Consider the following 72089-nt stretch of genomic DNA (forward strand, 5'->3'; position numbering starts at 1 on the left):
GACTCACAATTTATGTATTAAGGAAACAGGCCCAATACCCACAACTGATTAGCCTAGTTTACTTCTATCCTATGCAGTAGCCCATCTATCTTTGTCATTATGTTATTTTTGTTTCCTAGTACTATTGCCAGAAATGTTGTTAGCTGAGATAGGGGACCATATCTTTTGTCATGACTCATGTACCCAGAATATATTATTGGTGAGGAACACCTATATCTGCTAAGACAGAATTATCATCTCAATACAATTATTTCTGTTTTATTCCCGTGAGCTAAAATGATTAAGCTCATCATGGTATCATAGCATTGCTAAAACTGGTATGGATACGATTTCTCATTATCCTTATTCGTAAACATCAGATGTACTCTCTTTAATTTTCAACAACTTCATTCTTCTCTGCCTCGGATCTACTTTCTAAAAAATGGTCTCTTCTTCTTCCTCTAAGCGCGTATCATTTCAAGATATATTGAACCCATTATTTCTACACCCTTCTCATAATGCTGCTTCAATACAAGTGGATAAACTTCAAGGACCTTCTGACTACAGAGCTTGGAAACGTACTATGGAGATAAATCTCGCCTCAAAACGCAAACTTGGATTTGCTACTGGAACAGTGCCTCTTCCCTGTGACGATCCTCAAAAAGCAGAGCTCTGGGAGACCTGTAATAGCATGGTAATCGCCTGGATAACCTTTAACCATTCACCTACTATTCGTAGATCTGTAATGTATATGAGTACCGAGAGGGAAATTTGGAAAAATCTTGAAAAACGCTTTTCCATCACTAATGGTTCTCAAAAATACAAATTGAATAAGGACCTATATGAACTTAAACAAAGTAGTATGTCTGTTAATTAGTATTACACTCAGATTAAATCTTTGTGGGAAGAACTTGATAGCATCAATATGTTGCCTACTATCACCTCCCCCACTCAAGAAGTCACCAAACTGTTAAGTGCTATTGAGTCCCATAGAGACGAAGCTAAACTTTTTCAAATACCTCTATCAATTTTCCTACTCATAATTAAGGATTATGATTGCACAATTAATTACCACCCTGGAAAAGAAAATGTAGTGGCAGATGCTTTGAGCAGGAAAGAGAGATTAAACTTGTTGACTATACCAGAAGAGTTATATAAGGAATTCCAGAAATTGGAGTTGGAAGTTAGAGTTTGTAAGCCATCGGAAGCAAAGATATACACCATGACCTTTCAACCGTAGTTGTTAGAGAAAATAAAGAGATGCCAAGAAGAGACAATGGATCAGGACATCAACAGTTTGGTAGGAGAAGAATTATGTACCCAGAAAGATGATCAAGGTATTCTCAAATTTTCTTCCAGGATTTAGATTCCACCGGTGACAGAGTTAAATAATGAAATTTTACAGGAAGCCCACAATTTTAAGTATTCAATCCATCCAGGGAGTACCAAGATATACAAAGATTTAAAAGAGAATTATTGGTGGCCAAATATGAAGAGAGAAATTGCAGTATGGGTTAGCAGATGTTATACATGTCAGAGAGTTAAAGCAGAGCATCAAATGCCAAGTGGATTATTGAAACCATTAGAGATTCCAGAATGGAAGTGAGAGCATATTGCTATGGATTTTATAGTTGGATTACCAAGGACAAAAGCGAACCACGATGCCATTTGGGTTATAGTAGACAGACTAACCAAGTCAGCTCATTTTCTTCCCATTAATGAAAGATTCTCATTGGACAAGTTAGTTCACATGTACTTAAAGGAAATAGTAGTTCATCATGGAGTCCCTGTGTCTATTGTATCTGACCGAGATCCACGATTCAATTCAAGATTCTGGAAAAAATTTCAGGAATGTTTGGGAACCAAGTTAAACATAAGTACAACTTATCATCCACAGACAGACGACCAAAGTGAAAGAACGATCCATACTATTGAAGTTATGTTACGTGTTTGTGCACCAACAAAAGGCTTAGTGGATGCACCAACAACACACGAGTGAGCCGAGTTCATGGACTTCATAAACTACAGTGAAAAGATTGACCTGGCCAGATTGAACAAGAAGCATCTAAGGAGGGAGTGGTCATTTCTTTTTGACTCCATTGTGAGGGCATCCACATGCAAGAAGACAGGATATGATAATATATCCAGTATAGTACATAAGATAGTGTTCTCCATGGCATACAACAAGCCACCAAATGTTGAGGCATTGATCCTGGAAGAACTTAGCACAAGACTCACTATGCCACTGGTAAGTAGATGTAAGGAATTTTTCTTTCCTAGATTTATTATGTCTACTTTAATTCATAAAGTTTTAGACATACATATGTTTGAAGGTATTGACAAAACTAAAATAGGCAATTGTAAACAAGTGTCCAAAATTTTATTTGGTTCACTAATTACAAAGAATAAGGTGGAGGTAGCACTAAATCTTACTGACTTCATGTTAGAAAGATTTAGGACCTACCCCTACCCTATGCCTGACATGAGGTCAAGTGCAGTAACTAATACAGTTATGGCTCATGTACTTGTGGAAGTACAAACACAGGAAAACCAACAACGGCCTTCTACAACTGAGACCCTTTCTTCTCTACCATTAGAAGTTACGAAACCAACCACTTCATCCTCTCAACAGGGTGGTGTGAGTAAAAAGAAGAGAAAGAATGCACCTTTAACAGTAATTACTGAGAATGGTGAGGAACATACATAAACTGAGTCTAACCTGGTCAGAAAACCAAAGAAGACTAAGAAAGCTGGGTTGACCACTCAGTTAGCCACCTCTGCATCTTCCCAACAAGATACAGTTGTAATATAGGGATTTAAACAGACTCTAGGGGAACATTCTCAACAAGGTGTCTCTATTGAACAAAGCACTCTCTCTAGTCCAATTTGTAAAGAGTCTGCACCACAACTTGAGCACTCTCAAGTTGATGAAAAAAGAAATAAGGATGACACACACTTTGAGAGCGCATCATACTCAATGATCAAATCTCTAATCTCATATCTCAAATTTCTTCTACTTACAATGAAACACTTGAATCTACTTCTCAAGTGTTGCCAACATCAAGTGACACAGTTTATGAAACTGTGCTCACCACCTAGGAACAACATTTAGTTGGTGAGAGGCTACATGCTGGGGTAGACCATGATGACACCAACAAAAACACATGGGTTTCATCGGTTTTTACTGAAGACCCTGTGATGGTATCAAATGCACTTTCATGTGCAAATCAATCTTCATAGATTGAAAGGTTTGATGGTAGTACTCCTGAGGGGGAGCTATCTAAATCCTCTCCAATTCAATTGGAGGTTCCTCATGTAGGGACAACTCCCCTCAAAACCTTGGCTGACATTGCATTGTCAATAGAAGCTGGGAGTCCAATTTCCAATGATCCAACTATTATGGAGACAAGTATAGCACATTCAAGTGCCAGTTCTTTGCATGAAGAACAAGGGTTTGAGGCCATGGTACATGACAGTGACCTGGTCAAAACCCCTCCAATATAAATGGAGGTTCCCATAATTGGTGAACAACACACTGTTACAACCACAGTTCCAACTATGAGTTCAACTGTGAATCCAGTCATAGGGTTACCTTCTACCTTAATACCCTCCACCATAAACCAAATAGACATTCCATCCACCTCAAACACTACACCACAAACTTCACACCTTATCTCTAAATGGCTGGAGGATGCTAAAGCCCAATCTATCACAGTTGAAGATCTTTTGGTCGAACAACTTGTAGGCCTAGCAAATATCTCTCAACAACTCCTTACCATAAATATGTCAAACCAGGACTATCAAGTAATTTTACTCTCATACAAGGAGGATGTTGAAGAGCAACAGGAGAAAATTTCAGATAAAGCAGATGGTAATGTGGATGCATGGCTCTCAAAGGACTTCACAACAACCATAAACGAGTCTTTATCAAAATTCAGGGAGGAATATGTCACAATTCTAAGTAGTAATGCCAAGCTTCTCACTCCTCAGGAGGTGTATGATGTTGTGACAGAGGTGTATAAAGCTCAATTAAAGGCCTTTCACCATGTTGGAAGAGCCATGGAAAACACCCTGGTCAAGCATCAAAATGAAGTAAAGAATTTGGTAAATGACAGGATTGATGAGCTGATGCCAACCTTTTAGGAAATCAAGTCCAAGTTCAACAAATTGATAGACAGACTCCAAGCTCTCTCCCTCTCTCTCTCTCTCTCACTTCTGTTGAAGAAAATGTGGCCAAGCTAAGGGAATCTTTCAAAGCTCTGTATGAAGTGATCCAGAATCACATTACTCAACATAATGACACCAAGGTCAAAGTGGATCAACTTTACAAGGCTAGATTTGAGCCTTCAGCCTTGGTCATAGAGGATGTTTAGAATGCTGTACAAAATTCTGTTGGTTTTTTGGCAGCATCAAGTTCAGTTCAACCCTTGTGTGCATCAACACCCCTACAAATCCAAAGTCTGCAAGATCAAATCTCATCCCTCCAATATTCAAATGCTTCTCTGACAGCTCAAGTTTCCCAACTGACTACTTTGGTGCAGAGTCAACAGGATGATATCAACTCACTAGTAGACTCCGACAAAAATCTTCAAATACAAAATTCGGTATCTATGGGAGCTATTATGGGTGCCCTGAAAATTCCTTTACCTACCTTGCCAGAATTTGTTAGGACAGAAATTCCTAGTCCTCTACTCTTGCATGCCACCAAGACTAAGGGGAGATAGAAGCTAGAATACAACAATCAAAAGAATCTGGACTGCATAAATCGACATCACACTCTAGCCAAAGCTCTACTCAAGTTAAAATTGCTTAAGATGTCAGTAAAGACATACTCTAAAAAGCTGTAGAAGGATCTTGTCAAGATAAAGAGTTCAATGAGCTATCACTGTGCTGGGAGTCTCTCTTCATAACAACTACATCACCTACAAAAGAGCTTTGGTCAACATCATTAACTTTCTGAGAGTGGTACTAGTAAAGAAAGGAAACTTCATGGAGAAAAGAATAGTTGCCGATGTCAATGATTATTGTTTAGATAGGTGTCTACAGGTGTCTCTCTTAAATCTTCAATCCATGAAAGCATCTGAGCTGGATGTCATAATTGACAGGGTCAATCCAGTTATTCCAGAGGAGACTCAATTGCTAAATGAACTCAAAAAGGCTCAGATAACTGCTTTTCCTGAAGCCTATCTTTATCCAACCAATGGGCGGCCTACATTTGTTCTCAAACCAGAATGTGCAAATATTTCACAATCCCCAAAAACCGTGTTAGGGATAATCCCAGACTAATCATGACATTGGAAACTGAACTAAAGACAAAGAAGAAGGAGATAACTGAAGATGAAGAAATAATAAGAATTTTGGGAAGATATCTACAGAATGTTGAAACCATGTTTCCAAATACACAATTCAATACAAAAGATGACTTGGATGATGATGAGTAGAAAAAGATTGAACATAAATCTTCTGGCTCAAATCCGAGTCAATCATGTAAGGCAACTGGCAGTAAGGTGGATGAGAAGAAGAAGAAGGATGATAAAAAAAGGGAGATGAAAGCAAGAGGAAGAAAAGGGGAGGAGAAGAAGGTACCAAGAAAAATGTCGAACATATTCAAATCTCACAAAATCAATCCTCCAAACAAAGCCAAACACAACCTCAACCAACCCTACCTCAAAAGCCAAAATTCTTGTATAAACAAACTGCAAACACCCTACTCAAAATACCAATCAGATCCAGCCATGTCACACTAAATAAAATCACAAACCTATCTTCATTCAAGCCTCCAATCAAAACTCACTTCAAGACTGTTGGAAGAAAACCAAGGAAAATGAAAGCTGATACTGGTGTCATCTGGAACTGTTTCAATCAAGATGATTTTCTGCCTCTAAATATGAGCATAACAGATGATGACTATTTCCAAAAATTATCTGAAGAAATTGTCAAAGTCTGTGTTGTCTCTTTAGAAAAAGTCAGAATCTACTATTTGGATGGCTCCTTCATTTTTCTTAGCAGGGAAGTAATGGAAACATTTTCAACCACATAATTGAAGAGGGTGATTAGCTTGATGAAGGACAAGGATACAAGTACAAGGATGTGGAAGGCTGTGATGTCTGAAAGGTTGAGAGAAAGGAATGAAATACATGCAATAAGTAACGCTAAAAAAGAAGAAATGAATAGGAAATATGCTAAGGAGATAGAGATGTTTGAACAGAGGTCAAATGAACTCAAAGCAAAGGGGCCGAGTAAAATCTCAAAAGACGGACATTTCCTGAACATTCAAATTAACAGATTTTCAAGATTCAAAGTAAATTACCTCAACAGCTACAAACTGGATTATTGGCTCAGACTAGTAGAAGCCTTAAGAGGGACTGGAATAATTGAAGAACTACAAGTGCTAGGAAATCTCAAGGACCTCATTAGGAAAGAACCAGGCTATGAGAAATTCACCTAATATAACGACTCGTGTATTTTTGAATTATTTAAATATGTGATTATTATGAAAATTATTAAATAAAATATGTGTCTTGGTTTTGACAGTAGTGTGTTGGTATATACTATTTGTCTGTGATTTATTGGTGTAAAGGATTGGAATGTGCAGTTAAAAATTTGGTTATATTGTTCTGTTTTATTTTTTTTAAAGGTGATTTTATTACCATTTTAAATCCGTAAATATTTGGATTTTCTCTAAAATTAGTTTTATGATTTTATAATTTCAATAATTATTTTTGGGATTTTACAAAATTTAGATATCAATATTTTATTAATTATTTAACCCTGTATGATTTTCTGATTACACTTATTTGTAAAATCTGTATTTAATTCCATACTTCTTCAAAAATTATGAAACTCATATTTATTTAAGTTTGGAATATTCCGAGAATTTTAAAATTATTTTGGGAATTTTCAGGATTAATTTTACCCGCGCGTCGATTCGTTTAATTGATAAAAACGGATATAAATTGTATTTCATAAATTATTCTAAAAATTACGAAATTTATGTTTTTACAAACTTCGGAATATTTATGATATCTTGAGACTATTTTCGTAAATTTTGGATATTATTTTATATGCACCTTGGTTCGATAAATTACAAAATGCGGTACAGAATTAAGCTCTCAGGTGTTAATTGATACACGTGTTTCGTTTTTGTTGAGCAACAGCTACGTGGCAAACAATTAGCTAAGCAGATTAAAGAGATAATATTAAAAAAAAGCAACAGATAAACACCCACAAACTCACACCTCTGTTTCATCTCTCTCACTGCTCAATCTCCATGCTCTCTCTCTCGACTCTTTATAATCTCTCTCATATCTCTCCCTCTTCTTTTCCTTTTCTTTCACTCCCGTTCGTTTTCTGTTTTCTGTCGCCCCTGTTTCCGGCGATTCAACATTTTTTGGCCACGGTGATATTCCTGGGTTCAACTGCTTATGCTTCGTTGATTGTTATACATATCTGCGTGGGTATAGGTGTGTAATCAGTCATGTATGATGTGCTTGGCGGTGTTCCGGTTCGTGTGCCGCCTTTTTCTTTTCCGGTTGCCGCCGTTTTAAATATCCGGCAAGGTGACCGGAGGGGCGAAGGGACGTGCGCTGTTGTGATGTGTGTGTTACTGTGTATGGATGTGTGTGTTTGTGTGTATTGGTTCCAGTCTGTTGCATGATTCCGGTTGTTTTCTGATGATTGTGTCTTCGTTTTTGGCTGCCCTGTTCCGTGTTGACAGTACACGCGCGTGCGTGTGGTGTTTTATTTATTTACCTATCTTCTGAAAATCTGAGTGATTAATTGGTGTTTTGTGCGATTAAATTGTTAAATTAATCGGTGAAAATTTGTATGGAAACCCGAAATTAATCGGGCACCGACAAATTTTTACCGCCGTCCGCGATGAATTTCGACGAGCGGACGGTGGACGGTGATGACGTTGTTCTGAGTCCTACAAGTTAATAAATAAATACGAGTATAAATATAAGATGTAATAATAATAATAATTAGTTGGTTAAATCGGTGTTTGGGATTTGCGAAATGGATTTCGGTTGTATTGATGGAATAAATTGTTGGATTGTTTGTTGTGATTTGACGTCGAGTTGTTCGACGGGTAGGCCGATAAACAGTGGAGGTGCTGCCCGAACTTTTAAAAATTAAATTCAGAAATTCGAGACATACCCTATAATTATCGGAATGTCAAACGAGTATAAATAAGTATATATATATTCTATACTGAACATGATCGTATGTTGTGGTGGATAATTTGGTAAAACTCAATGACCCTAGTTTCGCAAAATGATGAGTATACGTATTTTCTGAAAACAAAAACCGAACCGATTTCCGAGATTGTGAACCCTAATTATTGTACGTGATATTATAATCTATATAATTACGAGTCAGGATTTGATATCGAATGGGTAGATGTGTTATTGAGGATATATCAAGCATACCTAGACGTCTAACGTAGGGTATTTCGACCCTGTAGGTTATCGTCGGGAACCTGAAAGTGGACGATGGACTAAAGATAACCTAGTGGTCAGTCGACGAGCTCCGTAGAGTTCCAACAGGAAGACCTGAGTGTCGAAATTGAATCCAATAGGATCTAGTGATTGGATGTTAGAGCCTGAGCAGCAAAGTCGGCTCAGAGTTAATTAGTAATAGTTGTAAAGCCTTGTAAGGCAAGTATTTCTGAACTTTTCATCAAAGATATATTACCAATGTTTTCGAACTGTTTTATAACATGTCGCTAGTATTCAAAATAACTCTTGTTTACATTGCAAGTGCATTAAATTATTTACCCTTGAATCCCTGATTTTTCTTGATCTTGAGCCGTAAGCCTTGTTCTTTGTAAACCATCCTTTGTTGATCCTCAGACACCAAACCACACAAATATGATACTATTTCCCAAATGTTTAACTAGCTAACACCAAGCACCAGAAGAAGATGGTTTGAAAACACATAAACTTTTATACTCCAATCATTCTTAGTAACATCAAAGAACCATATCCTGAAAAATCATTACTGGTTTGATACCTGACCTTTGTAAAAAACTGAAAACCGTTTCTTATACATACCCTGATATACTTTTGAGATATCCATGAATTTTCTTACATTTTTATGCAAATGTTTAACCATCATCGATTATGATCTTGTTTTATTGAATCATATTGTTATCATATTGAACTGCTTTAGGATTGGATAGTTTTTATATATGTGGACCAGATTCGTGGTCAGACCATACCAATGGTCAAGTTAGGCCAATGTGTGCCTTGGATCCAGTAATTAGAGCAGTGTTGTGTGCTTGCTCGGGGTTAGTGCGTGACTGATCAGCAGCCTAACCTTGGTTTTTAAAACTAAAATGAATATCCAATTCTAATGAATAGTTAAAAAGGAACTTAATTCCTTTGAATCATCTCATTTGATCATGGTTTAACCTCAGTTATCGTTATCATGACTTGCTGAGCTAGATAGCTCACCCTTGCGATTCTTTTATATATTTTACAGTTGAAAAGAATATGGATGATAGTGAAGTTCCTCAGTCTAAAGTGCGGGCTAAGGTTCCAATCGAGTTGGATCGAGCTAGCAGAAGTTTCATGCGGTAAAGAGATAGTCAGATTGTAAGAATGATTTTATTATCAATTATAAGTTAAATTAGTTGGGATTTGGTACGATGTAATAATTAAGGTTGTGGCTTGTTGTCATACTTTAACCTGTTGCGATCCGTGATTTTGTGAAGCAGGGTCATTATAAATAATATTTCTTATACAGGTTGATATATATTGTGTTTGTGTTGTGGACCCCAAACTTCTGACCCGGGTTTGGAGGGCGCCACACCTAATGCTTGTAATGTTTGAACTGAAGTAATAAATTTGTATTTGTTGATCTATCAATCTTTTATGTAATTGATTTTAGCTTAGGGTTAGTCTTGTTATCAGGCATGAATTTTTTATAAGCAATCTTCTCACAAATTGGGGGAGATTGTTGTGCAATACATGCCTGTATAATATCAAGACTAAGTCACTTTGACAACACTGAGATTTAGTTGTTTGATAATCAATTTTGTGTTAGTCTTGTTATCAGGCATGAATTTTTTATAAGCAATCTTCTCACAAATTGGGGGAGATTGTTGTGAAAGACATGCCTGTATAATATCAAGACTAGGTCACTTTGACAACACTGAGATTTAGTTGTTTGATAATCAATTTTGTATTCTGTATTATATTTCTTGAGTCTATAAAAAGGTTAGAAGATTAGACTTGAGTATTTTTCTGTGAACAGATTCAAGCTAAGAAATAAACTCTAAAAGAAGATCAAGCCATGATCATTCCTCAGAGTAAATTGTAGAAGTTTGGAGTTGAATAAAACTGTTCTATAAAAAATGTTCTAAGTCAAGATATCAACAAGTCACAGATCACGTTATATCGAGAAGTCATTCGAGAAGTCCAGAATGGCTTATCGAGAAGTCCAAAATAGCTTATAGAGAAGTCTCAGATATATCGACAAGTCAAATGAAGATGTAGAGAACTGGAGATATCGATAAGTCATTTCTGCATGTAGACAACTCATAGATATTGACAAGTCAAATAAAGATGTGAAAAATTGGAGATATCAACAAGTCAATTTCTCATATAGAGATCTCAGAGATATCGACAAGTCAAAAATGTATATAGAGATCTCAGAGATATTGACAAGTCATTTTTACATGTAAAGATCTCAGACATATCAACAAGTCATTTCACATGCAAGGATTTAAGGACCTCGAGAAGTCAAGTACACTTGTAGAGAAAACAGAGATCTTGATAAGTCATTATACTTATCGAGATGTCACTTTTCTGTAGAACAAACTGGAGATCTCAATATGCCTCTAAAAGTATAGAATGCAGACAAGTTAAATATTCAAGATTATCATTCAACAAACGATCTATCAACTAGATTGAAAAGTCTACAAAGTAGCTGGAGGAATACAAGATCAAGGGCCAAGATTAACTGGACAAATGATGGTCACAGACCAGCAAGATATTGCACAGATTTGCTAAGCTAGAAATGGAAATAGAAAAAGGTTGCTTTAGAAAGTAGTTTAGTACATTTTAGTGCAATTCTTGTAGACCCGTGTTGCTAGTATATAAAGCATGCACTGGTCCTTAGTTCACAAGTTACAAAAATAGATCAAATTTTCTTTTATTCTCTCAAGGAAGAAGCTGAGTACATATTGTCTTAAGAACCCATAATTTGTAGCAAGATAAACTTAATTAGTACAAATTAAGTGAGTTTTGAAATACTGTGCTTGTTGATTTATTTCTCTAACTCAATATCTCTGTAAATATAAACTGCTTTGTTCACACATTATCCAAACAAGTTAAAAAGGCTAAAAATCCAAGAAACATATTCATCCCCTTATTGCATTTAATATCTCATGGATCATATTCTTGTGGTTTATTGATCCCAAGGGAATAAAGTCCACTGTAAGTTCAATTATAAAATCCCCACTACATGTAGTCAACAACTATAATAGTTGAGTTAATTCCTCAAGTGATACTTGTCAAGTTTCATATATCACTTCTAATTGGAACATGCAGCAACCAGGTGACTACTGAAACACACCAAATGCATTGGGTATAAGTGTAGCACATATAATAAGTGCCTAAAATGATTAAATCCAATGCATGAGACAAATTTAAAGAACTCACTAAAACTTCCACCAAACTCAGAGACAACACGAAATAGCACATATAGCTCACGTGTCCATTGTAGGTGAGCCTTACTCAGTCAAAACAACAAACGGTCTAACTGGAAGATATGAACCTCCTCTTCAGCTCCCTGTTCTTGTTGTGGTGCTCGCTTTTACTGTTCTTGCTGTTGCAACACAATTGGATCACCCAACCTTTGATTCAAGTGTTGCACAGGGGGATTGATGATATTGTTGCACATAGAGAGCTTGATGATAAAATCCCAATTTTTTGAACCATTTTATCATCAAGCTCCCTAGGTGCAACACTATCATCAAGCCCCCCCTGTGCAGCACTTGAATCAAGGGTTGGGTGACCCAATTGTGTGGCAACAGCGAGAACGGTAAAAGTCGGCACCGTAGAAAGAGCAAAGAGATGAAGAGGAGGTACAAGTCATCCAGTTAGATCGTTCGTTGTTTTGACTGGGTAAGCCTCGCCTATATTGGACACGAGAGCTACACGCACGATCTGTTCGTGCTGTGTCTGAGCTCGGTGAAGGTTTTAGTAAATTATTTAAATCTTTCTCATGCACTGGATTTTTTTTATTCTAATGTTTTTTCGCTAAATTAGAAATTATAATTGATGCAATTTCAAGAGTGATCTAGACATCATACCTGCATAAGCTGCTGTTGAAAAATTCTACAAGAAAGTGATTTACTTTCATAAGATGTTGTAGATGTTGGGTACTCATGCCATGAATATAAATTCTTTAACCTATGGCTCCGCAATCAATGTAGTCAACTCAGCCCGGAGCTTTCACCTCCAACAAGAAGCTCAGTTTTAAAGAATATCTTGTCATTCATTTTTAATATAAATTAGCAAGTTAGCAGAATAATAGAATAATTAAGTTACACTACTACAATAGACTACTTATCAACTTATAATTTATGTGAACTAGCTAATATTATGCTCATAGGTTTTATTTTAGATTCATTTATGAACACATAATAGAAAATGGGTGGGATGGTTAAGAATATTATTTGAGCATGTGGTTATAATTAATGGAGGGTGCATGCTTTTTGGTACATTCAAAAAAGGCAAGGAGGTCACATAAATGGGATGAATGAAGATAAACAAATGAATATCAATTACACCAAAAATTAATAAACATATTATTAAAAGTGAGGGGAAACAAATAATAAAACTAAATATACAATTTTCTCCCAAGCTAACAATGATGGAACTTAATATATGAAAACTTTAACACTCGACTCTTAAAATTGATTAAAGGCCTAAAAAAGGGGGCACATGCTTAAGATATTACGGGTGTATAAATATTTATAAAAAGGGTTAATTTTCAAAGATATCACTAGTTCAATTCAGATACATGAGATTGATAACTCATTATAAAAATGACTCAACTTCGTCACTAATTTAAAATTTTGTATAACGATAATCATCTGGGAATGGCTAAATTCATACAAATTTTCAACTTTTCAATTACTAAGTAGATACAAATTTTCAAATTTATGATCAAATTGAGTCATTTTTTGTAATAACTAATATATTTCAATGGAACAAGTGAAGACTTTGATATCATATTTAGAGCAAACTGTATTTATCATTAATTTCATGTTACAACAAAGGAATCCAATTGTTTCATTATTCTACCTAGAACGTATCGAATGATGATCAATTTAAAGAGTATAGATATATATGTATGTCCACACATGCGACCACGAAGATCTTAATTTGGTGATAAAAAAGTTAATTACTCTTATGACATCTCATGGATCAAGATCTAGATCTGTTCAAAATGGGAAGGAAGAATGGGAACATAATTTTTTTTTAAGAAACATGCATGGCCAGTGAATAAATGAGAAGATCGATTAATCTAGTGATATGAAATTAATTAAATATTAACACATACCTAGTACAGAAGATCATCGATTTTGTTAGGGACAAAGCTACCCGCGGCGGAGTGATGATTAAGGCTACAAACCCTATTCTCACAAACTTATTATATTTATACTACAATGTCGCGTGGTTGTGGCTAAACATCTCTAAGATACATGACTTAAGACAAAAATAACACAATATGGGCCGGATGGTTCTAGAAGCGGGCTTCGACATTATTTGGGCTTTTATAATTTGTCATTCTATTTTAGTTTCGGACGCATTCTATTACAAGAAATAAGAGGATTACTAATCATGATTGAAATTACAAGCTTAAAGTTGTTTATTTCAACTTTTAGTAAAAAAATATTTTATGGAAACGGAAAAAATGAAAACATGTTGAAATTAACATTTTTGTAAATTGAAAATTGAAAATTGAAAATTGAAAATTGAAAATAAAAAATAAGGAGTTCTAACTTGTAACTACATTTCAAAAAAAAAGTATTGAACAAGTAAAAGGTCTTTTGTAAATTTCCTGCACTTATATAAAGATGATTTTTTTAGGTTTGGGAAAATAAAAAATACGAGAATTGGGTCTTTTAAGCGATATTCGAACCCTTTTAATTAAATTAATTTTTAATATTTTCTATTAACTTGTTTGTTTTGTAGTTGAAATCATGTGTTGAATCTGTTGTAGTTCACACTTCACAAATATATTTAAATTCATTATATTAGAATTTTAAGGTAACTGTATAAAGAATTAATACATAAGCATTAAAACATAAATTATAACATATATCGTACAAATATATTAGGATTTTATGTAATTTTATAATTAATTTTAATTAAGAGTTATTTACTTTAATATATATAAATTTTTGAAATTTAGCTTAGCAGAAAAAGAAATTGTGAAATTTGGAATTAAAAATTGATTTGAGTTGAACATATTTTCTATAATTCACTTGCTTACAAAAGGTGTTGCATCATTAACATATTTTCTCATATTTTCTATTATTTTATTGAAAGTGGGAATTTAGGACTATCAATTCCATCAACTGGTATTGGAGTAAAATATACCCTTAAAATATGAATAATTTTTTATTGTGAAAGGTGAGTTGTTGCGATATCCACCACCATCCCAGATACGATGCGATTCTTACAGATCTCCCAAAATACCATATAAATCATTCTCAAAATATAACACACGAACATCCCGAAAAAATGGGCCGGATAACAATCTTGTAACAAGGTATTTAACAAGATTTCATCCAAAAATGATTAGATCTCATTTTTTTTGAAAAACTGATAAATATAAGAGAGTATGGAATAGCGAAGAATGAAGGGGAGGAAGAATCGGAAAGTGAAGGATGGACGGCTAGATCCCTAAATACGGGAGTCGACTATCAAAATCTCAAATATCTAGGATGATAACCCTAGATATGGCCCTATTCAAGTGACAATCTAAGGAAATCTCTCCTAGGAACTCTCTAAGTCGCAAGTAAAGGTGCAATAGTGGCTTTGGGGTGCAAGTTGTGGGAAATTCAAGTTAAATTAATGCAAAAGCCCTTCTATGCGCAACTGACCAAGAATAAAGGTTCAAGGACGCAAGTTGTCATATATTTACAAGTTATCATTTCAATATACATGGTTATAAGGTAGCCACGTGCCCTTTCTCTCTCTCTCTCACCTACCTACTAGCTATATAATCAATTAGATGCAAATTGGAATTGTATCTCTCCATTCTTGAATAGTGCAAAGCTCTTGCAAAATATTCTCAGCACACCAAAAATATTCTCAAAATTCATACAAGTGATTAGTAAATATTTATTATTTATTTTATATATAAATTTTATCCGAGCCGAGTTACTGAGTACGAGCCGAGTCTGAGCCAAACATACAAAAAACTTGGCTCGACTCGTTTACTTATCAGAGCTCATTTTCATGTTCACAATCAGCTCGTTTAAGCAAACGAATGGAACCGAGTTCACTTAAACGAGCTGATCCCGAGTTTTGTTCACGAACGGCTCCGTGTATTTGTAGTCCTAGATATGGGAGTCGACTCTCAAAATTAATTATTGGTATAGAATATTAGTTATTCATAAAAAAATGTTTAGACCCTATAATTTTGTCACGTATTATTTACATTACATAAGCTCCAAAACCCTATGTTTGTGTTCACTTCGCATGAATGGAATGTTACCGTAATGAAATGCATGAAAGAATGAGAAGATGAATGGAAAAATGATTATTTTATTATTGCATTCATGTGTCATATTTTTTAAGGGAATGGAAGGAAATATTAAAAAAATCTCTAAAAAAAATTAGCTCTCTAAAAAATCTCAGGAAAATAATTCACAAGAAAAGATTTTCTTGAAAGAAATTTCATGAAAAAAAGTTCTCGAAAAAGTCTTCTCTGAAAAGTGTTTCTATAAAAAAATTCTTCCGAAGAAATTCCCAAAAAAATTAGAAAAGAAATTCCTGGGATTTGTTTTCTCAAAAATATTCCCAAAATTATATTATGTTTTGAAATAATGAGCTTATCCCACACGTTTTGGATGGTATGACATTCTACCGTTAATGGAATAGAATGAATACGACAATAAATTATTTTATTTCGTTTTACCAAGTGAACAACCTAATTTTTTATTTCTGGGTAGAATGACCATTCCATTCCTGCAAAAATCCATTATATTCATCACAAGTGACCCCAATTAGGGATGGCAAACATGTCGGTTGGTTCGGATCTTGTGAAAATCAGACCCGAACCCAAACTTATATGTTGGACCCGTACCTGATATTATTTGTATATCTATATATATACCTGATCCATCGAGTTTCGGTTCGGTTCTGGTTTTTATCCGGTCTCAGTTTATATATACCATTATTTATCAACATAAGAAAAAATTTATATTAAATTTTCTTTTGACTAAGATAATCAATTTGACTAAATGACTAGCAAAAATTTAATCATAATAAATCATAATTTGAACTCTAATTAAGCACACAAGCTTTATAAGCTAAGTACATTAAATCACATAAAAATATATGAACTTAAAAATGAATAAATAGTATCTATAGATACTAGTATGCAACATTTATATATTCAAAAATAACTTTAACACTTCATGAGTATTATTTTTACCGGACTCAATTACAAGGAAGTTAATTTAAAATTACTAAACTTTTAAAGATATTATTTATATATATAATATTTTATTTGGGTTTCAAACCGGGTTCAGATTCGGTATCGGTTTTGGGTTCGGTTCGGTTCGGGTAGGGAAAGATCCAAATCCGACCCAAAATTTATTCGGGTCTATATATGAAAACCAAATCCTAACCTGAATCCAAAAATTTCGGGTCCGGTTGGATCTTGGTTTCGGAACGGGCCGGGTACACATCGGGTCGGTACAAATTGTCATCACTACACTCAAGGGTATATTCCATAAATTTAGTAGAAATATATTATTACTATAACTTAAATATATATTGGCTTAAAACACTTGTGTTGCGTGAATTTTCTTTTGATATTAGATAATCTTTTAAAATTTTTATTAATATTGAATTCTTAAATTTGTTCATTAAAAAATTTTAAGTGGAGTGAATTCATAATAAATATATTAACACACATATATGTTCATGATTTTTTTAATAGGTGCAATTGAAAAAAAATTATTACAGACTTAACGATATAATTCTATCGATATTTTCACATGTATTTACAATAATAATAATATTTTAAATTAAAAGTTAAGTTTTCGTTGAGACTACTAATATATGAAACATGTTTATTCTGATATTAATTTTGTTTTGACCTGAATCAATAGTTTACATTATTGTGTTTTAACCCAAGGATCAATACACCAACAACTACTAATTATTTTTAAGAATTGATTAACGTGATAATTTTTCTTTAGCCTAGATAAATAGTATATATGATTTATTTTAGTTAGTCGAATTATATTTTAATTTAATTTTTTACCAGGTCAATATTATTATTATTTTATCTTAACCCGAGGCACATTATACCAATCAAATTCAACTACTTATATTTAGTTTGCTTTAAATTTTATATTAACCCATAACAATAGTATAATTTTTTATTAACCAGGTTGAAAAATATAGATTATTTTATTTTATCTCGTAGCCATTATACGGAAAAATGAATTATCTTTTGATGGCATAGATATAGATATCTATAATAGATATTATAATATCAATGTAATGCATAATATAATATTTGTTTTATAATTAAAATAAATAATAATGAAATTGGTTGTTATAGTAAAAAATATTTTAGCATTTAATTAGAAAAACACTAATTTAGTATGCACGAACACATACTAAACAACCAATTAATTTTTGTGTGCGCGAGCGTGTATGTATATTAATTTAATTTAATTTACATATTAACTACATTTATTTAATTGGTATATTATAACCATTTAAGATATTCATTAAATTAAATGGAAGAAAATTAAATTTATTTGGTACTTCAATTAATTTTCACAGTAACAACAAATTTAATTAAATGTCTTTTCATGAGTCTTTTCCATCTTTATCTTCATTTCCATACGCATGACTTGTTGTAAATATTTTTATTGTCCTTTATGATTTTTAAGGCGATTTCGACTTATATTTGGTTGTCATAAATATTGATGATTTGTAGATATTGATGTTCGTAGTAGTGGTTGTGGAGAGTATGATGATAAGAGGTGGTATTATCGTTGTTGTGGTAATTTCAATATGTAGTTGATGATAATTTGTAGGTGGTTGGAGGTTGTGATAGTTTGATATTGGTAATTTATGTTTTTGTGTGGTTATTTTTAGAGAAAATACCAAAATTTATCCCATTTTGGAGGTTGCATGGCCAAAATATTCGTCGGCGTGAAAGGGTTACCAAAATATCAGACAATACGCAAATGACATATGTATATTCACATTTTTGACCAATATCCGTGTTACACAAGCATATACAGTGTAATAAAAAGTGGGATAAGTTGAACACGCATGTTCTACATGTGTATTCAATATAAAGAAATTATAAAGAATATGTATGTGAAGCATGCACATTCCTTTTGAAGTTAAAAATATATATGCAATATGCTTTCTGATGATGCGCATTCGGTATACACATTACTCACATGCGTGTTTGGTAGGCATTTTGGTTGCTCCTTCCGTGCACCGAGTATTTTGGCTTTTGGAGAAGAAATGTGGTTATTTTGATACAACACCCTTATTTTTATCTAAATCTAAATCTGATAATCTGATGGAGATGTGGAGAATGTGGTGTTGGATGAAGATGTGGTGAATGTGGTAATTTTTGTTAAGATTTGACAATTACATAATGATGTTGATGAACGAACATATCATACAACTTAGTACATCTACAACTCCAATTACATGTATGTGAATGAAATTTGATAATAATTAATTAGGTACATGTTAGGTATGAGGTGCAACACAGGGAGGGTGAATGTGTTTTCTTTGCTTTCTTGATTATTTGAAAGTATTTTTGGCTTTTGGAACTTAACAGCTCGAACTGAATTTGCAGTGATAAAAGAATGAATGTAAAGACACAAGTAATCTATCAATAACTCACTTGATTTGTATTAAATCAAATTTGTTTGTGCTACAAATATGTATTCTTGAAAATAAGAACTCAGCTACTTCTCTTGAGAGAATACAAGATTTTCTAGATCTACTTTTGTTATTTCTAAACAAAGGACTAGTGACATGTTTTATAGATCAACATGCACAGTTTACAGAACTTGCACTAAAATATACAAACACAATTTCTAAAGCTCATTTGTCTGTTTCTATTTCTAGCACATCATATCTATGTGAAATTTACTAGGTTTGTGACCCTCCTTTGTCCGGTTCATCTTGGCCCTTGATCTTGCATTCTTCAACTTGCATTTGTAGACTTTCCAATTCAGTGATAGGATTGTTTGTTGATTAATAATCTTGGATCTTCAAGTTGTTTGTATTCTGAATTTTGAGGCTGTTGTTGAGATCTCTTTTACTGTGTAGAGAAGTCACATATCGATAAGTAAAATGACTTATCGATATCTCTACTTCTCTATAAGTAATATGACTTGTCGAGGTCTCCAGTTCTCTATAGGTAGATTAACTTGTCGATATCTCCAGTTCTCTACATAGGCTTTTGATTTGTCAATATCTCCAGTTCTCTACAAGTAGATTTTGACTTATTGATATCTCCGATTCTCCAAAAGTAAATTTTGACTTGTCGATATCTCCAATTGTCTACATGATATTTTTGACTTGTCGATATCTTGACTTCTCTACAAGTAGATTGACTTGTCGAAATCTCTTTGGACTTCTCTACAAGTCATTTTTGACTTCTTGACATACATCTCTATACTCCTTGATATGTGACTTGTCGATATCTGACTTAGAACATTCTTCCAAAATAAAAATTTTCAAATCCAAGCTTCTACACTTCTCTCCGAAGCATGATCAGGACTGATCTTCTTCCAGAATTTATTCCTTAGCTTGATGGTTGTTCATAGAAAAATCTTTCAGTCTAATCTCTTTAGCATTTTAAAAGACTCAAGAAATACAAATACAAAATACAATAAGATTATCATACAACTGATTCTTAGGATTTTCAAAGTGACTTAGTCTTGTTATGTATAGGCATGTCTTACACAACAATCCCCCTCAATTGTGAGAAGATTATTTATCGCAAATTCATGCCTGATAACAAAACTAACCCCAAGCTAAAATTAAAATAAAACTGACAGATTGACAAAGTACAGATTTTATACATTTTTACACTTACATTCAGAGTTGAATTTGCAGAATTATCTAAATTTTTCATAACCTGGTTGTTCTCTAATCATATCCTTGAGTTTGACCAAGCACTCAAGTTCTTCAATTATCTCAATTCCTCTTAGAGCTTCCACCAGTTTGATCCATTCATTTAGTGAGTAACTATCAAGATAATTTATTTTGTACCTTGATAATTTATGAGTCTTAACGTTTAGAAACACACCATTAACTATACTCAACCCTTTAGCCTTTAGCTCATTGGACCTTTGCTCAAACATCTCAATTTTCTTGGCATTTTTCATCTCATTTGCTTCCCTCTCAGGGTTTTCTCTAGCATGCCTTTCATCTCTCTCTCTCTTAACCTTCTAGGTATTCATCCTTCCCCATCATGGTAAAAGCATCCTTATTATTTATCAAATTGATTACTCTTTCAAGCTCTAGTGTTGAGTAGTTTTCAATTATTTCTTTGTTGAGTAAGTTGAATGTACCATCCTTAAAGTAGATTCTCACCTCTCCTAAAGATTCTATTAGATTTTGACTATTTTTTTAGCTAATTGATTGTTGTGCCATCCTTAATTGATTGCTGCCATCCTTAAATGATGACAACACCACTATCAATGATAAAGAAAACAACCCCTCGACCAATGATTTGAAAGTAGAAGAATGAGAGTATTTAGAATTGTTTGTTTAATGTAATACTAAATTTGATATGGATGATTCTTTCCTATTAATTGCAATAATCTTGTAAAAAATATGTCACAATCTTGTGATTGGTGGTTTGGTTGACTCACAGGGTGGAAGAAAATTTAGTATTAATTTCATGACTTTGAATCTGCTACTGGATTAAAAACCTTTTGAGTGAAATGTTGCTAGCTTTAATATTGCTATTTATAACACACAACCAAAAAATGTTCATCAAATCAAGTAGAGCCCTTAATTACATCATGAACCGTCAATATTGAAGATGAACGAGACAACCCCAGCCAGTCATTTAAATGTATTTAAATGCTTGAAGTTTTTTTGAAATGTGACAAAACCTAGCTTGGTGTGGAGAGGAATCAAATCAGCTAAGGAGCTAATTGAAGAAGGGAGTAGAATTAAGGTAGGCAATGGTACCTCCATAAACATATGGAACGATCCGTGGATCCCTGAGACTGACAATGCATACTTAACCACTTCTAGACTACAGGAGCTATTTAATGTTACTGTAAGCAACCTTCTCAAAGATGAGGCCAAAGAATGGGACAGAGATCTCATACACGATCTTTTTAATGATGAGGATGCTAGGAGAATCCTGAAGATCCCGCTGAGTATGAGGTATGAAGATGATTTGTGGTTTTGGACGGAGGATGAAAAAGGCAAGTATACCATTAAAAGTGGCTATAGACTGCTATGTAGGACCTTCAATCAAAATATGGTTAGAGGATCAAATTTTTACTGGATAAAACTTTGGGCATTGCCTATTCCTCCTAAGGTAAAAAACTTTATATGGCGAGCTATTCAGGATAATCTTCCAACTCTATGTAATCTTCAGGAAAGACATGTGGAAGTTGCTTCTCTGTGTCCAGTGTGTAAACAGGCGGAAGAAAATCTGGAGCATTTTTTATATAACTGCCCTTTTACTCAAAGATGTTGGGAGTGTTAGAATTCAATCTCTTCCGGGTCAACAAATGCGGCAGCATAGTATGCATAATTATAAAATGTTAAGTGATAGATTAAGTCAGCAGCATGAGAGCATTTCTAGGAGTGTGAAAATATGACTGATCACCCATACAGCTATAGAGACCAGGAGTAAAGGTGGCGGTGTAGAATACAATGAAAATTTTTTGCATATGATGGCACATCCATGTATACATGAGTTATCCCGTGGAAAAAAGAGATAAAACAAAACACACTTGCATGATGTAGAGAAGGCAGCAGCTGTACACAGAAAACAAAGGAGAGCATTTATGTATGGAAACCTGGAAATAAGGAAGCCTGAGTTGAAAATTGTAGTGGGAAAGAAATAACAGCAAGCTGGTCATAGTCTTATATGGTATGCTCATAAATATAGTATATTATACATGCAATGATGTAAGGTGATGTATTTGAAGCCTATAAAAGGCTTGTTGTACATGTAAAAGATATAACACACAGAAGTGAAAATATTAGAAGAGAGTGAGAGAGAGCTGAAGATCCTCCGAGAAAAGAAAGGCAGAAGCCTAGTGAAAGAAAATCAAGTTATAGCTTGAATTTGTAACTCTTGTGTATGAAATAAAAGAGTGTGTTAGTGTGTGTCCTTATTATATATTATGTTCAAGTTAAAATCATATAGTTGAGCCCATTCATGTCTCTAACAAGTGGCATCAGAGCTAGGTTATTTCAGAGAAGAAAAAATGTCAAATATGATGGCGCAACCACAAATCCCAAAATTGACGGCAACAAATTACGGGAACTGGAGTATCCAAATGAAGGTGTTACTCGGTTCATACGATAATTGTGATATTGTTGAAAGTGGTTTTGACGAGCCCGTAGATGCTACCACTGAAGCGACCGTTTCAAATGCGGAGAAGATGATTTTGAAAGAGACCCGGAAAAAAGATAAAAAGGCGTTATATTCAATTATTCAAGGAGTTGACGAATCAACCTTTGAAAAAATTTCAAATGCAAAAACGGCAAAAGACGCGTGGGAGATTCTGCAGAAATCATTCCAGGGTGTCGAGAAAGTCAAAAAGGTTCGACTCCAAGTACTACGTGGGGAGTTCAAAAATTTGTAGATGAAGAGTTCCGAAAATATTGGTGAATTTGTTACGCGTTTGAAAACGGTGACAAATGAGATAAAAAGAAATGAGGAAAGTCTCGATGATGTTCGTGTCATGGAAAAGTTGCTCCGTTCATTAATAAGAAAATTTGATTATGTTGTTACTTCTATCGAAGAGTCAAAAGACTTGTCCACGATATCAATTGACGAGCTCGTAGGTTCTCTTCAAGCCTACGAGCAGTGAATGAACCAGTATAATGATGCAAGCCATTTAGAAAAGGCGTTGTAAAGTAAGGTGTCCATCGGTGACAGTTCTGGACGTAGCAGTTCTGTACGTGGCAGAGGTGGCTATCGTGGTAGCTATTGTGGTGGACGAGGACGAGGAAGGCGGTCTTTCAACAGAGGCCAGAATTCTGAAGGTTATCAACCATCTGGTCGTGGTTCGAATTTTAGAGGCTGAGGACAAGGCGGATATCAACAACGAGGTGATAAGTCTCAATATCAGTGCTATAACTGTAATAAATATGGCCATTTCAGTTATGAGTGTAGAGCACTAAAGGTGGAAGAAAGAAGTCATTTTGCAGCAGCAAAAGAAGACAAAGATATTGGCACTGCTATGTTCCTCACTTACAAAGAAGACGAGAAAAGCAAGAAGAATGTTTGGTATCTTGACTCAGGGGTCAGTAATCACATGACTGGTCACAAAGAATTATTCACGGAGATAGACGACACCATCAGCGGAGAAGTTACTTTTGGTGACTCGTCAAAGATTCCGGTGAAAGGAAAAGGTACCATCACGATCATGTCAAAGAAAGGTGAAAAGAAATATATAAATGATGTTTATTATATTCCTGCATTGAAAAATAATATTATCAGTCTTGGCCAACTTGTGGAGAAAGGATATAATATACAGATGCAGGACAATTCCCTCATTATCAGAAATCAAGCTCGGGAATTGATTGCAAATGTGGAGATGTCAAAGAATCATTTGTTTACGCTTGATATGCAAACGAATGTGTAGAAGTCCTTAAAGTCGGTCATTAAAAATGACTCGTGGTTGTGGCATTTGAGATATGGTCATCTTGGATTTTCTGGCCTAAAATTATTGTCAAAGACAAAGATGGTGGACGGCTTTCCAGAAATCAACGAACCAGAAAATTTGTGTGAAGCGTGTGTCAAGGGGAAGCAACACAGACAAAGTTTTCCCGTTGGAAAATCGTGGAGAGCCAAGAGGCCATTGGAGATAGTTCACACAGATATAGTTGGTCCATTTGATATTCCATCACTTGGAGGTAATAGGTATTACCTAACTTTTATTGATGATTTTAGCAGTAAAATTTGGGTATATATCATAAAAGAAAAGTCGGAGGCTCTTGATAAATTCAAGGAGTTCAAAGCATTGGCTGAAAAACAAAGTGGCCAGTATTTGAAGACACTTAGATCAGATATAGGAGGCGAATATACTTCAAACTTGTTCAGGAGTTTCTGTCGAGCACATGGTATTAATCATCAATTGACAACAACATACACTCCATAACAAAATGGCATTGCAGAAAGGAAGAATCGCACTATTCTTGACATGGTAAGAAGCATGGTAAAAGCAAAACACTTGCCAAGAACTTTTTGGGCCGAAGCCGTTTTGTGTGCAGTTTATTTGCTGAATCGTTGTCCAACAAAAAGTGTCAGAAACAAAACTCCAAATGAAGCATGGAGCGGGAGCAAACCATCAGTTGGACATCTCAGAATTTTTGGGTGTATTGCTTATGCCCACGTTCCCGATCAGAAAAGGAAGAAGCTGGATGATAAATGCGAGAAATGCATCTTTACCGGATATGACAAAAGGAGCAAGGCGTATAGACTCTATAATCCCCTAACGAAGAAATTAATCATTTCGCGAGATGTTGAGTTTGATGAATCAGACTACTGGAAATGGAGCGAGGAAGAAAGAAAATTTTGTTGGTTTATTTTTCAATGATGATGACGGTGATGACTCCAACATTGAAGATGACGGAGATGATGATCAAACTCCTCCACCAAGTCCAAATCAACAAACTCCTGGATCGACACCATCGACGGAAGAAAGCAACAGTTTAGGGGGAGCACCACGAAATATGCCGAGTCTGGATAATATCTACGAAGCTACAAGTCTGGTACAAACATCCTTTGATTTTTCCTTATTTTTCTTAGTGGATGAATGTGATCCGGTTACATTTGAGGAAGCTTCTGAAGAAAGCAAATGAAACAAATCCATGGATGAAGAAATTGGCGCAATAAAGAAAAATGATACATGGGAGCTCACAGATCTTCCAGAAGGATACAAAGCAATAGGTGTCAAATGGGTCTACAAGAGAAAGACAAATCAAGATGGAGAAGTGGAGAAGTACAAGGCAAGGTTGGTGGCTAAAGGCTACAAACAACGATATGGCTTTGACTATGATGAGGTGTTTGCTCCAGTTGCACGAGTTGACACCATCAGACTTCTTACAACAATTTCCGCTCACTTGTTAGAAACGTGAATGGGCTCAACTATATGATTTTAACTTGAACATAATATACAATAAGGACACACACTAACACACTCTTTTATTTCATACACAAGAGTTACAAATTCAAGCTACAACTTGATTTTCTTTCACTAGGCTTCAGCCTTTCTTTTCTCGGAGGAGCTTCAGCTCTCTCTCACTCTCTTCTAATATTTTCACTTCTGTGTGTTATATCTTTTACATGTACAACAAGCCTTTTATAGGCTTCAAATACATCACCTTACATCAGTGCATATATAATATACTATATTTATTAGCATACCATATAAGACTATGACCAGCTTGCTGTTATTTCTTTCCCACTGCAGTTTTCAACTCAGGCTTCCTTATTTCCAGGTTTCCATACATGAATGCTCTCCTTTGTAATCTGTGTACAACTGCTGCCTTCTTTACTTCATGCAAGTGTGTTTTGTTTTATCTCTTTTTTCCACGGGACAACTCATGTATACATGGATGTGCCATCATCTGCAATTTTTTTTCATTTTATTCTACACCGCCACCTTTTCTCCTGGTCTTTATAGGTGCATGGGTGATCAGTCATATTTTCACACTCCAAGAAATGCTCTCCTGCTGCTGACTTAATCTATCACTTAATATTTTATAATTATGCATACTATGATGCCGCATTTGTTGACCTGGAAGAGTTTGAATTCTAACACTCCCCCTCAAACTCGACTTTGCATTTCGAGTTTATTTTTTCTTTGTGAAAGACGCTCCACTTCAATGACAGTATAAATATGTCATTTAGAATTTCTTTAGTCTTGTAAAGCACTCGTACCTCCATTTTATGACTCACATGTACTCGATTTTTGTTACTTTCTCCACTTGTGTTTAGACAAAACACCAGGTAGTCAAAAGTTGTTTGTGTCATACTTGTTGCTTCATAAATTTTTATCCCGAGTCGTCATTTTTATTGACACTTCTCCATTCCTTTTGATCTCATTAGTCACCGTTTTCAAACAGGAAATTTGCTCCGCGATATTTTCGGAACTCTTCAATTTGATATTTTCAAACTCGCCATGAAGAACTTGAAAGGGCACCTTTTTGACTATTTCCACGCCTTGGAATGATTTCTTCAGAATTTCCCAGGCATCTTTTGCTTTCTTTACATGTGCAATATTATCAAAGGTAGATTCGTCGACACCTTGATAAATCATAAAACATGCCTTGTTATTTTTACTCCGGCACCTTTTTAATATCGCCATCTCGTCTATTGAGAGGGCTGCTTCAGCGGATGATGTGGGCTCATCATACCCGCTTTCTACAATATCCCAAATATCGTATGAACTGAGTAATACCTTCATTTTAATACTCCAATCCTCGTAATTTGTGTTTGTCAACATCGAAACTTGGGCATGCATCATATGCACCATTTTTCCACCAATGAAACCTAGCTCTGATGCCACTTGTTGGAAACGTAGATGAGCTTTACACCAAAAAATTTCTTAATAATGAAAATACAACTTATATATATATAAGGATTTACACACACAGGCTGCACTTTTTTTCTTACAAGAGCTTCGACTCTTTTCTTTCTCTGTGTGAATTTCACTTCAGTATGTCAGTGTACAATACATACATAGAAGCCTATTTATAGGCTTGAGATTACTTAACCTTGGATAACATCATAAACTATTTATTACAAAGACTATTGACAGCAACATTTATTAGTACAACTATGGATTCATGCATGCACTTAGTATAAACACTGGACTTCTTCTATCTCTTCACGCAGCCTACCACATTTTCTGACTTCAATTCTTGATCTAAACAACTGCTCCAAGTTCTTCTTTGTTTCACATGCCAATTTCAAACCAACCCACCTTATTTATAGGGATGTATATTGTTATTTTCAAAGCTGCTGCAATTATTTCTTTTGCTTGACTACTTAGCTGTGACTTATCTGCTGCTTATACTTGTTAACCTAGACATCCATGTTTTCAAGAACCTGGTCTGCATATTTCTTGAGAGTTAATCTGCACGGCTTACTTCTCCTATGCATGCACGTTACTTCACAACATATTTTATTGTATTAATTATTTTCAAGTTTGAATTCTAACAGGGAGGAGCTGCAAGTATCATTAAGATCGAAGAGGGGATGCTGTTTAGACATTGGATATGTAAGGTATTTCAAACGCGGGTAAACAAGGAAGTTGGAGTTTTCTGTGTCACGGCATGGGGCATCTGGTCTCACAGGAATGCTGTTGTCTGGAGGAATTCTTATCAGACTCCATCCATGGTAGTCGAGGGAGCATGTAATATGCTGTTTCAATGGCAACAAGCTCAAGATACAAGAGTCTCTGCAACTATAGCACAAAGTAGAGAAGGAAGTATAAGCTGGCAGAAGCCTCCTGATGGGTGGATAACCTGTAATGTGGACGCGACCACGAATGTGAACACAAACTATAGCTCATTTGGCTATTTAATGAGAGATAGTGCTGGAACCTTTATTGCGGGATATGGAGGTCAAATGCAGGGGATCACAGACCCAAAGATTGCAGAAGTCATGGCTTTTAGAGAGGCACTTTCTTGGCTGAAGAACAGAAAGGTGAATAATGTATGTATGGAATTAGATTCACAGATGGTAGTGCAGGCAATGCTAAGGAAAAGGAGAGACGACTTCTCATATTTTGGAGAAATAATTCAAGACTGTTTAGAGATTGTTAAGGACAGATGGTAGTGTTTATTTTGTAAGACGACCCAGACCTGACCCAGACCCCAGACCTGGACGACAGAGGATAAACTCTTAACCAGCTATCCAACCATACTCATGTAATTGACATTGATAATCAATACACTTCAAAGTTTTTGCTTAAAAAAATGGTTGAACCCCGAATTTCTTGTTTGATGGTAATGCCTACATTTGGTGAATCTCAAACTTTTACCTTTTAAATAATTAGTTCTTCAAACTTCTTCTTTCATTTTGATGTATTTCCAAATTTTCATTTAGATATTTCAAATGATCAACCCCAAGTATATTGTGACATATGTACTTTAATTACTAGCTTAAATTTTAATATTATACAATTTTTTTAATTTAATTTATCGAAACTTTTCAATTTATATTTGTAGGAGTTAACAATTTAAAAAAGATTAATTTATTTGATTTCAAGATTAACTAAAGTTTCTACTAAATTAAATTTGAATTAGATATATTTTTAATATTTTATTGTAGATAAGAAAAAATTATTAATTTATAAGAGTTAAAGAAAAAAGAATCAAGCTAGGAGTTGAAACATAGAAAAAATTATCGGATTTCAAACATTTGATTTTATTTTGTCTCTATCCTAAATTTTAAAAATCAGATTTCTACCGGTGCTATAATAAAATTTAGTGATCGTTTAAAAAGTATTATTCAACTAAAATTATCAAGAGAAATGACAATTACAAATTTAAATTAAGAATTATATTCAATTTATAATATCTAATTATTTTAGATTTGGAACATTAAAATTTATTATATTCTTTTAAAAAAATTAATTCAATTTAGAATAACAACTTATACTTGATTTATATCATTAAAATAAAAAATATAATTTTATATTAGATCTAACATTTCTGATCTATTTAGTTTAAGATTTATATGTTCTTATTTAATTTGTGGTACTATACCGCGACGAACCAAAATTTTGAATAAGATCCTTCTTAGGCTTCTTATATATAAGGATATAATATGTTGCCTTCAGTGCACGAGTTTGATGATTGAGCTTGTCAATTTATCTGCTTCTCGCTTATCTAATATAATTTAGTTCGACTCTTGTATAAAATAATATAATTAGAACATAGATACAATACTTTTTTTGAGGGTTGGAAGAAGCCTTACTGAAGAATATCATGACTCCATATAGTTTCCGCAGAAGTATCAATTGATTCCTATAACATATTACCAACGAATTTATTAAAAGAAATATTTCCGACTAGTACCACCACAAGAATTAGCTTCATTGTTTGGATTGTTCATTGCATGTAGTCAGAATACAATTGAAAATGTAGTGGATTTTGTTCTCTGGGGATCTATATACCCATCTATATACCACTAAAATATTGATGCCTCTAATTTTAGTATGCCAATACCAGGGCTCGGTTGTAGTTGTATATGAACCTAGAAATGTGAACCTTGACACCAGTTAGAATAACATACTCAACAGCCGAATTAATGTCAATTATATCATGATTTACAACTTGCGTTAAATTGGGCTCTTAGTTGTGAAGTTATACTTGTATAATTTATCTCTGCATATGGAATTACTAAAACCAGAGGCATCATATTCTCGTAGTTTATTGATCCCAATGGAATAAAGTCCACTATGAGTTCAATTATAAAATTCCCATTACATATATTCAACAACCATAATAATTGAGTTAATTCCTCAAGTGGTACTTGTCAAGTTTCACGCATCACTTCTAATTGGGACATGCAGTAGCCAGGTGACTATACAAACACACCAAATGCATCGGGTATAAGCGTAGCACATGTAATAAGTGCTTAAAATGATTAAATCCAATGCACGAGACAAATTTAAAGAACTTACTAAAACTTCCACCAAACTCGGAGACAACACGAAATAGCACATATAGCTTATGTGTCCATTGTAGGTGAGGCTTACTTAGTCAAAACAACGAATGGTCAAAATAGAAGATTTGAACCTCCTCTTCAGCTCTCTGTTCTTATTGCGGTGCTCGCTTTTACTATTCCAGCTGTTGCAACACAATTGGGTCACCCAACCTTTGATTCAAGTGTTGCACAAGGGGCTTGATGATAGTGTTGCACACGGGGAGCTTGATGATAAAGTGCTAATTGTTTAAACCATTTTATTATCAAGCTCCCAATGTACAGCACTATCATCAAGCCCCCTGTGCAGCACTTGAATCAAGGGTTGGGTGACCCAATTGTGTGGCAACAGCGTGAATAGTAAAGGTTGGAACCGTAGCAAGAGTAAAGAGCTGAAGAGGAGGTTCAAGTTATCCAATTAGATCGTTCATTATTTTAACTGGGTAAGCCTCTCCTACACTGGACACAAGAGCTACACGCACGATTTGTTCGTGTTGTGTTTGAGCTCGGTGAAGGTTTTAGTAAAGTATTTAAATCTTTCTCATACACTGGATTTTTTTTATAATTTTTTTATTTGCTAAACTAGAAATTATATGATACATTTTCAAGATTGATCTAGACATCATACTTGTACAAGCTGCTAGCGAAAAATTCTACAATTGTAATCATTATTCTACCTAGAATGTATCGAATGATGATCTATTTAAAAAGTAAAGATATATAGGTATGCCCACGCATGCGACCACGGAGATCTTAATTTGGTGATAAAAGTTAATTACTCTTATAACATTCCACGGATCAAGATCCAGATCTGTTCAAAATGGGAAGGAAGAATGGGAACATCAAATAATGTTAAGAAATATGGCCAACGAAGAAATGAGAAGATCAATTAATCTAGTAATATGAAATCTATTAAATATTACCACATACCTTGTATAGAAGATCATCGATTTTGGAAAGGATAAAGCTACCCGCGGCGGAGTGATGATGAAGACCACAAACCCTGTTCTCACAAACTTATTCTATTTATACTACAGTGTTGCGTGGTTGTGGCCCACGGTATGGGCCGAATGGTTCTAGAATTGGGATTCAACACTATTTGGGCTAAAATAATTTGTCATTCTCTTTTAGTTTCAGACACATTCTATCACAAGAAACAAGCGATTACTAATTGTTAGGTCCCAATGTGTTTGTAGAAGGGGGGTTGAATACAAACAGTACCAAATAATCGAATAAATGCGGAATAAAAAATGTGAAACAAAATTCAAGTTAAATAAAAATATTATTAAACTTGAAAGGTGTTACAACAACTGTATCGATTACAAGGTATTAATCTCAAATCAATTATCACAAATCTAGAATAAATTCGATATGAACTTTTTCTATTTTTGCAATAATTAGAATCAAATGCTAAACGCGATTTGAGATTAAGTTCTAGGGATTTTGATCCGCTAGATTGTTACACAAGAACAAGATAAAGATTTCTAGTTGATTGGATTTAACTTTACAATCTAGAAATTGATCTTGAATAAAGCAGATGAAAATGAAATATTTGTTGCGGCTGCTGTGTTCTTGTTTTTGACTTGTGTATTGGATAATATATGCTTTCTGCTGCTTCTGTTTCTTTTTAATTCATTCAACAGAATTGAATTGAACTGGAATGACAATCCTGAGCTCAGCAAGACTTTCGGTATGACAATCAGATGAACTAGCAAGACTATCAGAATGAACTAGCAAGACAATCAGAATGAACTAGCAAGACAATCCTCCTCCCAGTGTAACTTTCGGTGAGACTATTGTTTGTACTAGCATGACTTTCGGTATGACTATTGATTGTCATACCGATTGTCATACTAGTACAATCAGTTTGACTTGCTGAATTTAAATGAATTTTAATCCAATTTAAATTCTGAAAATTCCTAAAATTAATTCAGAATTAATTAATCAATTAATTCAATTAATAAATAAATTATTCTTCGCAGATATAATTTATTTTCTTAATTAAATTAGATGACTTAATTAATTAATAGAGAATTAATTCTAGTCTTCAACAGCACCCATCCTTCTGCAAATCTTCTGAAAATCACTGAAAATTATGAATCAATTCCACCACTTCAATGTTGACACTCGATGTACTGTCTGGTTTATGAGTGACTAACTTCCGTGACGTTTCTTCATGTCTTGACTTTGACACTTTGATTTTCTTCAGATTAAATCCTTGTAATTAATGATACTCTGACGAGATCTCTGTCACTTGATTAAATCCACGATCTTGATTTATATCACTGAGGCTTGAACAATTCTTGAACTTCTTCCAGTGAATTAATTCCTCAAGTCTGTAGATGAACCTTGTTTCTGAATCCTTTGACAGATGTTACTCTGTGAGATCTCTTTGACGGTAGATCCACTATTTACTTATTACATTCTTATTTGAGTTGAGTTGAATCCTCGAATATACAAATAGGCTATGACATATGACTTACAATCTCCCCCTATTTGTTTGTTAGACAATAATACACAAATACCTAGAGGATAACTCAACTAACAAATAAGAAAAAGATATATAAAAAGAAATGCAAAGTAAATAGCAGAAAAGTTCTGGACTAGATTTAACATTTTCCAGATTCCAAGTAGATGTTCCTCTAGACTGAACATATCTTCAAGTAGTTCCATCTTCTTTTGTACAACCACATTTCCTGTTGAGAAACACATATCTCTCTTGCTTCTCCCCCTATGAGAATCAACTGATTAAAGAAGATCACCTTCGTTTACCACCTCTCCCGTACAATAGGATCCGCAGATAAAAACCAATGGTACTCCCCTTTTGAAAACAGCTTCTTCCCTTACTAGAAAATCACCTTATGTTTACCACCTCTCCTGTACAATAGGATCCGCAGTTACAAACAACAATGGTGTGGTGTAGTGTACATGTTCTTTACCTTTTTCTTACTCCCTGCAATTTCTCCCCCTTAGTTGATGAATCCTCCAAACTATTACTTAAGTTTTTATCTCCCCCTTAGTGAAGGAATGTATGCCATCGTCTGAAGGAGTTCTCATATTCCACTTGGTTGGAAAAGAAATAACAAGTAGTTTCTCTTTCTTCCTCACTGTGAGTGTGTGATTTTGTTTAGTGTACCTCACATGTGTTTCACTCTTCTCTCCACTCGTGTTTACACTCTTTCTCACAAGTGTATCACTCCTCTCATAGCTCCATATTCCAGCTGTACCTGCAAGGAAAATCACCTTAGCCATCCTTAAGGAGGTCACAGGTGGTGCAATGGGAGTTCGCAAATCCCCATCCTTGTTAAACTCGTCAGATGGATCTGAGTCATAATTTACAAGTTGCTAGTTTCCCTTTTAGGGTTCCAGATTTGAATTCTGGGAAGGTAAACAATGATCCAAAGAATTTAGCATAAAGATCAAGGTTCCCTTCTAATGTCTGTGAAGACATTTCCTTGTGACTCATCAGGTAATATCTTAATCATTGTCAACAAGTTGTCGATCTGCGCTTATGTCAGATCCACTATCCGCAGATGCATCCAGGGGATTTAAGCCTGGGGAGGTAGACACTGACCACTGACATATGGATTTTGGATCAGTATCCTCTCCTAACACCTATAAAGGCAATTGGTCCATTAACGAACCTTGAACAATCGAATCTGACCTTAAAATGGTCGAAACTCTTGTTTCCGTCAACTCATCCTTTGTGTGTGTAACCTCTCCTCGTGCATCAAGAATTGTTTATGTTTGAAGTGGTGACACTACATCGGATACCCTGGCCGACAGGCAAATTCAATAGACGCATCCTGTTGAGAGAATGAATCTAGTAACTGTTTTTGTGCCTTTTCAGCCATTACATCTTTTTGAGAAGATGTATGGGGGTTAGGAGTTGTCTCGGTTTAAATACTACTCATCTATGTAGGAGACATAGCTACTGGGTTGACTACAGAACCTTCCTTATGTAGCACACTAAGGCACTATCTCCCTCACGCTCATTCATACTACATTTAGTGGTAAGAGAGTGTTGGTTGGTTCTGTTTTTGTGTTTGTCTTTACAGTCTGGGATAGATGTTGTGGGTTTTCAACCTCATGACTGTCAATGAAAGAAAGTCATTGGAGACTGAACCTGTAACACACAATATATGGCACTATAGAGATAATAATGTACTATAGTGATTTCAAAAGATTTTACATGAAATAAGAAATCACTAATGTAGAAAGAAGTTTGATTTTGTTTTTCAATATGAATGAATTTTTGATAAAACATTGATCACTTAGGGTAAAGTCTAAGTAATTCTCATTCATGTCAAAAGCTTACAAATATCTGCAACATAATGTTAACAACATATCATTGACCGATACTTGTCAAGTACTTTAGATACTAATTGTTATGTTGCATTAATAATATATCACTGCACATATAAAACAATATGATTGTGCCTAATGATAAGAGAGTTAAAAATATGACGACTCTACTAGTTCATATTAAACAATAACTTCAGTTAGAGTGCCACACCATGTTCTTGACGATTGCTTGAGTAGTACACTAGTTCATACCAACCTGAAGTGAGATTATGAAGAAGAGATTGCATAGTCCAATAGATCTGCAGCTGCAAAGTCCATGAACTGTGGTGCACTGACTTCCTCTTTTGACTCACCAACCAGGAGTACACTTGTACACATCTTACTAGAGTCCAATTCCAAGTGTAATGTGCAGCAGGTGCCTGATATGTCGTAATATTCTCAAGTCTCGTCACTGGTGCTATATGTTAGATGATGCTTCCTGATAATAACCTAGCACACTATACAAAATTTTCAATGATAACATTCCCAGCTTGCAAACAGCCATATCCCTCAGATAAACCTTTGCTGTTATCTCCAAAGGTAACCATGGGGCCAGCTTTCTCAACCACATTTGATAGCAGGGCTCTATCTCCGGTCATATGTCTTGATGATCCACTGTCAAGAATCCACACTACCGGTTACACCTGTTTAATGCCCTGCACTACAAATGGATTAGACCTTCTTCGGAACCCAAACTTGGTTGGGCCCGACATACTTGTAGAACTGTCCTCTGTCAGGCAAAATAACATTTTTAATTTTAATTGCCTCAACTTTCTCAATGACTGAACATTTGACCTTGTAAACAGCCTTAACAAATTTCTGTTTAAGCTTAGGCACAAATGTCTCCTTTCTAGCCTTAGAAGGACTAGCAGTTTTAGACCTATCATACTTCTTGTTATTCACATGCTGACGAGGAGTAGTCTTATCATTAGAAATATGCTTACCACTAAAATAAGCATACATCATATTAAAAGCACAAGACATACAATTAGAAACACCACATGCTTTATGAGAGTGATTAATAGTAGGCAATTTATGCATGGCAGACATGGCATTTTTGTTATCCAACTCATGTGTGTCTGAGTTAGTCTCAGTTGCTTTCACAACTTTGACTGGAACTTTCGACACACTTGACTTGGAAACAACCTTCTCATTAGCATGATCTTCAGCACGTATTTCTTCCTGAATAACAGAAGAGGTCACATCAAATGGTTCAACAATTGATGGTTTATAGAGGGGTTCATCAACACCCTTAAGCACATGTGGTACTTCCCTCCCTTTTGCACAGACACGAGGAGGGGAGTTTATGCCTAATTCTCTAATAGCAACATTGTAATCATAACCTATTCCAGATGTTTGATTAATAGATTGCTTACTGTAGAACTCTTTAGCCTTCGAACAAGAATTGAAGTAGGCTCTAACCTTAGTCTCAAGACCAGTGATCTTGTCTTTGAGAATAGTTTCGAGTTTTCTATAACAGTCAACTCTATTCTCTAGAAAAGATACTTGTTCTTTTAATTTGTCTTGATTAATGTGCACAAGTCTTAATTCATTGATCTCTTTCTCAAGGTCTGTGATCTGTAAACTTAACAGTTCATTATCACGACGTGCACAATCTAAGTTACCTCTTAGATGATAAACCATTTCAGCATCAGAAAGTTTTACCTCTATTCTTGACGATGAAGCTTTTCCATCAATAACCATAAGAGCAAGATTTCCTTCATCTTCATCTTCACTGTCAGTATCATCCCAGCTTCTTCCCTTTGCCAGATAAGCCCTTTCAGAGTTCTTTCTTACTTGCTTTAGCTTCCTACATTCTGTGGCAAAGTGTCCCAACTCATTGCAGTTATAGCATCTAATGGTGCTCCGATCAACCATCCCTGTTTTGTATCCACCACTGCTGGTGTTAGAGGATGAAGATCCACCTTTCTGGAATTTGTTGTAGTTGGACTTGTACTTAAGCTTGGGATTCCTCTTGAATCTGAAATGGAAGAATCTCTTGACAATTTGGGCCATTGATTCGTCTTCCAATTGCTCCAGCTCTTCCAAGGAATAAAAATCATCACTTGATTGATTTGTAGTAGGAGGATCATATTCTGCTACTAACATATTTTCCTCAGCCTTGGAACACTGTACCATTCTCTCCAATTGTTGAGATTGCTGTTGTTGTTGACCTTCAGCTACAAGTGCAGTAGATGTGCTGACCATTCTATTCTTCCCGTAGACTTCCTTTTGTTGAATCTGCTCCAACTCATAGGTTTTTAACACTCCATAGAGCCTGTCCAAAGAAATCTCACTCAGATCTCTAGCTTCTCTAATGGCAGTGATTCTATGTTCAAGATGAGTTGGCAGTGTTAAAAGGAACTTTTTGTTGACCTCCCTGATTGAATAATATTTCCCATTTATGTTCAGGTTGTTGATCAACGCATTGTACCTCTCAAACACTTCAGTAATTCCTTCTCCTGGATTTGATTTAAAATATTCATACTCAGAGGTTAGGATCTCCAACTTGTTCTCCCTAACTTCCTCTGTGCCTTCATTAATCACCTCAATAGTTTCCCACATGTGTTTGGAATTTTTACAGTTCATCACATGTCTGTTCATCAAGGGATCAAGGGAATCAATTAATATTAATTGAAGGCTGGCATCCATGGAGGCTTCTTCCTTCTCAGCAGGAGTAAAATCTTCAGGCTCTTTTGGATATGTTCTAGCTTTGGTAATCACAACATCATCTACTATCACCTCTGGTTCAATAACCATCGGAGTTTTTAGACCCTTCTTTAACAAGTTCAGATATTTGGGATTTGCAACTTGTAAAAATAATAGCATCTTCTTCTTCCACATAATATAATTCTCTTTATCAAATTGTGGAATTTTAACGGTTCCAACTTTTTGTGAAGTCATTATGAATTTTTGAATGAATAAAAATTCAAGGAGTTGAAAAATCACAAAAGTCTAGGATCTTGATTTGTTCGTTAATCAGAAGGCTCTGATACCAATTGTTAGGTCCCAATGTGTTTGTAGAAGGGGGGTTGAATACAAACAGTACCAAATAATCGAATAAATGTGGAATAAAAAATGTGAAACAAAATTCAAGTTAAATAAAAATATTATTAAACTTGAAAGGTGTTACAACAACTGTATCGATTACAAGGTATTAATCTCAAATCTAGAATAAATTCGACATGAACTTTTTCTATTTTTGCAATAATTAGAATCAAATGCTAAACGCGATTTGAGATTAAGTTCTAGGGATTTTGATCCGCTAGATTGTTACACAAGAACAAGATAAAGATTTCTAGTTGATTGGATTTAACTTTACAATCTAGAAATTGATCTTGAATAAAGCAGATGAAAATGAAATATTTGCTGCGGCTGCTGTGTTCTTGTTTTTGACTTGTGTATTGGATAATATATGCTTTCTGCTGCTTCTGTTTCTTTTTAATTCATTCAACAGAATTGAATTAAACTGGAATGACAATCCTGAGCTCAGCAAGACTTTCGGTATGATAATCAAATGAACTAGCAAGACTATCAGAATGAACTAGCAAGACAATCATAATGAACTAGCAAGATAATCCTCCTCCCAGTGTAACTTTCGGTGAGACTATTGTTTGTACTAGCATGACTTTCAGTATGACTATTGATTGTCATACCGATTGTCATACTAGTACAATCAGTTTGACTTGCTGAATTTAAATGAATTTTAATCCAATTTAAATTCTGAAAATTCCTAAAATTAATTCAAAATTAATTAATCAATTAATTCAATTAATAAATAAATTATTCTTCGCAGATATAATTTATTTTCTTAATTAAATTAGATGACTTAATTAATTAATAGAGAATTAATTCTAGTCTTCAACATCACCCATCCTTCTGCAAATCTTCTGAAAATCACTGAAAATTATGAATCAATTCCACCACTTCAATGTTGACACTCGATGTACTGTCTGGTTCATGAGTGACTAACTTCCGTGACATTTCTTCATGTCTTGACTTTGACACTTTGATTTTTTTTCAGATTAAATCCTTGTAATTAATGATACTCTGACGAGATCTCTGTCACTTGATTAAATCCACGATCTTGATTTATATCACTGAGGCTTGAACAATTCTTGAACTTCTTCCAGTGAATTAATTCCTCAAGTCTGTAGATGAACCTTGTTTCTGAATCCTTTGACAGATGTTACTCTGTGAGATCTCTTTGACGGTAAATCCACTATTTACTTATTACATTCTTATTTGAGTTGAGTTGAATCCTCGAATATACAAATAGGCTATGACATATGACTTACACTAATCATGATTGAAAATACAAGTTTAGAGTTGTTTATTTCTACAATTTTTTAGAAAAATATTCTATGGAAACAAAAAAAATGAAAATGTGTTGAACTTAAACTTTTTGTAAATTGAAAATTGAAAACTAGGGAGTTCTGATTTGTAACTACATTTTAAAAAAGTATAGTGAACAAGGAATAGGTCTTTTGTTAATATCATGCACTTATACAAAGAAGATTTTCTTGGTTTGGAAAAATAAAAAATACGAGAACCGGGTCTTTTTATCGGTATTCAAACCCTCTTTATATAACTAATTTTTAATATTTTCAATTAACTTGTTTTTTGTAATTGGAATCACATTATTAAAATAGAAATTAACAAATATTTTACAAAATATATTAGAATTTGTATGTACTTTTTATAATAAAATTTTATTTAAGAGTTATTTACTTTAATATAAACAAACTTGTGAAATTTAGCTGAGTAAAAAAAGAAATTGTGAAATTTGGAAATAAAAATTGATTTGAGTTGAACATGTTCTCTAACATTCACTTGTTTACAAAAGGTTTAGCATCATCAACATATTTTCTCATTTTCTATTATTTTCTTAGAAATGAGAATCGAGAAAAATTGAACAAAATTTAAAAATAGAGAAGTGGAAAAGTTTTTAGTAGAGTCCATTTATTTATAGACGAACGAAGTTGAACTGGACGTCTCCTGATTATGTTATTTGTTAGAAATTTTAATAATCTGAACGAGTCTATATTCTTCTTGACGAGTTGACAAAAAATACTTGACTGAACGATCCATTAAACCACATACAACATGGCTTCACCTTATTATAATTCAATTATTTCCCGTATTAATTGTAAGCAATTTTATGTAATAATAATAAGAAGAAAAATATTATTAATAATAATAATAATAATAATATTATTATTATTAAAAAATAAATATTATAATTATTCATACACTTTTATAGATGATATCTATATATCATTTTATTGATGTAAGATAATAATACAAAAAACAATATTATATGTGATAAATATAATATGATAGAAATTGTAAATTCTATCATAGAAATTGTAAATCAATTTAACAAAAATCGTCACTCATTTTCATTCATATTAATTTATTTTTTAACGAACAAGCGAAAGATATAATAAAATATTGTAACACAGTCATAACAAACCTTTGAACTAATCTAATTGTGAAATAAAAAATAAGCTAAACAAATAGTCGATTTATTTTCAAATCGCTTGACACATACAATATTCAAATTTTTCAATGTAAAAAGTATTACAATAACATCTCGAACAATCCAACTTACACCAATTATTAAACTAGTAACATTACAATTAACCTTCACATAAGCATCATCAGTAACCCAATATTGAGAATTATCACTTCCATCAACTGATAATATAATTCGAACATAGATACACTACTTTCTTTGAGGGTTAAAAGGAGCCTTACTGAAGAATATCATGACTCCCTGCAGTTTCCGCCGCAGTATCAATTGATTCCTATAACATATTACCAATGAATTTATTAAAAGAAATATGTTTGACTAGTACCACCAGAGGAATTAGCTTCATTGCTAGGACTGTTCATTGCATGTTGTGAGAATACAATTGAACATGTAGTGGATTTAGTTCTCTGGGGATCTACATACCGATCTATATACCACAAAAATATTGATGCCTCTAATTTTAGTATGCCAATACCAGGGCTGGGTTGTAGTTGTATATGAACCTAGAAATATGAACCTTGACACATGTTAGAATAGCATACTCAACAGCCGAATCAATGTCAATTAAATCGTGATTTACAACCTGCGTTAAATTGGGCTCTTAGTTGTGAAGTTATACTTGTATAATTTATCTTTGCATATGGAATTACTAAAACTAGAGGCATCATATTCTTGTAGTTTATTGATCCCAATGGAATAAAGTCCACCATGAGTTCAATTATAAAATCCCTATTACATTACATGTAGTCAACAACCATAATAATTGAGTTAATTCCTCAAGTGGTACTTGTCAAGTTTCACGTATCACTTCTAATTGGGACATGCAGCAACCAGATGACTACACAAACACACCAAATGCATCGGGTATAAGCGTAGCACATGTAATAGTGCTTAAAATGATTAAATCCAATGCACGAGACAAATTTAAAGAACTTACTCAAACTTCCACCAAACTCAGAGACAACACGAAATAGCACATATAGCTCATGTGTCCATTGTAGGTGAGGCTTACTTAGTCAAAACAACGAATGGTCTAACTAGAAGATTTGAACCTTCTCTTCAGCTCTCTGTTCTTATTGCAGTGCTCTCTTTTACTATTCCTGCTGTTACAACACAATTGGGTCACCCAACCTTTGATTCAAGTGTTGTACAAGGGGCTTAATGATAGTGTTGCACATGGGGAGCTTGATGATAAAGTGCCAATTGTTTGAACTATTTTATCATCAAGCTCTGAATGTGCAGCACTATCATCAAGCCCCCCCCTGTGCAGCACTTGAATCAAGGGTTGGGTGACCCAATTGTGTGGCAACAACGAGAATAGTAAAGGTTGGAACCGTAGCAAGAGCAAAGAGCTGAAGAGGAGGTTCAAGTTGTCCAGTTAGATCGTTCATTATTTTAACTGGGTAAGCCTCGCCTACACTGGACACGAGAGCTACACGCACGATTTGTTCGTGTTGTGTTTGAGCTCGGTGAAGGTTTTAGTAAAGTATTTAAATCTTTCTCATACACTGAATTTTTTTTCTAATTTTTTTATTTGCTAAATTAGAAATTATAATTGATACAATTTCAAGATTGATCTAGACATCATACTTGTACAAGCTGCTACCGAAAAATTCTACAATTGTAATCATTATTCTACCTAGAAAGTATCGAATGATGATCTATTCAAAAAGTAAAGATATATAGGTATGTCCACGCATGCGACCACGAAGATCTTAATTTGGTGATAAAAGTTAATTACTCTTATGACATCCCACAGATCAAGATCCAGATCTGTTCAAATTGGGAAGGAAGAATAAGTACATCAAATAATTTTAAGAAATATGGCCAACGAAGAAATGAGAAGATCAATTAATCTAGTAATATGAAATCAATTAAATATTACCACATACCTAGTATAGAAGATCATCGATTTTGGAAAGGACAAAGCTACCCGCGGCGGAGTGATGATGAAGACCACAAACCCTGTTCTAACAAACTTATTCTATTTATACTACAGTGTCGCGTGGTTGTGGCCCACGGTATGGGCCGAATGGTTCTAGATTTGGGCTTCAACACTATTTGGGCTAAAATAATTTGTCATTCTCTTTTAGTTTCGGACACATTCTATCATAAGAAACAAGCCGATTACTAATCATGATTGAAAATACAAGCTTAGAGTTGTTTATTTCTATAATTTTTTAGAAAAATATTCTATGGTAACAGAAAAAATGAAAATGTGTTGAACTTAAACTTTTTGTAAATTGAAAATTGAAAACTAGGGAGTTCTGATTTGTAACTACATTTCAAAAAAGTGTAGTTAACAAGTAATGGGTATTTTGTTAATTTCATGCACTTATACAAAGAAGATTTTCTAGGTTTAGAAAGATATAAAATGTGAGAACTGGGTCTTTTTATTGGTATTGAAACCCACTTTATTAAATTAATTTTTAATATTTTCAATTAACTTATTTTTTTTATAATTGAAATCACGTTATTAAAATAGAAATTAACAAATATTTTACAAAATATATTAGAATTTTTATGTACTTTTTATAATAAATTTTTATTTAAGAGTTATTTACTTTAATATAAACAAACTTGTGAAATTTATCTTAGTAAAAAAATGAAATTGTGAAATTTGGAATTAACAATTGATTTGAGTTGAACATGTTCTCTACAATTCACTTGTTTACAAAAGGTGTAGCATCATCAACATATTTTCTCATTTTTCTATTATTTTCTTAGAAATGAGAATCGAGAAAAATTGAACAAAATTAAAAAATAGAAAAGTAAAAATCTTTTTAGTAGAGGCCATTTATTTATAGATGAACGAAGTTGAACTGAACGACTCCTAATTATGTTATTCAGGTTATTTGTTAGAAAATTTATTAATCTGAATGAGTCTATATTCTTCTTGACGAGTTGACAAAAAATACTTGACTGAACGATCCATTAAACCACATACGACATGGCTTCACCTTATTATAATTTGATTATTTCCCGTATTAATTGTAAGTAATTTTACATAATAATAAAAAGAAGAAAAATATTAATAATAATAATAATATTATTATTAATAAATAAATATTATAATTATTCAGACACTTTTATAGATGATATCTATATATCATTTTATTGATGTAAGATAATAATACAAAAAAATATTATATGTGATAAATATAATATAATAGAAATTGTAAATTCTATCATAGAAATTGTAAATCAATTTAACAAAAAACGTCACTCATTTTCATTCATATTAATTTATTTTTTTAATGAACAAGCGAAAGATATAATAAAATATTGTAACACAGTCATAACAAACCTTTGAACTAATCTAAGTGTGAAATAAAAAACAAGCTAAACAAATAGTCGATTTATTTTTAAATCGCTTGACACATACAATATTCAAATTTTTCATTGTAAAAAGTATTATAATGACATCTCGAGCAATCCAACTTACACCAGTGTTGTAAAAAGCGCAAATCGGACCTAAGCGGTGAGGTCACCTTCTAGCGCTTAAGCGCTAAAGTGGGCGCTTAAGCGGTTTTAAAAGCGGACGCTTAATCGGATTATAAATAAATAAATAAATATGTATATATTAAAAGTATTGAATATTTTTTTAAATAAAGAGATAACATTCACGTATTATAATAAATCAATAAAATAATCATTCACAAAGTCATAATCAACTTAAAAAATACAAGTAATATTTAAAAATATCAAATTATACCTTTTTTAAAAATAAGATTTATTTTTTTCTAATTATTTTTAATTCCCCTTTTAATAGGTCAAAACCGCTTAATCGGTCAAAATCCGCTTAATTTCGCTTAGAGCCGCTTAAACCCGCTTAAATTTTATTAAATGCTTAAATATCCGATTTTGCACTAATCCAAGCGCTTTGACCACCGATTCCGCTTAAGCCCCCGCTTAAGCGTCCGCTTAATGCGCTTTTTACAACAATGACTTACACCAATTGTGAAACTAGTAACATCACAATATTAACCTTCACATAAGCATCATCAGTAACCCAATATTGAGAACTATCACTTCCATCAACTGATATTGGAGCAAAAGATATCCCAAAAATATGAACGTTTTTTATTGTGAAAGGTGAGTTGTTGCAATATCCACCACCGTCCCAGATCCGATGTGAGTCTTACAGATCTCCCAATATACCATATAAATTCTTCTCAGAAAACTTACCGAGACCCGTAAGAGAACACATAAAAATATCAAAACATAACACACTAACATCCCAAAAAGATGGGCACGAATAACAACCTTGATAACAACGCATTCAATAAGATTTGTATAAGGAATATGTTGTGAACTTGATGATAAGTTAAAAAAACACCTTAGTAGATTTAACTTAGTGAATTTTGTAGCACTCGACGGATAATCTAATATAGTCCCGATGGATAAACCTTACAGTCCCGACGGATGACAGATTAACAACCATCGAGTGAGTAGCTTATGTAATAATAAGAATTATAGCACATTTATGCAAGCAATATTGTGCAGATTCTGTAGGAGTATATGAGTCATGTTGACTACTAGTGGATATACAGAATAGGGTGACTAATTATAAATATAAGATGTCTTGTAATTCTGAATGAGATGGAGTCAAGTGACATAAAAGACTCCTGACGGATGATCAACCAAGCTCCCGATGGATGATCAACATAGCTCCCGACGGATGACAAGCATATTCCCGACGGATGATCAAATTCAAATATTTGCTGACAGTGACAACACAGTCAAATGCGTTGGGTGTTTGCAAAAGGAATGTGGCAGCCTATTTAGCAGGATTTTGAGAATAAAGAAGCATTACCATTTCCATGCAATTGTGAAGATATTCAAAGATAATGGAATAGAGTAATTAAGTAGCATAGAGTTAGACTAGATATGTTTTGTTTTATTATCTTGTCTTATTGTCATGTGAAAGGTGAGTTGTTGCAATATCCACCACCGTCCCAGATCCGATGTGAGTCTTACAGATCTCCCAATATACCATATAAATTCTTCTCAGAAAACTTACCGAGACCCGTAAGAGAACACATAAAAATATCAAAACATAACACACTAACATCCCAAAAAGATGGGCACGAATAACAACCTTGATAACAACGCATTCAATAAGATTTGTATAAGGAATATGTTGTGAACTTGATGATAAGTTAAAAAAACACCTTAGTAGATTTAACTTAGTGAATTTTGTAGCACTCGACGGATGATCTAATATAGTCCCGACGGATAAACCTTACAGTCCCGACGGATGACAGATTAACATCCATCGAGTGAGTAGCTTATGTAATAATAAGAATTGAAGCACATTTCTGCAAGCAACATTGTGCAGATTCTGTAGGAGTATATGAGTCATGTTGACTACTAGTGGATATACAGAATAGGATGACTAATTATAAATATAAGATGTCTTGTAATTATGAATGAGATGGAGTCAAGTGACATAAAAGACTCCTGACGGATGATCAACCAAGCTCCCAACCGGATGATCAACATAGCTCCCGACGGATGACAAGCATAGTCCCGACGGATGATCAAATTCAAATATTTGTTGACAGTGACAACACAGTCACATACGTTTGGTGTTTGTAGAAGGAATGTGGCAGCCTGTTTAGCAGGATTTTGAGAATAAAGAAGCATTACCATTTTCATGCAATTGTGAAGATATTCAACGATGCTGGAATAGAGTAATGAAGTAGCATAGAGTTAGACTAGATATGTTTTGTTTTATTATCTTGTCTTATTGTCATGTAAACTTGGTAATATATAAACCAAGTGTATCAAGTAGAACAACAATAAGTAAAAAGTCACTTAGTCTACAGAATAGTAAACTTACTCTCTCCTCTTTTCTCCTCTCCTAGGGTTTGTTTATTTTCAAGTAAATCAAGGGGCTTCCACTGGTTTTTTCCGGTGGAAAGCCCCAACCCTTCATTCTCTTTTGTCCTTATTAATTTCCCTTCAATAAAACCCAATTTTTTGGGTGTTTGCGTGTCTCTCCTTTTGGAGTGTGTGTTTTGTCTCTCCTTTTGGAGTGTTTTGTTATGTTTTTGTTTAATTATGATTGGGTTTATTTTGTGTTGAATCGGTTGAGAACGAGTTTATTGATATTCTTGGTGGTCTGCAAAGCCTGCGTCGAATCTGGAGCGGTGTTAATTATTGCAAGAGCTCACCTTTCACAACCAAAGATTGTTCATCTTTCACGTGTTTATACTTTCGGCATGTCTATAGCTGGTATCCGGCATGTAGATAGCTGGGGTGTTTTCGGCATGTCTATAGCCGGTGTCCGGCAAGTAGATAGCTGTGGTATCGTTTCTTCAATCTCAGTGATTGGTGTTTTTGAACATTGGGCTAACAATGGTTTTTATGTGATATGGTCAATTGCGATGTTGCTATTTTCAGAGATGTTGACACAATTTGGATTGCTCGGGATGTCTTTGATTTCGTTTTTAATTTCAAGAATTTTTAAATTCTATGTGTTAAACGATCAGGAAACAAATCATCTAATTGTTTTTAGTATGATATTTGTTTTACCACCTGGTTGTATCGACAGTTGGGGGTTTGTCCCGACTGTATTATATTGAAGTTAATGAAAGTTTTCTGCATTTGTCAAAAAAAAAAGTAGAACAACAATCGAACTAAGCACACACATTTTCAAAGAAACATTTTCAAGCTGCATTATGTAATCATTTCTCTGTAGTCTTAGTTGTTCAAACTTATAATGAGCTGTGAGCTATTCAAAGTTTCACAGGGTTCTCATCTGATATTCATATATGATATTCATATATCTCTGGTGGATACATTCAAATCCACCAGAAAGTTTTAAAAGCTTGTGTTTTTATTACTTTGTGTTTTAATTTATATAATTCTTTCATTCCGCACTCTACAAATCAAACACTTATATATTCAGTTACAACAGTTTTTAAAATCTTGAAAAAGTAGCCAGAATTACATTCAACCCCCCATCTGTAATTCTTGTTATATTGTTAGGGAATAACAATTGGTATCAGAGTAAGCTCTTGAAGTACAAAGAGTGTAAAGATCACATCAAACAACAAGATGAACAGGAAGGATGTTGGAGTAAAAATTCTTTTTTCTGGACAAAGATAATTATCACCACTGGAAGGTGAAAATGCACCTATATCTTCTTTCCCAAGATGAGACCTATGTGGATTGCATAGAGAGAGGTCCTCATGTACCAATGAGAGCTGCGACTGGCAATGAGCCATATGTTCCAAAACCAATACATGAATGGTCAAACCCTGATATTGAGCAAGTCAGGAAAGATAAGATCGCCATGAATATATTGTTCAATGGACTTGATGGTGATATGTTTGATAACATCATTAACTGTAAAACAGCCAAAGAGGTTTTGGATATAATCCAGATTATTTGTGATGGTACTGAGCAAGTAAGGGAAAATAAGATGCAGTTGCTAATTCAGCTATATGAGCACTTCTACTGTGAAGATAGTGAGTTTCTCGCTGATATATTTAGTAGATTTTAAAAGCTGCTAAATGCTCTGAAGTTGCATGGAAAAGTCTATCAAACAAAAGACTCTAACCTCAAGTTCCTGAGATCTCTTCCAAAGGAGTGGAAGCCACTAACAGTCTCATTGAGAAATTCACAGGATTACAAGGAGTTCACCTTGGAGAGACTGTATGGCATCCTGAAAACATATAGCTTGAAATAGAACAAGATGAAAGGATGGCGAACTCTAGGAAGAAAGGAGGGTCCATAGCACTGATTGTTGTGTTACATTTTTGTGTCATGTACTCAAATGTCAAACACAAAACCGACCCATTTAGGGTTCGTGTACCTCCGTTTTCGTGTCGTCCTCATGTAAAATATAATATAAATATAAATTTAATTAAATAATTAAATAAATATAATATTATATTTTAAAGTTAAAAATTTACAAAATTATATAAAATTTATGCATTTAAATTATTTATAACTTGCAAACTTTATAAAACTATGTATTATTCTAAAAGTTAAATATACATATATTTGTTATAATTATAAAATATACATATTTAATTATAAGTATAGTTTATTTCGTGTATCTCGTGTCGTGTCGTGTACCCAAAGGGTAAATACAAATCTGACACTACATCTCCATCGTGTACCTCGTGTTCGTGTATTTTTCGTGTAGTGTACTCAAAATGTAAACACAAATACTAAATTTTCATGTTGTGTGAAAAATTTCTGGGTCTACTTGTATGTTGGTCTATTACTTTCAAAATGAATCTGAGTGGTGTATTGTTTAAGAATAGTTGTGGCTGTACTTGAAATAATCCTTCATAAAAATTTGATCAGCTTTACTAGGATTTTATCACTGGTTCTGAAAGTCAGAAGGAGCTTAATTATATTAATTTTCGGAGGTAATGAACTTGGTTAATTTTTTGTTTGCTTATTTATGATGATCAGAAGCTTATGTGAGGCTTAGCCCTTTGGATGAGCATAAAGTTATTTACCCTTGATTGTTAGTTGTTACTGATCTAATGCGATATATGACAGGTTAACAAGTGGGGAAATGTAATATATGACGAGTTTGTTCATCCAGGGGATTATGTTGTTGATTTTCGTATCCAAATCAGTGGAATTCGACCCGATGATTTAAAAAAAGGTTGGTTCAGGCTGCCCACTTTTGAATGATTGCAGAATATGGATCGTAATCGTGAACTTGAAATTTTAGTGTTTGTTTTAATTCCCTTTTATCTACCATAATAAAGCAGGAGCAAGGTTTTTGTTCGGGCATGCCTCTTTAGTATCCCTGTTTTAGAATTTACCCATTCATTGTACTTCCATGCAGTGAGTATTTTGGCTTTTGAGAAGAAATGTGGTTATTTTGATACAACACCCTTATTTTTATCTAAATCTAAATCTGATAATTTGATGGAGATGTGGAGAATGTGGTGTTGGATGAAGATGTGGTGAATGTGGTAATTTTTGTTAAGATTTAACAATTACATAATGATGTTGATGAACGAACATATCATACAACTTAGTACGTCTACAGCTCCAATTACATGTATGTTAATGAAATTTGATAATAATTAATTAGGTACATGTTAGGTAAGAGGTGCAACACAGGGAGGGTGAATGTGTTTTCTTTGCTTTCTTGATTATTTAAAAGTATTTTTGGCTTTTGGAACTTAACAACTCGAACTGAATTTGCAGTGATAAAAGAATGAATGTAAAGACACTAGTAATCTATCAACAACTCACTTGATTTGTATTAAATTAAATTTGTTTGTGCTACAAATATGTATTCTTGAAAATAAGAACTCAGCTACTTCTCTTGAGAGAATACAAGATTTTCTAGATCTATTTTTGTTATTTTTAAACAAAGGACTAGTGACATGTTTTATAGATCAACATGCACAGTTTACAGAACTTGCACTAAAATAGACAAACACAATTTCTAGAGCTCATTTGTCTGTTTCTATTTCTAGTACAACATATCTATGTGTAATTTACTAGGTTTGTGACCCTCCTTTATCAGGTTCATCTTGGCCCTTGATCTTGCATTCTTCAAACTGCATTTGTAGACTTTCCAATTCAGTGATAGAATTGTTTGTTGACTAATAATCTTGGATCTTCAAGTTGTTTGTATTCTGAATTTTGAGGCTGTTGTCGAAATCTCTTTTACTATGTAGAGAAGTCACCTTTCGATAAGTAAAATGACTTATTGATATCTCTACTTCTCTATAACTAATATGACTTGTCGAGGTCTCCAGTTTTCTACAGGTAGATTAACTTGTCGATATCCCCAGTTCTCTACATAGGCTTTTAACTTGTCGATGTCTCCAATTCTCTACAAGTAGATTTTGACTTATTGATATCTCCGGTTCTCTAAAAGTAAATTTTGACTTGTTGATATCTCCAATTCTCTACATAGTATTTTTGATTTGTCGATATCTTGATTTCTCTACAAGTAGATTGACTTGTCGATATCTCTTTGGACTTCTCTACAAGTCGTTTTTGACTTCTCGACATACATCTCTATACTCCTTGATATGTGACTTGTCGATATCTGACTTAGAATATTTTTCCAAAACAAAATTATTCAAATCCAAACTTCTATACTTCTCTTTGAGACATGATAAGGATTGATCTTCTTCCAGAGTTTATTCCTTAGCTTGATGGTTGTTCATAGAAAAATCTTTCAGTCTAATCTCTTTAGCATTTTAACAGACTCAAGAAATACAAATTCAAAATACAATAAGATTATCATACAACTAATTCTTAGGACTTTCAAAGTGACTTAGTCTTGTTATGTATAGGCATATCTTACACAACAATCTCCTTCAATTGTGAGAAGATTATTTATCGCAAATTCATGCCCGATAACAGAACTAACCCCAAGCTAAAATTAAAATAAAACTAATAGATTGACAAAGTACAGATTTTATACATTCTTGCAGTTACATTTAGAGTTGAATTTACAGAATTATCTAAATTTTTCATAAACTGGTTGTTCTCTAATCATATCCTTGAGTTTGACCAAGCACTCAAGTTGTTCAATTATCTCAGTTCCTCTTAGAGCTTCCATCAGTTTGATCCATTCATTTAGTGAGTAACTATCAAGATAATGTATTCTGTACCTTGATAATTTATGAGTCTTTGCATTTAGAAACACACTATTAACACTACTTAACCCTTTAGCCTTTAGCTCATTGGACCTTATGCTCAAACATCTCAATTTTCTTGGCATATTTCATCTCATTTGCTTCCCTATCAGTGTTTTCTCTAGCATGCCTTTCATCTCTCTCTTACCCTTCCAGGTAATTCAGCCTTCCTCATCATGGTAAAAGCATCCTTATTATTCATCAAATTGATTACTCTTTCAAGCTCTAGTGTTGAGTAGTTTTCAGTTACTTCTTTGTTGAGTAAGTTGAATGTACCATCTTTAAAGTAGATTCTCACCTCTCCTAAAGACTCTATTAGATTTTGACTATTTCTTTAGCTAATTGATTGTTATTCCATCCTTAATTGATTGATGTCATCCTTAAAGGATGACCACACCACTATCAATGATAAAGAAAACAACCCCTCGACCAATGATTTGAAAGTAGAAGAATGAGAGTATTGAGAATTGTTTGTTTAATGTCATGCTAAATTTGATATGGATGGTTCTTTCCTATCAGTTGCAATAATTTGTAAAAAATATGTCACAATCTTGTGATTGGTGGTTTGGTTGACTCACAGGGTGGAAGAAAATCTAGTATTAATTTCATGACTTTGAATCCGCTACTCTGGGTTAAAAACCTTTTAAGTAAAATGTTGCTAGCTTTAATATTGCTATGTATAACACGCAACTAAAAAGTGTTCATCAAATTACGTAGAGCCCTTAATTACATCATGAACCGTCAACATTGAAGATGAACGAGACAACCCCAGCCGGTCATTTAAATGTATTTAAATGCTTGAAGTTTTTTTGAAATGTGATAAAACCTAGCTTGGTGTGGAGAGGAATCATATCAGCTAAGGAGCTGATTGAAGAAGGGAGTAGAATTAAGGTAGGCAATGGTACCTCCATAAACATATGGAATGATCCGTGGATTCCTGAGACTGACAATGCATACTTAACCACTCGTAGACCACAAGAGCTATTTAATGTTACTGTAAGCAACCTTCTCAAAGATGAGGCCAAAGAATGGGACAGAGATCTCATACACGATCTTTTCAATGATGAGGATGCTAGGAGAATCCTGAAGATCCTGCTGAGTAAGAGGTATGAAGATGATTTATGGTTTTGGATGGAGGATGAAAAAGGCAAGTATACAGTTAAAAATGGCTATAGACTGCTATGTAGGACCTTCAATCAAAATATGGTTAGAGGATCAGATTTTGACTGGCTAAAACTTTGGGTGTTGCCTATTCCTCCTAAGGTAAAAAACTTTATATGGTGAGCTATTCAGGATAATCTTCCAACTCTATGTAATCTTCAGGAAAGACATGTAGAAGTTGCTTCCCTGTGTCCAGTGTGTAAACAGGCGGAAGAATATCTGGAGCATTTGTTATATAACTGCCCTTTTACTCAGAGATGTTGGGAGGAGCTGCAATTTATCATTAAGATTGAAGAGGGGATGCTATTTAGATATTGGATATGTAAGGTATTTCAAACGCGGGTAAACAAGGAAGTTAGAGTTTTCTGTGTCACGACATGGGGCATCGGGTCTCACAGGAATGCTGTTGTCTGGAGGAATTCTTATCAGACTCCATCCACGGTAGTCGAGGGAGCATGTAATATGCTGTTTCAATGGAAACAAGCTCAAGATACAAGAGTCTCTGCGACTATAGCACAAAGTAGAGAAGGAAATATAAGCTGGCAGAAGCCTCCTGATGGGTGGATAACCTGTAATGTGGACGCGACCACGAATGTGAACATAAACTATAGCTCATTTGGCTGTTTAATGAGAGATAGTGCTGGAACCTTTATTACGGGATATGGAGGTCAAATGCAGGGGATCACAGACCCAAAGATTGCAAAAGTCATGGTTTTTAGAGAGGCGCTTTCTTGGCTGAAGAACATGATAAGACTGGTGCTAAGGAACATGGTAAAACTGAGCACCAATATACAGATGATTAATTCTCACAGTTAGTTATAAAAATAACTACCTTGATTTCCAGCTCACGTGACAGATCATCATGATAGTCAATCAAATAGAAATGTAGAATAGAGAAAACAAGTATGAGTTAGTGAATCAAGATGTCTCTCTCAATCTCTCAAAAACTCTCGATCTCTCTCTCCTTTCTCTCTCACAGATAGTAGTCATCTTATTCACGAGATCTAATGTTCTAAGATCTTGTAATTAGTAAGTAGTAATCAGTGATGCTTAAGTGTTTATTTCATTGTGTAAACAATTGAAATAGATGTTGAAATACAAAGTAAATATTCTAGTGTTTGTTCAAGACAATTGAGTAATCAGAAAGTTTTGTCGATGAATTCTATGATGGTATCAGAGCACCGAGTTACGATTCTGTATCGAGTAAGTGTTCTTGTTTGTGATTCCGTTGCGATTGTGCTCATTTCTTGAAGTATTGATTACAGATCGTTATCTGCACATTTTTCGTTGATTTCGATTACAGAGTGTTATATATGTATATTAGTTGTTTGTTATCGATAATTTCTTGTTAATGATATTTGATATTGTTGATAATCTGATTCGACAGTAGTTGGTCAAATCTTTCTAAATTCTTGTTAATCTCAACAATTGTTCTTGATTGAGATTCTGGTCGTGATAACGATAAAACTTTGTTTCTCAAAATCGAAGATAATTCTGGTTGTTTTATCAAAACTGCAAGTTAGAAATGGCAGATACACAAAATACTGAATTAGAGTTAGATCCTTCTCAAAATTCTAGTTCTCCTTTTCATCTTCATCCTTCGGATAATCCTGGTATGAAGCTTGTTTCCATGAAGTTTGATGGAAATGGATTTGCTGATTGGAAACAATCAATGTTGATTAGTTTATCTGCTAAGAACAAAACAGGCTTTGTTGATGGTTCTATAACAAAACCTGTTACTGCTGGTTCCACTTTGAGAGCATGGGAAAGATGCAATTCTATGATGATATCTTGGATGTTAGGAGTCTTAGATCAGAATATTGCTAGGAGTGTACTGTATTTTAAGACAGTAAGAGAAATATGGTTGAATTTAGAAGAGAGATATGGGACAGCTTCAGGAACAATGTTGTTCTCATTGCAACAATCTTTGTTTGAAATTAGGCAAGGTTCTGAGAACATATCAGGATACTATACTAAAATGAAGATGCTCTGGCATCAGTTAGATTCTCTGGATCCTCTACCAATATGTGGATGTACAAATTGTACATGTGAGATCAACAAGAAGTTGGTGAAATCTCAAGAGGACAGGAGACTAATGGAATTTCTGATGAAACTGAATGAAGGGTTTGAAATTATAAGAGGAAACATTCTACTTATGAGTCCATTACCTTCAATTTCTCAAGCTTACAGGTTACTCTTATAGGAAGAAAGTCACAAGAGACTGTATCAGAATGTTAATATTTCTCAAGCTAATTCTGAGGATACAATGGCTTTTGGTTCTAGAAGAAACTTTGAAGATAGGTTCAAGTCACAAAATACTCAAAATAGACACAACTTTGGAGATACAAGAAGAACAAATTCTTTTTTCTGTGATCATTGTAAAATGACAGGTCATACCATGCAGAGGTGTTACAAGCTACATGGATATCCACCTAATGGAAGAAATGATAAGAGACAGGCAGCTGTTGTTCAAATTTCTGATGAAGAACCACATAAAGACCCACCTGATAATGTCTCATTCACAGCTGCACAATATCAGCAAATTCTTAAATTGATTGGAAAAGTAAAATTTCTGGATGATGACTCAGATGGAAGAAAATCAGCTAACATGGCAGGTAAATTTTGCTTTGTCTCATCTTCTGGAACTAAATGGATAGTAGACAGTGGAGCTACTGATCGCATGTGTTGTGATCTCTCTCTATTTAAATCTCATGAGAAAATGCATAGATCAGATAGTTTTATTACCATTCCAAATGGTAAACAAGTCAGAATTGATAAAAGTGGAGTTGTGGAATTGAATCATGATATAGTTTTCAAGGATGTACTCTATGTTCCAGAATTCAAATTTAATTTGGTCTCTATACCAAAAATTTGCAGAGATATGAGTTGCACTGTTACATTCACTAATAATGATTGTTTCTTACAGGGTCCTTTAATGAGGCCACAACTTCTTGGTAGTTTCAAGAATGGACTTTATTATCTAGAAGATGACAAAGATCATGGATCCAGCACTTCTGCAGTTCTCCCTTCAATCTCAGCTCCAATTTCAGCCTGCAAAGCTTCTTTTTCTTCTCATGACAGCATTGTTAATAAAACAAAACTATGGCACCTCAGACTTGGGCACATGCCAATATCCTTGCTTCATCATGTTGGAAATATATTCTCTCAGAAATTATGTGGTTTGGATGGTATCTGTCAAATTTGTCCATTGTCTAGACAAACTAGAAATTCCTTTCCTACTAGTGTTAGCAAAAGTATTGTTGCTTTTCAGTTGATTCATGTAGACACATGGGGTCCTAATAGATTTAGTGATCATAATGGATGTAAATACTTCATGACAATTGTGGATGATTTTACAAGGATGACATGGGTATTCTTGATGAAGTTCAAATATGAGATTGTGATTTTACTACAGAATTTCATTGCTTATATCAAGAAGCAGTTTAAGCAAGATGTTCAAATTATCAGAACTGATAATGCTATGGAACTATGTGAAGGGGAATTAAAATCCTTTTATCATAAACATGGTATTGTACATCAGAGAACTTGTGTTTACACTCCACAACGGAATGGTGTTGTGGAGAGGAAACACAGACATTTATTAGAAACATCGAGAGCTTTATTTTTTCAATCAAAGCTACCACAACAGTTCTAGGGAGAGTGTGTACTTTGTGCAGCTTACCTGATTAATAGAATGCCACTACAAGCACTTAACGTTGTCAGTCCTTATGAGAGATTATTTGATGAACCACCAGATCTTGATTTGGATGTTTGTGCTTTGTTTGTACACCAAAAGCTAATAGGTCCAAATTTGATGCAAGAGCTCAGCCACATGCTTTCATTAGCTATCCACCTAATCAGAAAGGCTACAAGGTACTAAACTTGGACACTCTAGTTATATCTATTTCTAGAGATGTTATTTTTCATGAGCAACACATTCCTTTTCATTTAAAATCTATCGTACCCCCACCTGCAATTTTTTTGCCTGTGCAAACAAATTATTCACCTTTTATTCATGATGAACTCCCATCTATTTTCATTCACACAAATTATTTTCATGATTCTTCTCCTCCATCTGATAACATTCCATCTTATTCCTCTATTCCATCTGATGACATATCTCAGCCTGATAGTACTTCTTCTACTTATGCAACTCTACATACTGATAATGTGTTAAGAAGAAGTACCAGAATAGTTAAACCACCTGACATCTATAAAGATTACATTTGCAACATTAGTCATGTACCAGACACTTCTCCAGTTGATCATTGGTGCAATCTGGTTTTCTATCATCATTTACCAACTTTAATTTTCAGTTTTTTTGCATAAACTGATACTTTAGTAGAACCAAGAACTTATTTAGAAGCGTCCAAAGACCCTAGATGGGTTGATGCCATGCACAAGGAACTTGATGCCTTGCATAAAAATCATACCTGGAACCTGGTTCCATTACCAGTTGGCAAGAAGGCCATAGGGTGTAAGTGGGTTTACAAAATTAAACTCAAGGCCAATGGGACTGTTGAAAGGTTTAAGGCACGTTTAGTAGCGAAAGGGTATAATCAAAAATGGGGTATAGACTTCTTAGAGACTTTTTCTCCAGTTGTGAAAATGGCCACTATTCGATGTCTCATTGTTGTTGTTGCACATAACAATTGGTCATTATCTCAGTTGGACGTCAATAACGTGTTTCTACATGGTGACCTTTGTGAAGAAGTTTACATGCTGGTACCAGATGGATTGGAAAATCCTTTAAATCTAGTATGCAAACTTGTCAAATCCTTGTACGGTTTGAAACAGACTTCCCGTCAATGGTTTTCCAAGTTGGTCGGGGCACTCAAGCATAAGGGTTTCTTACAGTCTAAGAATGATTACTCTTTGTTCCTGAGATATAATGCTCTTGGTCAGGTTGTTATAGTCGCTGTCTACGTCGATGACATAATCATAACAGGTAGTGATGCTACTGGAATACAAGATTTAAAGCAACATTTAAATGATATTTTCAGCATCAAGGATCTGGGATGACTTAGTTTTTTTCTTGGCATTGAAGTCGGATACTGGTATGATGAAATAACATTATCTCAAACAAAGTTTGCTAAGGAATTATTGTTAGAAGCTGGTATTGTTGAATACAAGACTGTAGTGACACCATTGCCTCTAAACTTGAAATTACAGGCTGATGAAGGCGAACCATTTGCTGATCCAACTCTATATAAGTGTTTAGTTGGGAAGTTAAACTTTCTAACTCATACTCGTCATGATCTGGCATTTACAGTACAACACCTCAGTCAGTTTTTACAGACACCTAGAGAAGCACATTTTAAGGCTTTACAACATGTTTCGAAGTATGTGGCTTCTACTGTTCATCAAGGTATATTACTTAATGCTGGAGCTACTCTTACATTGCAAGGATATTCAGACTCGGACTGGGGAGCATGTGTCAACACAAGACGGTCAATTACGGGGTACATAATATTACTTGGCAAATCGCCAATCAGCTGGAAATCTAAAAAGCTAAAAAGCAAAGCACTGTTTCCAGGAGTTCTTCTGAGGCTGAATATCGAGCCATGTCCAGTGCAGCAGCAGAAATCACTTGGCTAGTGCGTTTATTAAAAGAGCTGGGAATCAAGAATCTTGCACTAGTAACTTTGAATTGTGATAACCAGAGTGCTATTTGTATAGCTAAGAATCCAGTTCAACATGAATGAACTAAGCATATAGAAATAGACATTCACTTTACTAGAGATAAAGTGATGGAAGGTCTATTACAACTGGCCTACATTCCTACTGAATTGCAGATTGCTGATACTCTTACCAAGGTGCTTCCATCTGCTCAGTTCAACACACTTCTCACCAAACTTGGCATGACTGATTGCCAGCCAGGTTTAAGGGGCGATGATAAGACTGGTGCTAAGGAACATGGTAAAACTGAGCACCAGCACACAGAGGATTAATTCTCACAGTTAGTTATAAAAATAACTACCTTGATCTCCAGCTCACGTGACATATCATCATGATAGTCAATTAGATACAAATGTAGAATAGAGAAAACAAGTATGAGTTAGTGAATCAAGATGTCTCTCTCAATCTCTCAAAAACTCTCGATCTCTCTCTCCTTTCTCTCTCACAGATAGTAGTCATCTCTTTCACGAGATCTAATGTTCTAGGATCTTGTAATTAGTAAGTAGTAATCAGTGATGCTTAAGTGTTTCTTTCATTGTGTAAATAATTGAATTAGATGTTGAAATACAAAGTAAGTATTCTAGTGTTTGTTCAAGACAATTGAGTAATCAGAAAGTTTTGTTAATGAATTCTAAGAGAACAAAAAGGTTAATAATGTTTGTATGGAATTAGATTCACAGATGGTAGTGCAGGCAATGCGAAGGAAAAGGAGAGACGACTTCTATTTTGGAGAAATAATTCAAGAATGTTTAGAGATTGTTAAGGACAGATGGTAGTGTTTATTTTGTAAGATGATCAGCGAACGTAGCGGCTCACATGATTGCTAGAGAAGCTAGTTCCATGTCTGATTCTAAGGAATGCTCCTTTTTGATTGATGTAATTGACATTGATAATCAATAAAATTCAAAGTTTTTGCTTAAAAAAATGGTTGAACCCCGAATTTCTTGTTTGATGGACCTCAAATGGTGTTTTAATTTAATGCCTACATTTGGTGAATCTCAAACTTTTACCTTTTAAATAATTAGTTCTTCAAACTTCTTCTTTCATTTTGATGTATTTCCAAATTTTCATTTAGATATTTCAAATGATCAACCCCAAGTATATTGTGACATATGTACTTTAAATACTAGCTTAAATTTTAATATTATAATTTTTTTTAATTTAATTTATCGAAACTTTTCAATTTATATATGTAGGAGTTAACGATTTAAAAAAGATGAATTTGTTTGGTTTCAAGATTAACTAAAGTTTCTATTAAATTAAATTTGAATTAGATATATTTTTAATATTTTATTGTAGATAAGAAAAAATTATTAATTTATAAGAGTTAAAGAAAAAATAATCAAGCTAGGAGTTGAAACAATGACATCTCGAGCAATCCAACTTACACCAATTGTGAAACTAGTAACATCACAATTAACCTTCACATAACCATCATTAATAACCCAATATTGAGAACTATCACTTCCATCAACTGATAATATAATTTGAACATGGATACAATACTTTCTTTGAGGATTCAAAGGAGCCTTACTGAAGAATATCATGACTCCCTACAGTTTCCGCAGCAGTATCAATTGATTCCTATAACATATTACCAATGAATTTATTAAAAGAAATATGCCTGACTAGTACTCCCAGAGGAATTAGATTCATTGCTTGGATTGTTCATTGCATGTAGTGAGAATACAATTGAAAATGTAGTGGATTTTGCTCTCTGGGGATCTACATACCGATCTATATACCACAAAAATATTGATGCCTCTAATTTTAGTATGCTAATACCAGGGCTGTGTTGTAGTTGTATATGAACCTAGAAATATGAACCTTGACACCAGTTAGAATAACATACTCAACAGCCGAATCAATGTCAATTATATCGTGATTTACAACCCGCGTTAAATTGGGCTCTTAGTTGTGAAGTTATACTTGTATAATTTATCTCTGCATATGGCATTACTAAAACCAGAGGCATCATATTCTTGTAGTTTATTGATCCTAATGGAATAAAGTCCACTATGAGTTCAATTATAAAATCCCCATTAAATGTAGTCAACAACCATAATAATTGAGTTAATTCCTCAAGTGGTACTTGTCAAGTTTCATGTATCACTTCTAATTGGGACATGCTGCAGCAGCCAGGTGAAACACACCAAATGCATCGGGTATAAGCGTAGCACATGTAATAAGTGCTAAAAATTATTAAATCCAATGCACGAGACAAATTTAAAGAACTTACTAAAACTTCCACCAAACTCAGAGACAACACGAAATAACACATATAGCTCATGTGTCCATTGTAGGTGAGGCTTACTTAGTCAAAACAACGAATGGTCTAACTAGAAGATTTGAACCTCCTCTTCAGCTCTCTATTCTTATTGCGGTGCTCGCTTGTACTATTCCCGTTGTTGCAACACAATTGGGTCACCCAACCTTTGATTCAAGTGTTGCACAAGGGGCTTGTTGATAGTGTTGCACATGGGGAGCTTGATCATAAAGTGCCAATTGTTTGAACCATTTTATCATCAAGCTCCCAATATGCAGAACTATCATCAAGCCCCCCTGTACATCACTTGAATCAAGGGTTGGGTGACCCAATTGTGTGGCAACAGCGAGAACAGTAAAGGTTGGAACCGTAGCAAGAGCAAAGAGCTGAAGAGGAGGTTCAAGTTATCCGGTTAGATCGTTCATTATTTTAACTGGGTAAACTTCGCCTACACTGAACACGAGAGCTACATGCACGATTTGTTCGTGTTGTGTTTGATCTCAGTGAAGGTTTTAGTAATTATTTAAATCTTTCTCATACAATGCATTTTTTTTCTAATTTTTTTATTCGCTAAATTTGAAATTATAATTGATACAATTTTAAGATTGATCTAGACATCATACTTGTACAAGCTGCTACCGAAAAATTCTACAATTATAATCATTATTCTACCTAGAAAGTATCAAATGATGATCTATTTAAAAAGTAAAGATATATAGGTATGTCCACGCATGCGACCACGGAGATCTTAATTTGCTGATAAAAGTTAATTACTCTTATGACATCCCACGGATCAAGATCCAGATATGTTCAAAATGGGAAGGAAGAATGGGAACATCGAATAATTTTAAGAAATATGGCCAACGAAGAAATGAGAAGATCAATTAATCTAGTAATATGAAATCAATTAAATATTACCACATACCTAGTATAGAAGATCATTGATTTTGGAAAGGACAAATGTTGGGTCCCAATGTGTTTGTAGAAGGGGGGTTGAATACAAACAGTACCAAATAATCGAATAAAATGCGGAATAAAAAATGTGAAACAAAATTCAAGTTAAATAAAAATATTATTAAACTTGAAATGTGTTACAACAACTGTATCGATTACAAGGTATTAATCTCAAATCAATTATTACAAATCTAGAATAAATTCGACATGAACTTTTTCTATTTTTGCAATAATTAGAATCAAATGCTAAATGCGATTTGAGATTAAGTTCTAGGGATTTTGATCCGCTAGATTGTTACACAAGAACAAGATAAATAATTCTAGTGGTTTGGATTTAACATTAACAAACTAGAAATTGATCTTGAATTTCTGCAGAGAAGATGATTTTATATTTCAAGGCGGCTGCTCTTTTGTTCTTGACTTGTGTGGATGATTGATTATTGAAAGAAGGTCTTCTGCTTCTTTTTAATCAACAAACCAATAGAATTGAATTGGCATGACAATCCTATAGCTGGCAAGACTTTCGGTAGGACAATTGAATGAACTAGCAAGACAATCTGAATGAACTAGCATGACAATCAGAATGAACTAGCATGACAATCATCCTCCTAGAGTAACTTTCGGTGAGACAATTGACAATGGCCTAGCATGACAATCGGTATGACAATCCTGATTGTCATGCTAGTTCATTTTCAATTGTCTTTGCTGATTTAATGCTTGAATTTAATCCAATTAAACTTCTGAAAATTCCTAGAATTAATTCTGAATTAATTAATCAATTAATTCAATTAATAAATAAATTATTCTTCGCAGATATAATTTATTTTCTTAATTAAATTAGATGACTTAATTAATTAATAGAGAATTAATTCTAGTCTTGAGCAGCAACCATTCTTCTGCAAATCTTCTGAAAATCACTGAAAATTATGAATCAATTCCACCACTTCAACGTTGACACTCGATGTACTGTCTGGTTCATGAGTGACTAACTTCCGTGATGTTTCTTCATGTCTTGACTCTGACACTTTGATTTTCTTCAGATTAAATCCTTGTAATTAATGATACTCTGACGAGATCTCTGTCATTTGATTAAATCCACGATCTTGATTTATATCACTGAGGCATGATCAAATTCTTGAACTTCTTCCAGTGAATTAACTCCTCAAGTCTGTAGATGAACCTTATTTCTGAATCCTTTGACAGATATTACTTTGCGAGATCTCTCTGACGGTCGATCCACTATTTACTTATTACATTCTTATTTGAGTTGAGTTGAATCCTCGAATATACAAATAGGCTATGACATATGACTTACAATCTCCCCCTATTTGTTTGTTAGACAATAACACACAAATACCTAGAGGATAACTCAACTAACAAATAAGAAAAAGATATAAACATACATGCAAAGTAAATAGCAGAAAATTTCTGGATGAGATTTAACATTTTCCAGATTTCAAGTAGATGTTCCTCTAGACTGAACATATCTTCAAGTAGTTTCATCTTCATTTGTACAACCACATTTCCCTGTTGAGAAGCCCATATCTCTTGCTTCTCCCCCTATGAGAATCAACTGATTAAAGAAGATCACCTTCGTTTTACCACCTCTCCCGTACAATAGGATCCGCATATAAAAACCAATGGTACTCCCCTAACAGCTTCTTCCCTTACTAGGAAATCACCTTGTGTTTACCACCTTTCCCGTACAATAGGATCCGTAGTTACAAACAACAATGGTGTGGTGTAGTGTACATGTAGGATCTTTTTCTTCCTCCCTGCTATTTCTCCCCCTTAGTTGAGGAATCCTCCAAACTATTACTTAAGCTTTTATCTCCCCCTTAAAGAAGGAATGTATGCTGTCGTCTGAAGGAGTTCTCATATTTCACTTGGATGGGAAAGAAATAACAAGTAGTTTCTCTTTCTTCCTCACTGTGAGTGTGTGATTGTGTTTTAGTGTACCTCACATGTGTTTCACTCTTCTCTCCACTCGTGTTTACACTCATTCTCACAAGTGTATCACTCTTCTCTCATAGCTCCATAATCCAGCTGTACCTGCAAGGAAAATCACCTTAGCCATCCTTAAGGAGGTCACAGGTGGTGCAATGGGAGTTCACAAATCCCCATCCTTGTTAAACTCGTCAGATGAATCTGAGTCATAATTTACAAGTTGCTAGTTTCCCTTTTAGGGTTCCAGATTTGAATTTTGGGAAGGTAAACAGTGATCCAACGAATTTAGCATAAAGATCAAAGTTCCCTTCTAATGTCTGTGAAGACATTTCCTTGTGACTTATCAGGTAATATCTGAATCATTGTCAACAAGTTGCCGATCTGCACCTATGTCAGATCCACTATCCGCAGATGCATCCAGGGGATTTAAGCCTGGGGAGGTAGACACTGACCACTGACATATGGCTTTTGGATCAGTATCCTCTCCTAACACCTGTAAAGGCAATTGGTCCACTAACGAACCTTGAACAATCGAATCTGACCTTAAAATGGTCGAAACTCTTGTTTCCGTCAACTCATCCTTTGTGTGTGTAACCTCTCCTTGTGCATCAAGAATTGATTATGTTTGAAGTGGTGACACTACATCGGATACCTTGGCCGACAGGCAAAATTCAATAGACTCACCCTGTTGAGAGAATGAATCTAGTAACTGTTTTTGTGCCTTTTCAGCCATTACATCTTTTTGAGAAGATGTATGGGGGCTAGCAGTTGTCTCGGTTTAAATACTACTCATCTATGTATGAGACAGAGCCACTGGGTTGACTACAGAACCTTCCTTATGTGGTGCACTAGGCACTATCTCCCTCACGCTCATTCATACTACTTTTAGTGGTAAGAGAGTGTTGGTTGGTTCTGTTTTTGTGTTTGTCTTTACAGTCTGGGATAGACGTTGTGGATTTTCAACCTCATGACTGTCAATGAAAGAAAGTCATTGGAGACTGAACCTGTATCATAGAACATATGGTAATAGAGAGAAAATGATTTACAATAGTGATTTCAAAAGATTTTACATGAAATACGAAATCACTAATGTAGAAAGAAGTTTAATTTTGTTTTTCAATATGAATGAGTTTTTGATAAAACATTGATCACTTAGGGTAAAGTCTAAGTAATTCTCATTCATGTCAAAAGCTTACAAATATCTGCAACATAATGTTAACAACATATCATTGACCGATACTTGTCAAGTACTTTAGATACTAATTGTTATGTTGCATAATCAATATACCACTGCACATATAAAACAATATGATTGTGCTTAGTGATAAGATAGTTATTAATATGACGACTCTACTTATTCATATAAAATTATAACTTCTGTTAGAGTGCCATACCATGTCCTTGACGATTGCTTGAGCAGTATACTATTTCATACCAACCTGAAGTGAGATTGTGAAGAAGAAATTGCATAGTCCAATAGATCTGCAGCTGCAAAGTCCATGTACTGTGGTGCATTGACTTCCTCTTTTGACTTACCAACCAGGAGTACACTTGTACACATCTTACTAGAGTACAATTCCAAGTGTAATGTGCAGCAGGTGTCTGATATGTCGTAATATTCTCAAGTCTCGTCACTGGTGCTATATGTTAGATACTGCTTCCTGATAATAACCTAGCACAATGTACAAAATTACAATGATAACATTCCCAGCTTGCAAACAGCCATATCCCTCAGATAAACCTTTGCTGTTATCTCCAAAGGTAACCATGGGGCCAGCTTTCTCAACCACATTTGATAGCAGGGCTCTATCTCCGGTCATATGCCTTGATGATCCACTGTCAAGAATCCACACTACCGGTTATACTTGTTTAATGCCCTGCACTACAAATGGATTAGACCTTCTTCGGAACCCAAACTTGGTTGGGCCCGGCATACTTGTAGAACTGACCTTTGTCAGACAAAACAACATTTTTAATTTTAATGGTCTCAACATTCTCAATGACTGAACATTTGACCTTGAAAACAGCCTTAACAAATTTCTGTTTAAGCTTAGGCACAAATGTCTCCTTTCTAGCCTTAGAAGGACTAGCAGTCTTAGACCTATCATGCTTCTTGTTATTCACATGCTGACGAGGAGTAGTCTTATCATTAGACACATGCTTACCATTAAAATAAGCATACATCATATTAAAAGCACAAGACATACAATTAGCAACACCACATGCTTTATGAGAGTGATTAACAGCAGGCAATTTATGCATGGTAGACATGGCATTATTGTTATCCAACTCATGTGTGTCTGAGTTAGTCTCAGTTGCTTTCACAACTTTGACTGGAACTTTCGACTCACTTGACTTGGAAACAATCTTCTCATAAGCATGATCCTCAGCACGTATTTCTTCTTGAATAACAGAAGAGGTCGCATCAAATGGTTCAGCAATTGATGCTTTATAGAGGGGTTCATCAACACCCTTAAGCACATGTGGTACTTCCCTCCCTTTAGCACATACATGAGGAGGGGAGTTTATGCCTAATTCTCCAATAGCAGCATTGTAATCATAACCTATTCCAGATGTTTGATTAACAGCTTGCTTACTGTAGAACTCTTTAGCCTTCGAACAAGAATTGAAGTAAGCTCTAACCTTAGTCTCAAGACCGGTGATCTTGTCTTTGAGAATAGTTTCGAGTTTTCTATAACAGTCAACTCTATTCTCTAGAAAAGATACCTGTTCTTTTAATTTGTCTTGATTAATGTGCACAAGTCTTAATTCATTGACCTCTTTCTCAAGGTCTGTGATCTGTAAACTTAACAGTTCATTATCACGACGTGCACAATCTAAGTTACCTCTTAGATGATAAACCATTTCAGCATCAGAAAGTTTTACCTCTATTCTTGATGATGAAGCTTTTCCATCAATAGCCATAAGAGCAAGACTTCCTTCATCTTCATCTTCACTGTCAGTATCATCCCAGCTTCTTCCCTTTGCCAGATAAGCCCTTTCAGAGTTCTTTCTTACTTGCTTTGGCTTCCTACATTCTGTGGCAAAGTGTCCCAACTCATTGCAGTTATAGCATCTGATGGTGCTCCGATCAACCATCCCTGTTTTGTATCCACCACTGCTGGTGTTAGAGGATGAAGATCCACCTTTCTGGAATTTGTTGTAGTTGGACTTGTACTTAAGCTTAGGATTTCTCCTGAATCTGACATTAGAGAATCTCTTGACAATTTGGGCCATTGATTCATCTTCCAATTGCTCCAGCTCTTCCAAGGAATAAAAATCATCATTTGATTGATTTGTAGTAGGAGGATCATATTCTGCTACTAACATATTTTCCTCAGCCTTGGAAAACTGTACCATTCTCTCCAATTGTTGAGATTGCTGTTGTTGTTGACCTTCAGCTACAAGTGCAGTAGATGTGCTGACCATTCTATCCTTCCCGTAGACTTCCTTCTGTTGAATCTGCTCCAACTCATAAGTTTTTAACACTCCATAGAGCCTGTCCAAAGAAATCTCACTCAGATCTCTAGCTTCTCTAATGGCAGTGATTCTATGTTCAAGATGAGCTGGTAGTGTTAAAAGGAACTTTTTGTTGACCTCCCTGATTGAATAATACTTTCCATTGATGTTCAGGTTGTTGATCAACGCATTGTACCTCTCAAACACTTCAGTAATTCCTTCTCCTGGATTTGATTTGAAATGTTCATATTCAGAGGTTAGGATTTCCAACTTGTTCTCCCTAACTTCCTCTGTGCCTTCATTAATCACCTCAATAGTTTCCCACATGTGTTTGGAATTTTTACAGTTCATCACATGTCTGTTCATCAAGGGATCAAGGGAATCAATTAATATTAATTGAAGGCTGGCATCCAAGGAGGCTTCTTCCTTCTCAGCAGGAGTAAAATCTTCAGGCTCTTTTGGATAGGTTCTAGCTTCAGTAGTCACCACACCATCTATTATTACCTCCGGTTCAATAATCATCGGAGTTTTTATACCCTTCTTTAACAAGTTTGAATATTTGGGATTTGCAACTTGTAAAAATAATAGCATCTTCTTCTTCCACATGATATAATTCTCTTTATCAAATTGTGGAATTTTAACGGTTCCAACTTTATGTGAAGTCATTATGAATTTTTGAATGAATAAAAATTCAAAGAGTTGAAAAATCACAAAAGTCTAGGATCTTGATTTGTTCGTTAATCAGAAGGCTCTGATACCAATTGTTGGGTCCCAATGTGTTTGTAGAAGGAGGGTTGAATACAAACAGTACCAAATAATCGAATAAAATGCGGAATAAAAAATGTGAAACAAAATTCAAGTTAAATAAAAATATTATTAAACTTGAAATGTGTTACAACAATTGTATCGATTACAAGGTATTAATCTCAAATCAATTATTACAAATCTAGAATAAATTCGACATGAACTTTTTCTATTTTTGCAATAATTAGAATCAAATGCTAAATGCGATTTGAGATTAAGTTCTAGGGATTTTGATCCGCTAGATTGTTACACAAGAACAAGATAAATAATTCTAGTGGTTTGGATTTAACATTAACAAACTAGAAATTGATCTTGAATTTCTGCAGAGAAGATGATTTTATATTTCAAGGCGGCTGCTCTTTTGTTCTTGACTTGTGTGGATGATTGATTATTGAAAGAAGGTCTTCTGCTTCTTTTTAATCAACAAACCAATAGAATTGAATTGGCATGACAATCCTATAGCTGGCAAGACTTTCGGTAGGACAATTGAATGAACTAGCAAGACAATCTGAATGAACTAGCATGACAATCAGAATGAACTAGCATGACAATCATCCTCCTAGAGTAACTTTCGGTGAGACAATTGACAATGGCCTAGCATGACAATCGGTATGACAATCCTGATTGTCATGCTAGTTCATTTTCAATTGTCTTTGCTGATTTAATGCTTGAATTTAATCCAATTAAACTTCTGAAAATTCCTAGAATTAATTCTGAATTAATTAATCAATTAATTCAATTAATAAATAAATTATTCTTCGCAGATATAATTTATTTTCTTAATTAAATTAGATGACTTAATTAATTAATAGAGAATTAATTCTAGTCTTGAGCAGCAACCATTCTTCTGCAAATCTTCTGAAAATCACTGAAAATTATGAATCAATTCCACCACTTCAACGTTGACACTCGATGTACTGTCTGGTTCATGAGTGACTAACTTCCGTGACGTTTCTTCATGTCTTGACTCTGACACTTTGATTTTCTTCAGATTAAATCCTTGTAATTAATGATACTCTGACGAGATCTCTGTCATTTGATTAAATCCACGATCTTGATTTATATCACTGAGGCATGATCAAATTCTTGAACTTCTTCCAGTGAATTAACTCCTCAAGTCTGTAGATGAACCTTATTTCTGAATCCTTTGACAGATATTACTTTGCGAGATCTCTCTGACGGTCGATCCACTATTTACTTATTACATTCTTATTTGAGTTGAGTTGAATCCTCGAATATACAAATAGGCTATGACATATGACTTACAACAAAGCTACCTGTGGCGGAGTGATGATGAAGACCACAAACCCTGTTCTCACAAACTTATTCTATTTATACTACAGTGTCGCGGGGTTGTGGCCCATGGTATGGGCCGAATGGTTCTAGAATTTGGCTTCAGCACTATTTGGGCTAAAATAATTTATCATTCTCTTTTAGTTTCAGACACATTCTATCACAAGAAACAAGCGGATTATTGATCATGATTGAAAATATAAGTTTAGAGTTGTTTATTTCTACAATTTTTTTGAAAAATATTGTGTGGAAACAGAAAAAATGAAAATGTATTGAACTTAAACTTTTTGTAAATTGAAAACTAAGGAGTTCCGATTTGTAACTAAATTTAAAAAAAGTGTAGTGAACAAGTAATGGGTCTTTTGTTAATTTCATGCACTTATATAAAGAAGATTTATTAGGTTTGGAAAAATAAAAAATGCGAGAACTGGGTCTTTTTATCGGTATTCAAACCCTCTTTATTAAATTAATTTTTAATATTTTCAATTAACATGTTTTTTTGTAATTGAAATCACGTTATTAAAATAGTAATTAATAAATATTTTACAAAATATATTACAATTTTTATGTACTTTTTATAATAAATTTTTATTTAAGAGTTATGTACTTTAATATAAACAAACTTGTGAAATTTAGCTTAGTAAAAAAAAGAAATTGTGAAATTTGGAATAAAAATTGATTTGAATTGAACATGTTCTCTACAATTCACTTGTTTACAAAGTGTAGCATCATCAACAAATTTTCTCATTTTTCTATTATTTTCTTAGAAATGAGAATTGAGAAAAATTGAACAAAATTTAGAAATAGAAAAGTGGAAAACTTTTTAGTAGAGTCCATTTATTTATAGACGAACGAAGTTGAACTAGACGACTGTTAATTCTGTTATGAAAGAATGCCCGAAATACATCACTTTTCACTTTCAACTGCACAAAATACCCAGATGCGCGCGAACCGCCCAAAATATCCACGAAATACGCATTTTAAGGATGCGTATTCAGCCTTTTTAATTTTAACAAAGAATACGCATGTTCAACATGCGTATTCACCTTTTGTTTTACAAAGAATACGCATGTTGAACATGCGTATTCATAAAAAAACAAAAAGTGAATACGCATGTTGAACATGCGTAGTCTTTGTTAAAATTTTAAAAACTGGATCCGCATCCCCCACATGCGTATTCAGTGGGTAAAAAAGGTGGAACATCCCACCAATAAGTATTTTGGGCAGATTTTCCCAAATGGTGGACATTTTGGTTTTTCACACTTCTGTTATTCAAGTTATTTGTTAGAAAATTTAATAATCTGAACGAGTCTATATTCTTCTTGACGAGTTGACAAAAAATACTTGACTGAACGATCCATTAAACCACAAACGACATGGCTTCACCTTATTAAAATTCGATTATTTCCCGTATTATTTGTAAGCAATTTTACATAATAATAATAAGAAAAATATTAATAATAATAATAATAATAATAATAATATTATTATTAAAAAAGAAATATTATAATTATTCATACACTTTTATAGATGATATCTATATATCATTTTATTGGTGTAAGATAATAATACAAAAAAAATATTATATGCGATAAATATAATATAATAGAAATTGTAAATTCTATCATAGAAACTGTAAATCAATTTAACAAAAAATGTCACTCATTTTCTTTCAGATTAATTTATTTTTTTAACAAACAAGCGAAAGATATAATAAAATATTGTAACACATTCATAACAGACCTTTGATTTAATCTAATTGTGAAACAAAAAAAAAAGCTAAACAAATAGTCGATTTATTTTCATATCGCTTGACACATACAATATTCAAAATTTTCAATGTAAAAACTTTTACAATGACATCTCGAGCAATCCAACTTACACCAATTGTGAAACTAGTAACATCACAATTAACCTTCACATAAGCATCATCAGTAACCCAATATTGAGAACTATCACTTCCATCAACTGATAATATAATTCGAACATGGATACAATACTTTCTTTGAGGGTTAGAAGGAGCCTTACTGAAGAATATCATGACTCCATATAGTTTCCGCAACAATATCAATTGATTCATATAACATATTACCAATGAATTTATTAAAAGAAATATGTCTGACTAGTACCACCAGAAGAATTAGCTTCATTGTTTGGATTGTCCATTGCATGTAGTGAGAATACAATTAAAAATGTAGAGGATTTTGTTCTCTGGGGATCTACATACCGATTTATATACCACAAAAATATTGATGCCTCTAATTTTAGAATGCCAATACCAGGGCTCGGTTGTAGTTGTATATGAACCTTGACACCAGTTATAATAGCATACTCAACAGCCGAATCAATGTCAATTATATTATGATTTACAACCTGCGTTAAATTGGGCTCTTAGTTGTGAAGTTATACATGTATAATTTATCTCTGCATATGGAATTACTAAAACCAGAGGCATCATATTCTTGTGGTTTATTGATCCCAATGGAATAAATTCCACTATGAGTTCAATTATAAAATTCCCAATACATGTAGTCAACAACCATAATAATTGAGTTGATTCCTCAAGTGGTACTTGTTAAGTTTCACGTATCACTTCTAATTGGGACATGCAGCAGCCAGGTGACTACTGAAACACACCAAATGTATCGGGTATAAGTTTAGCACATATAATAAGTGCTTAATATGATGAAATCCAATCCATGAAACAAATTTAAAGAACTTACTAAAACTTCCACCAAACTCAGAGACCGCACGAAATAGTACATATAGCTCACGTGTCCATTGTAGGTGAGGATTACTCAATCAAAACAACGAACGGTCTAACTGGAAGATTTAAACCTCCTCTTCATCTCTCTGTTCTTGTTATGGTGCTCGCTTTTACTGTCCTCGCTGTTACAACACAATTAAGTCACCCAATCTTTGATTCAAGTGTTACACAGGGGGCTTGATGATAGTGTTGCACATGCGGAACTTGATGATAAAATGCTAATTGTTTGAATCATTTTATCATCAAGCTCCCCATATGCAGCACTATCATCTAGCCCCACTATCATCAAGCCCCCATGTGTAGCACTTGAATCAAGGGTTGGGTGATCCAATTGTGTGGCAACAGCGAGAATAGTAAAGGTCGGCACCGTAGCAATGCAAAGAGATGAAGAGAAGGTTCAAGTTGTCCAGTTATATTGTTCATTATTTTAATTGGGTAAGCCTCGCCTACATTGGACACGAGAGCTACACGCACGATTTGTTCGTGTTGTGTTTGAGCTCGGTGAAGATTTTAGTAAAGTATTTAAATCTTTATCATACACTGGAATTTTTTTTCTAATTTTTTTTTTGCTAAATTAGAAATTACAATTGATACAATTTCAAGATTGATCTAGACATCATACCTGTACAAGCTGTTACCGAAAAATTCTACAATTGTAATCATTATCCTACCTAGAAAGTATCGAATGATGATCTATTTAAAAAGTAAAGTTATATAGGTATGTCCACGCATGCGACCACGGAGATCTTAATTTGGTGATAAAAAGTTAATTACTCCAATGACATCCCACGGATCAAGATCCAGATCTGTTCAAAATGGGAAGGAAGAATGGGAACATCAAATAATTTTAAGAAATATGGCTAATGAAGAAATGGGAAGATCAATTAATCTAGTAATATGAAATCAATTAAATATTACCACATACCTAGTATAGAAGATCACCGATATTGAAAAGGACAATGCTACCCGCGGCGGAGTGATGATTAAGGCCACAAACCCTGTTCTCACAAACTTATTCTATTTATACTACAATGTCGCGTGGTTGTAGCCCACGGTATGGGCTGAATGGTTCTAGAAGTGGGCTTCAACACT

At 34.2% G+C, this 72089-nt stretch overlaps 5 protein-coding genes across 5 annotated transcripts; all 5 read left to right on the forward strand.

Moving 5' to 3' along the window:
• The first annotated feature begins 421 nt into the window (after nt 1-421).
• On the forward strand, nt 422-856 carry LOC141666326 (uncharacterized). The gene has a single exon (XM_074472316.1). It carries the CDS (start codon nt 422-424, stop codon nt 854-856), a length of 435 nt encoding a protein of 144 aa, XP_074328417.1.
• A 6600-nt stretch (nt 857-7456) lies between these two features.
• On the forward strand, nt 7457-21957 carry LOC141666327 (uncharacterized). The gene is made up of 2 exons (XM_074472317.1): nt 7457-7575; nt 21354-21957. Exons 1-2 carry the CDS (start codon nt 7457-7459, stop codon nt 21955-21957), a joined length of 723 nt encoding a protein of 240 aa, XP_074328418.1.
• Nucleotides 21958-22699: 742 nt separating this feature from the next.
• Nucleotides 22700-24589, forward strand: LOC141666328 (uncharacterized). Its single transcript, XM_074472318.1, has 5 exons — nt 22700-23026; nt 23069-23270; nt 23365-23537; nt 23612-23827; nt 24074-24589. The coding sequence occupies exons 1-5, from the start codon at nt 22700-22702 to the stop codon at nt 24587-24589; spliced, it is 1434 nt and encodes a 477-aa protein (XP_074328419.1).
• A 28764-nt stretch (nt 24590-53353) lies between these two features.
• Nucleotides 53354-54031, forward strand: LOC141666330 (uncharacterized). Its single transcript, XM_074472319.1, has one exon. The coding sequence runs from the start codon at nt 53354-53356 to the stop codon at nt 54029-54031; it is 678 nt and encodes a 225-aa protein (XP_074328420.1).
• A 63-nt stretch (nt 54032-54094) lies between these two features.
• Nucleotides 54095-57426, forward strand: LOC141666331 (uncharacterized). The gene is made up of 3 exons (XM_074472320.1): nt 54095-55355; nt 56174-56776; nt 56876-57426. The coding sequence occupies exons 1-3, from the start codon at nt 54095-54097 to the stop codon at nt 57424-57426; spliced, it is 2415 nt and encodes an 804-aa protein (XP_074328421.1).
• Nucleotides 57427-72089: the final 14663 nt, after the last annotated feature.

Source organism: Apium graveolens, chromosome 6 (genome assembly GCF_009905375.1).
Source record: "Apium graveolens cultivar Ventura chromosome 6, ASM990537v1, whole genome shotgun sequence".
NCBI lineage: Eukaryota > Viridiplantae > Streptophyta > Magnoliopsida > Apiales > Apiaceae > Apium > Apium graveolens.

Bases quoted from the DNA above. Each gene is read 5' to 3' on its own strand.
- LOC141666326 (XM_074472316.1), top strand. From the start codon at position 422: ATGGTCTCTTCTTCTTCCTCTAAGCGCGTATCATTTCAAGATATATTG.
- LOC141666327 (XM_074472317.1), top strand. From the start codon at position 7,457: ATGTATGATGTGCTTGGCGGTGTTCCGGTTCGTGTGCCGCCTTTTTCT. The intron at 7,576-21,353 runs GTGTGTGTTACT...GACAAAACCTAG, and splicing joins GGGACGTGCGCTGTTGTGAT to CTTGGTGTGGAGAGGAATCA.
- LOC141666328 (XM_074472318.1), top strand. From the start codon at position 22,700: ATGGCGCAACCACAAATCCCAAAATTGACGGCAACAAATTACGGGAAC. The intron at 23,027-23,068 runs GTTCGACTCCAA...AAAAATTTGTAG, and splicing joins GTGTCGAGAAAGTCAAAAAG to ATGAAGAGTTCCGAAAATAT. The intron at 23,538-23,611 runs GTGATAAGTCTC...AGAGCACTAAAG, and splicing joins AGGCGGATATCAACAACGAG to GTGGAAGAAAGAAGTCATTT.
- LOC141666330 (XM_074472319.1), top strand. From the start codon at position 53,354: ATGGCAGATACACAAAATACTGAATTAGAGTTAGATCCTTCTCAAAAT.
- LOC141666331 (XM_074472320.1), top strand. From the start codon at position 54,095: ATGGCTTTTGGTTCTAGAAGAAACTTTGAAGATAGGTTCAAGTCACAA. The intron at 55,356-56,173 runs GTATTGTACATC...ATACTTTAGTAG, and splicing joins ATCCTTTTATCATAAACATG to AACCAAGAACTTATTTAGAA. The intron at 56,777-56,875 runs GTAGTGATGCTA...TTGGCATTGAAG, and splicing joins CGATGACATAATCATAACAG to TCGGATACTGGTATGATGAA.